This window comes from Pseudonaja textilis, chromosome 2 (genome assembly GCF_049901715.1).
Source record: "Pseudonaja textilis isolate UNSWEBS1 chromosome 2, rPseTex1.2, whole genome shotgun sequence".
Taxonomy (NCBI): domain Eukaryota; kingdom Metazoa; phylum Chordata; class Lepidosauria; order Squamata; family Elapidae; genus Pseudonaja; species Pseudonaja textilis.
The window spans coordinates 189,850,332-189,914,858 of record NC_141991.1 but is presented as its reverse complement, the minus strand read 5'-3'; the positions used below and the strand labels follow the sequence as shown (position 1 = coordinate 189,914,858).

The 64,527-nt window shown below is 36.5% G+C and overlaps 1 protein-coding gene across 1 annotated transcript; it reads left to right on the top strand.

Annotated features, from left to right (window-relative positions):
- Positions 1-16,316: 16,316 nt before the first annotated feature.
- On the top strand, positions 16,317-62,327 carry SLC1A1 (solute carrier family 1 member 1). Its single transcript, XM_026703748.2, has 12 exons — positions 16,317-16,980; positions 27,595-27,735; positions 51,136-51,228; positions 52,207-52,321; positions 53,116-53,158; positions 53,844-53,948; positions 54,444-54,628; positions 55,772-55,879; positions 56,640-56,762; positions 57,016-57,210; positions 58,413-58,547; positions 59,873-62,327. The coding sequence occupies exons 1-12, from the start codon at positions 16,881-16,883 to the stop codon at positions 60,111-60,113; spliced, it is 1,584 nt and encodes a 527-aa protein (XP_026559533.1). The 5' UTR covers positions 16,317-16,880; the 3' UTR covers positions 60,114-62,327.
- Positions 62,328-64,527: the final 2,200 nt, after the last annotated feature.

Genomic DNA, 64,527 nt, shown 5'->3' with positions numbered 1-64,527 from the left:
ACACTAAGAACTTATGCACAGGAGACAAATTCCTTGTGTGTCCAATCACACTTGGCCAATAAAGAATTTTATTCTATTCTATTTAAAATCCTAGAATTTTTCAACTTATTTGCAGCCCTGGAACCTGGTGTTGGGAGAGAACCGGAGACCCGAGTGTAGCTTCATTCTATATGTAAAAGAATAACAGGACAACAAAAGTTAGAAGGGACCTTGGAAGCATTCTAGTCCAACCCCTGCTCAATCAGAAGACCCTATTCCCTTCTGGACAAATGGCTGATCTATCTTTTCTTTAAATCCTCCAGTGATGGAGCACCCACAACTTCTGAAAGCAAGCCATTCGACTGAATTGTTCTCACTGTTATAAAATTTTCCCTTAGTTCTAGGTTGCTTCTCTCTTTGATTAAGTTTCCATCATTGCTTCTGGTCCTGCCCTCAGTTGCTTTGGAGACTAGGTCTAACCCCTCTTCTCTGTGACAGCCCCTCAAGTACTGGAAGACTGCTATCACGTTACCTCTAGTGCTTCTCTTCATTAGACTAGACTACACATTCCCAGTTCCCAAAACCATTCATTGTATGCCTCCAGATTCCTAATCATTTTTGTTGCTCTTCTCTGCATTCTTTGTAGAATCTCAACATCTTTTTTGTATCATAGTAACCAAAACTGGCATTCCTAGTGCAATCTTACCAAAGCAATGTAAAGCAGTACTAACGCTTCGCATGTTCTTAATACAATCCCTCTTTTAATGCAGCCTAGAATTGCATTGGCTTTTTAGCAGGTGCAACACATTTTGAATCAGCACTATTTCTCAGCATTATTTTGGACCGATCACTATCTATTCCTAGATAGTGGAAGGCTTTTGCTCTGGGAGGGAAATAAGAGGAAGGAAATATCAGGAGTGAGCAACTATAACAAATCATTCCTGGCTCAGGAATAATGGAAGTTGAAGTCCACAGGTGGCAAAGTTGCCTTAGTTGCCCACTCCTGGTATGTATGATTTGTCTACCTTGTGATACCTAAAGCAATCTGGGGTGGGAGGAAAAGGTGAACATCTGGGGGGGAAAGTCTAACTGCATGGAATCAAGAGATCGCAGGCAGTATATGTATTAATCAATCACAGCAGTGTGTTGGAACACTGTGTACAATCTATTTTCTATTCCTATTCCCCAATATGTTCAGAACATTTGTGACACAAAGCTGTGTCTTCTTTTCTTAGTAGCACTTCTAGATTCTTTTCCTTTCTCAGAAAGCATTGATATTTTTTGTTCATACAGAATTCACCAATAAGAAATCTTTGTGACATATTCTTATTAAAAGTATAACAGGAGAACACAACTATCTTTCATTATTTATACCCACACATAATTGTGGAGCAATGAAACGCTTTCATTATACCTGATTATTCAGTTTAATCTTAACGCTGAGCAACTCACGAAACTATCTGCAATTAATATTGATAGTGCAGCAAATTACTATGCTAAACATTTTGAAAAGCACATTTGTAGGTTTTACACAAATGCCTTACTGTCATTCCTCTCTATGTTGGGAAAGGACAGGTAGTTATTGAAAATTAGTATCTTTATCTTCTCAATTGCATTACTTAAAACCATAGTATGTACATAATAAACGAGGCAAGATGTGCCTTACTATGAAAGAAAGGACATGAAACAGCTGAAACTCATGCAGCTTTCCCTTTTTTTCTCCTTTAAGTACAATCAACACACACTATTATTGATGTGATTATCCCTTTTAAAAATGCTTGGCTGTAACAAGAAAATGTGGAGGTGGCAGTGAAGGAAAAAGGAACCAAAAAAAGGGAAAAAAGAGTTGCTGAAAGATAGCTAAATAGAAAATACTATTTATTTTGTTAAAAAACTTTATTAAAACAGAATAAAAAAACAAAAAATAATAAAAAAGAAAGGAAGGAATAATAAAAATGAGCATGTGTCTGTGTATATTATACTGTACATACACACAGAGTCTTACATAAGTTTCAATAACTGTTGAGTTGAAAATAAAATAAAGGTAGCATTTCTTAAATGACCATTCAAAATTGGTCAACCAACTAAAGTTATGACGGCAGTGAACAAGGGCAATATACAGCTGGTTTTTGCAGTTGTGGCTGCTGCAGCATCCCTATGCTCACACAATCACAATTCAGGCACTTGGCACTTGGCTCACAATTGCAGTGTCACAGCATTCCATGGCCACATGACTGCATTTTGTGATTTTGTGATAAGGGGCGTGCCTCCTGTCCCTGTCCTATTGTCCCCATTTATTCGTACCTATTTCCTGTATTCTTACTCATGTTTATACTTATACCTATTGTCTTGTAAGTGATTGACAAATCAAATAAATAAATAAAATAAATATATCTTCACTGCTGTCTTTTGACAAGCAAAATCAATGGGGAAACCGCCAGGAGATTGCAAATGGTGATCATGTGACCATGGGACACTGCAAGCATGTGGATTCATCTGATAGTGGCAGTTGGGACTGCTGGAATTGTGTAAATCAGCATAGTCATTTGACATCCTGCTTTATGCTACACAACAGAAGTCCTGATCCCAATTACCATGGGTAAGCAAAGACTATCTGTACTTAGAGACATCGGGAGCTCAACAATTTGAGCCTTGCTGGCAGCAAAATTAATGCAAAGTTAGCAATCGGGATTGTCAATTGCGATTCCAGAAAATCTCCAGCCAAGCTATTATAGTCATTTGAAGCCTAGTGAAGTGTCTCCTCCAAGTGGCACAGATGTTGGCATTTAGAAGTGACCTGAGTACTGAGATCAGCCCTGTCCAAGTATCTCTAACTAGCCCAGAGTACCAGTAACTAGCTTGGGTTCTAACACTGAAACGGGGCAAGTCAGAGTGCCAACTACAGAAGCAACTACAGAGCAAGTACGGGAAGAGTGGCAGATTGTCCAGGGAGGGAACAGAGTCCAATAAAGGGAATCTCAACTTTGTATTTTCTGTTATTTTATGTAATAATAGTTATAAATATTTTAATTTTTAATAATACTTATATTAAATTGTAAGCTGCCCCAGGTTGTGTGATTGCAAGATGAGTGGCAAATAAATAAAAAATAAATTTATTCAATAAATATATACATTTTATTTTATTAATAAATACACTAAATATTCACAGTAATGAGTCATCAGCAGGCTAGGGGAGTGATTGTGGACAATCACAAGCCTCACAGAGATGAAAATTAACTAACATGGCTAATGTGTTATTTCTTTAACTAGGCGTGAGTTACTTTGGTAGAATTATCATCTTAGAGGCAGCCTCAAAATATTTTTAAAACAAATAAGACATCTAGATGTTATCACTGGTCCCCACCTCTGCTCAAATTGAACAAGCCACCTTTGGGGAGGTACGTTTTCAATTATTTTGGTAATTAATTGTTTATTATATTTTAAGACGCAAATAACGTATTATGGAATTCAGATATTAGATGCTGCAGGATTTATACAACATAAAATTAAAACTAAAGGCATAATAATTTAGGTAATGATTTACATTTAAAGATAATACTTTAAATATAAAGAAAGAAAAAGAAGATGCAAAGATAAGAAAGGTAAAAAGAAAAAAAGGTTTATGCTAATCTTAATTATAATTCTGAGATGCTGCATGACATAAGGTTGCATAAGCTGTACAATTAAAACTAAGTGTGGCGTGGATAAGCTTTAGGAATGCATTTATTTATTTATTTTATAATATAATAAATATTTCTTATATTATCTTTATGTTTAAACCTTTAGCTTGCTGTACTCCAACTGTACTCTTCATTCCCCCTCAGGGCAGATTCTACAGTATTGGCAAGACAATGCAAGATGCCTTCCTGGCTTAGCTGAACTGATATTTTTTCACTTAAGAGCTGTTAGATATTACTTACATCTTACATTTTCCCTGCAATTTAGTAATTTATTTGGTATTATAACAGCAATAAAAAGCAACAAGTGGATTATGTGTTTTATGATTAAGTAATTTATAAATAATGCTCTTTTTTTTCTTCCGGTCAATTTTGTTTGATTCTCTGAGACTGCCTGCACAAGTTCCTGAAGGCTTCTTTGCAAGCAAGAAATGATTTGGCATTGTACCTCCTTTCCAAGACTGAGAAACAATGATTAGCTCAGGGTTAAGTGGCTGGTTTTGTGCCTAAACCAGGACTCACAGCCGTCCAGTTAAACCCTGATATCTTAACCACTACACCAAACTGGTTTTCTACATAAATGATTTATTGTTATATCCTAAAATTACCTTGAATTATGTTGACAATTTTAATGTTTTTGCTTGAGTACTTTTCAAGACATGCATTTATTTTTTATTCATACATTTGTAAGCCACCCTTCTAAAATCCAGATTTTTTAAAAGTCATTTTTCAGGATCATTTATCATAATAGCAGTAACATATTATGAACTAGTGCTAAATTTCATCTTCCTCCAGGTATTAGGAAACTTCAAAACCAGGTCATACGAAGCTCTGGAGAGTTAAAACTTTGAACAGTTGCTGAGCAATCAGTCATAAGTTGAGGGCTACTGGTAAATGTGGTTTTATGACTGAATAATTTCTATAAATCTAGTAAAGAAGAAAGAAAATGTACACCGTAAGGCAAAAATATTTTAAAAATACAATACAAAAAAGCAATAGAAATCAAAACAAATACAACATAGCCAAAAGCACCGATATCACAAAGACAGATGTCTAGCAAGGAGAATATTTCATAATTGGGACACCAACAAAGAATAGCCATTAAACTCTTAGTTAGCATATATTCTACTGACACAGCTCTAGAATATAAGAGTTTGTGAAAATTTATATCACTAACCCCAAATACAATGCTTAAAAGTGAGCTGCCTCCTATGTTTACATCAATATGTTGTATAATACATTTCGCATTAGTATTTATGATTAAATGTATTCTGTGTAAACACTATTATCTTTGTTTTTAAAGTGCTTGAGCACATAAGTATCTACAGAGAGAAAATAACTGTTATATATTTTAAATACACCTGAAAATATTTGCCACCTGTAACATATGTCAGGTTTATTAGTTAAGCACTAATGCCTGAAATAATGGCTTTAGTATCTAAAAGATCATTACTCATTTATACATAAAATTTATAAAACATTTACTGTTATTTCAGAAGCATCCAATAGTTTCTTTTGGCTTGAACCATCTTTAGGGGTATAAAAAGGTTATAACTACGTAATTTTCCATGCTATGTGATATATACTAGTGATTGAAAATTTTATGGAAGTATTGAATTGGACCTAGCCATTCATAGACTAGATCTTTTAAAATAAACAGAATTTAAATTAACCATTGAAATCAGTGACTAAATTTGAATCAGATTTATATTTGTTTTCCAGATTCCACTTACCCACCCTTCTCTGTGTTAAGAGTTATTACTATATCTTTCATTTTGCAATCTTTCATCTATCTTATTATTTTGCAGAAAAAGCCAACCAATCTTAAGTAATTGTTAACATTTTCCACTTGCAAAAAAAGGCAGGTCTAATATTTTAACATCCGTAACTTCTTTAAGAGTAAGGCTGTCAAATGTTGCTTTTTAAACTTACTTGTCCAGCTGTCAGGTTAATTTCATTTTAAAAGTAATTACTGTCAGTGTTCTGAATTACATCGCACAAGATGTTTGAAGAGGAGGAATTTAAAAACTATACTATCAGGTTGTATTTTAACATTTTTCTCAGATGAATCTTCCTTGGTTACTTATCACATGGACAAATATCATGTGAATGTAAGTCTAGCACTACCAGGACATTCATTCCTAAACTACTTTGGCTGATGATCCTTCCAAGTGAGGGATTTCAAATAGTCTTGTACACATTCACCCAAAAGTCTCTAGGCAAAGGCAACTTTTAATTTATTAAATAAACAGAAAACATGGCCCTGCTCCAAACTTATGATCAGTGCACCTTTGTGTTTTTAACTCATATCTCCCAGGACACTTATTTTGTAGTTATGTTTGCTCTGTTATTTAATATTTTGTTTCCTCAGTCTTTAAACTCTAGCATTACCTCTTAAATCAAGCCAACCTCATACTGACATTTGTACAAAGGATACTAAGCAGGCCTGGCTGCTTGATACTTATAACTATACAATAGATGTGTAATTGGAAAGCAGAAGTGTATCTTTAAAAGGAAATTTATATAAGACATTTCAAGTTTTATATACTGATAATCACTGCAGAAAATGCTAAACAAACATTAAGTATCACTATGTGAATTTGGCCTCAGATTTTTTTTTTAAGATAAAAGAAGAAACTTTAGTGGTTATCTTGCTACAAAGCTGAATTAACACCAAAACTAACAGCAAGCCTGAGCTATCTGCAAAACATTGACAGGTTTCTTTGCTGCAACATAAACTACTCAGCAGTCACAAAATCTAAAATCCAGCCCAGGACTAGGGACAATAGTTGGTATGCCAAATGTCATATAATATTATCACAAGAAAAGGTAATCAAGTTTAGAATTATTTAGCCAGGCACACACAAATCATTTTGAGGAAGTTCAGAAACCAGCAAAAGTCGACATATAACAAAATGGATCTGAAACATACATAATTAAACAACTACTAGGGAAAACTGGAAAAATAGCAAAAAAAATTCACAAATTATTTAAGAAAATGTTATGGGCTAAATATAAATCAGGAGAAAACAGAACTGATGGTGAGCTATAAAAATAAAATCATGGTATCATAAAAACAAGTGCAACATCTCAACAGTATGAATTCCAGTGGCTTTTTGCTGAATGATATATGGGATCATAGCTAGAAATAAGGAGCACGGTTGAATATGCAAAAGCAATCTTTCAAAAAATAAGTGAAATTGTAAGATTGGTACGTGGTTGGAAGAAAGTATGCCTTTATGCGTGGTCAGTTGTTTTGTGATGTTCACGAAAGATGGACTGGTAGGAGATTACATGTAAATCTATGTAAACGAAGGCTTATATATTACGTATAGAAAAAGACAACTATAGGAAAGATAAACTGCCATTGTTTAAGCTTTAGATAAAGAGACATCTGTTTAACTATAATAAGGATGTTTGCTGTAATCTTAAAATAAGGTAACAAGATAAAGAAGATAGAAGGAAGGAAGGATTATATAAGAGGAAGATGTGTGTGCTGATAGAGTAGAAACTATTGTAATAAATTAACACTCCATTGATAATGATTGGGTAAATTTTTAAACCAAAAGTCCCTATCAAAAGTAAGACAAAGGGCAGTTTTACAAAGCTGCCCATCGAAAGCTGAAACTTTGGATTGAATAAAAATATTTCCTTTGACTCTTCATTGATTGTCTGGGGATTTTGATTATATTCCCCACTTGGCAAATAGAGAAAAAAAGAAAAAGTTTAGTCTTTCTGACATCATTCTGATGCTACTACTATTTTTCACAATTGTGTGATCGGATTTTAATATTTTATTATATTTCAACATAGGCTGGCAAATAAGTTTGATCCTGTGGATCCCTCAGAAAGGTTATCTTGATGACTATCCTACATTTCACTGATTTAAGAGATAGTATGAAATACAGTACTTTATAGTATTTTGCTGTTTAGACTGCTTCCATCCATCAGAAGACCTGAGAGGTATGTGATTCCACTTTCTGTGTCCTGAAAATGTACTGTTGACCTCTGCAATCTCCAAAGCAAATCTGAGAACATATAAGAGGTTTCAAGGGGGTGGAGAGAGGAAAACATTCTGTCATCTTAATAGAAGTCAATTTATCAGTAAAGGAGTATATTTGTGCTCAGGATTGAAATGAGGGATCCTTAATGCTCTCTGAGCTTGGTCAGTTCCTTGCAGACATTTCATTACAAACTAGGTAACATCATCAATACTAGAAGGAAGTGGAGTTTGCTTATTTTTATATACTAGTAGTTTGCCATGTCAGTATTGGTGGGAATTGACTTGATTAGGCTGTCGTCTACTGTTAGCTTGTGTGTTTGCATTGGTAGTTCTTTGATTAGAATGTTGTTTATTTCTTGATTGTTGATCTAGTATTAGTCTTGGTTTTAATCTCTGGTCATATGGATGTTGATTACTGATAGGGAAATGTTTTGGTTTTTTGTTACCTTTTTGGCTTTTTGATTGTCTCTTTTGAGTGGCATGTAGGTGTTATTATCTCTTTGTCCCTCTTGATGGCCTATTTCTCTGAGTGCCAGGCTTCCATGAATTCTCTGGCATTTTTACACTTTACTTGATCAATTATGGAGTTCCTTTGCATGTGACACAAACTGTAGTTAATATGAAAGCAAGATTGCCATGGCTTCTTGTCAAGAGCAAAACCCAGATCACCTGAAGATCCAATTAAACTGATTTATTGCTAAAGTGTCTATGCACCGGAATCTTCTCAACTGACAGTTAGCACTTGCTTAGAGTTAGATAAGGGTCAACCTGAAGTCAAGGGGAGTTAGACATAATCCACTTGTGGCTACATAAGGATTCAAGGCTGTTTTAACTCCTCCCCCCAGATTTTGTCACTCTTTCTACAGTTCTATTTATAACCCTATGCTGCAATCTGTACTCCAAATGGAAACAGATACTTATAAATATTTATCAGTTGCACAACTTTTTATTACGTTGTTTCTTCATAAAGATTACATGGATTTGCATTCAAATCATTCTGCAACTTATAATGCTCCTGACATTCTCTGACTTTGCACAGGTAATGATAATTTCCTGAACTGCACTTTCTGCTATTTTAGTACCAGGAACAAAACTAGATCAAATTTATGTAGGATAATCAGATACTAGTTTTTTATCAAATAATTTAATGCTCATCTGCATCATTCAAGAAACATTTTCAATCAGGAATATTTTAGTTAGTTCTTCATGCTAACGTCCTGACAGCCACGTTTTTAGTTGGAAAGTTCAATCAAAAACAAAATATCTGTTACATACGGCCATACTCTTTATCTAAATTCTCTAGCCATGTTCAAGCCTCCCTCAAGGATACCAATATTACAAACATATCTGACCCTAAACTCCGTAGCACCCTCCCTTGGCGTATAACTAGCCACTCATAGTTATCCTTCTCAGTAGGAGGCTCACACAAATTTGCCTATGCAGTGCACCGTAAACGCTTTCTCACCTTCTCCAACTTCCAGAACCTTCTGTGTTGGAGTTGCAGACAATTATACTGGCTAAAGTTCATAACTCAAAAGTTAATAAAATAGAATGTCTGTAAATTCTTCTGAGAATAGCTTGAATACGCTCTTTTCAGAAACTCCTAAATTGCAATTGTTTATTTTATTTCCTTGCCATATGCGGACAATTAGAAATAAGGATCCAAACTTATATAGCAAAGCTATAAGCAGGCATCGCCTTTGCCATTAGAAATGAAGCATCCTTTCTGCTTCATAGAATACAGGCAGAATCCATACATCCTTTGTCCCTGTTCAGTTGTTTGCCATGTTATAAAATAAGTCTTCTAGGATTACATGTCCTCAGAAGAACCTAACTAGGTAATGTTTTGCACATTTGAGTTCGCAATGGTTTTGAATCAAGGCATGAGCTAAATGGCAAATAGAAAACAAAAATGGGTTAATTAAACTTATCTAGTCTCACACTTTCTGCATCATATTAAAGACCCAACAATATGAAGAACGATTGTAAATTAATCTGAACAGATGCCTATTTAACAATTTATTCCAAACTGGAATAATTAATTCAATCACAATAATCAATAGTTATAAGATGAATGCTAGTAGCAGGAAGAACTCCCCTCCATCAGTCCCAGGTGGGAGTTGTACTACCCAAAATACAGAAACTGACTATCTCTGCCATATGACATTATGACAAGAACCATTTACTTATTGACATCATTTAAATCCTACCATTACAAATGACCCTTGACTTATAACAGTTCATTTAGTAACTGTTCAGAGTCACAACTGCACTAAAAAAAAGTGACTTCTGACCATTTTTCACACTTACGACTGTTGTGGCATCTCCATGGTGATGTGATCAAAATGCAGACGCTTGGCAACTGACTCATATTTTTGATAGGTGCAGTTCCTTTTGCAACCTTCTGACAGGTAAAGTCAATTGGGAAGTCAGATTCACTTAACCACTGTGTTATTAACTTAACAACTGCAGTGATTCACTTAAAACTGTGACAGGAAAGGTCGTAAAATGGGGGAGGAAATTCACTTAACAATTGTCTCACATAACAACAGATATTTTGGGCTCAGTTGAAGTTGTAAATTGAGGACCACCAGTATTATAACTAGAAATAACTAGAAATGGTACATTTGGAAGAGGCTAATACTGTCTTCACTGCGTTCATAGATAGGAAGAAATACAACTTCCTTCCAGCAAATATTAATTACCTTCTTTAAGCATGGGAGCGAAATGTCTCCTGGTTATTTTAATCAGAAATAGCAAGCATCAATGGTAGCTCTTAGCTCTGCAAATCTGACTTCATCATTTAAATTCTTAGCAAAAAAAAGTACAGGTTGTTACCATAGTAGCATCATCCAACTTTTCCCCTGATGTTAAAGTCCAAGCTAACTCAGATCTGAGCAACTTTATCATCAAAGGATGCTGCAAACCATTCACAGTGAGTCAGCAATTGTTCTGAGAACACACACCAAAAAAGCAGACAATGAGCCCTGTACTGTATTGAGACACAATGGAAGGAAAGAAGCAATCATCATAGTCTCCACCAATTCTGAATAGAGCTCCGAAAGGATTTTAAAACATGCTTGATCTCATTCGTCCAAGATTTCTTCTGTGGTCCCACCCATCTCATTACCTGCAGTTCCTCAACTTGGCTCTGCAGTAAGGAGAGAACAGTAATGTCGATTATTAAACTGCCAGTAACCAGTCAATAGTTGCTCCCAAATAGTTTCTTCCCACACAATTCACATATACCTTAGGGATAGGCCCAAACACCCATAAATATCCATTAATCTAGAGAAGAAGGGTTCATCTTTCTGCGCATACTCATACTTTGATGCAAGCAAATGTCCACCACAATCACCCCGTCAGAATGGAAAGAATAAAGTGAGTTTAGCCTTCAGGTCTCAGGGCTTCCCAAAGGTATCAGCAGCCAGATTTTTCTAACAACTTAGCTTAATGAGCAAATGGAATAAAATTCATGGGGTCTTTGGTGCTTTCTGAGCTTGGTTGTTTTCTTGAAGACATTTCATTACCCAACGAGGTAACATCACCAGTGCTACAAGGTGCTTCTAGAAATGTCTTCAAGAAAATAACCAATCACAGACAGAATCAAGGACCTGGCAATTTAATCCTGAGCTACAAATATCTCTTCTATTGGAGTAAAAATCCCTGACTGCAAAGACAGGATGTTGACATTGAACATCCAGCCAAGGATCCAAAGCTTAAGCTACTTCAGAAGAAGACCTGAATAAATAACTAGGCAGACAAGTGGGAAGTTAAGTCAAAAATCAACTTTCTTTATCTTCTGAGATTGCTGCAGACTGCCCTCTGCTACTTCTGAAAGATAGCAAGACCAAGAAACCTAGGCTATTTTAACTATTTAAAAAATGAAATTGAAAAATGAAATAAATCTAAACAGTTTTGTCCTAGTACTGTTTCTTTTCCTTGTCCCACATATTTTTAGGAAGCCATGCCATAAAAAGTCCATGAAAAGGCTCCTGTTGACAGATAGACTGTATCCTAGAATACAGCCAACAAAACTGGGCATAGAATTGTTGTGCTTTTGCTGTGAAAAAGCAAGGTAAGTATCTCACAGACAATATACACCAATACACCTAACTTGGTAGTATCAAAAGTTGAAATAACTTTAATTCAAAGACCAAGCTAGAGATCATTGACAGGGATTATCAGTTGAAGAACTTTGTCTTTATTTACATGATACTTACTCTGGATTAATTGAACCATGGTTTATTTACCCGAGTATTTCAACAACGATAAACTAATCAAAGTAGCTGAGTTTGCAGAATAACCAAGCCTATATAGCTTACATTTTATTTTAGTTTGTGATCTCCAAAATTCAGCTCAACGTGTTTTTAAATAATCATTTTAGCAGGATATGAATTTTCCTAATAATTCGTAATGATTTGGCAGATTTGGCTACTTCTAGCGCAGTGTTTTCCATGTGTACTATTTTTGGAACTAATTCTTTAAGATCTTTGTTAGAGAGAAATGTTAAGAGGAAATCAATACTATCTAAAGATTTATAAAATACTTTAAAAAAAATCAAATAAAATATTGCCGTTGGTTTGCTGGCCAGGTATATTCACTGAAGATACGATTTAGATAATTACAAATGTTTCCAGAGTATTCTTTTTCATTATTGTATTAATTTTTTTAAACAACTTCAGCAATTTTAGGACTGATGTATTAGTTTGTGATATATTTAATTCTTTTTCATTTGATTGGGACATATTTATTACAGATTTGTGTTTGGTTGCCCATACAGAAACTGCTAAGTTGAATCTTTACCAGGATAGGTGCCAATATCTGTCAACCCCCATATTAAAACCAGTTTTGAAAAAGAACTGCTTACTCATCCAAATTTTTCAAGAACTATATTTCTAATATCAGTTTGGAATTTTATTCCCCATTCAAAAATTGTTGGCATGTACCAGAAAAAAATAATATGTACCCTGATGGAATTCACATTAAATTCTATGAAATAAAAACATCTTTATTCTTCATGTTACTTATATTATCTGCGTTTCGCCCTTTTCTTGTTTTGAGATAAAATATATGTTCCTTCAATTTATCTCACTTATCTTTCATGACACTATTTTAGTTTCTCATCAAAGCAGATTAATAGATTAAAAGATAATTATCATCACACTTAAGTTCAACGATCAGGTTAGTAGTTCACAGTTCAATTTAATTGTTCCTGGTAAATATAATTTGCACTATTCATTTCAATGTAACAGTTCTCAAAATGAGCAACCTTTAAGGGGTTAGAGTAATAAATTATTTCTTTATTTTTGTGCCCTTGAATCAATGTTGACTCTTGGAGATTGCTTAGACAAGTCTCTGCAGTATTTTTGGCAAGATTTCAGAAATGGTTTGCCTGTTTCCTAAGGCTGGAAGAGAATGACTGACCCAAAGTCACCAATCTGGTTTTATGCTTAAAGCGATCTCTGGGGTTTTATGCATCACGGTCTCCCAATTTCTAGCCTGATGGCTTAACTACTGCGCCTAACCAGCTCTCCGACTATTGGAATACTAAAACTTTACTTATTTATTTTGTTTATCCTTGCAAATATTCAGCATGTTTAAAAAGATGGAAAAATGGAAATACTTGTAGATTTTTACATGCTACCGTAGATTTTTGTAGATTTTTGTAGATTTTTGTAGATTTTTACATGCTACCGTAGTAAGCCTGGGTCAAAGGAAGAATAAGCTAAACAAATATTTCACTTTTTTCTATCCTCAAGGACCCCAAAAAGAAAAAGAATGCATATGGAATGGCCTATGGTAAAGAAGGTAAACGTGTAAGTTAAGATGGGGTGAATGACAACATTATTTCCCCTTATTCTTGTTTCATCTGCCAAAAGCATCAGAGTCTGAAGAATAACTTGATACAGAGAAGATTTCTCTCCATTATCTTTTTGTTTTAATAAACTCTAATAGTGTGAAACAGGAAGCGGGGGGGATTCATTTTCATCAGTATTAGACCCAGCATGTTTTATCGGCATAAAATCAAATTAAGCCCCTCCCCCCAAATTAAGGCCTATATTAAACATGCGAAATGGGGGGGAATGGTGGGGGGGCTTGCCGTTAGGAAGTACTTTTGTTTTATACCCGGATTTGGTGCTGCCTGCGTTGACTTTGGTGTTGGTGGGGCACTTTGTATCAGGAGACTTTCCTCCACCGTTGCTTTCCCTTCTCCCTTGCTGCTGCGGCGTTTAGAGCAACACTGCAGCGTTTGGCGCAGCCAGCCAGGGCTCCTCCCTGCAACCAGAGCCCAGCGGAGATACTTGGCTTCAGGCGTTCCTGTCACCACCTTCCCTTCGCCTTCAAAGGCAAAGCCAATTCTTTTAAAAACGACACCCTACTACCGGTACAACAAAGCCTCCCCTGCCCGAGAGGGCAGTCTAACCACACGTGGGGAGGCGAATCTCCTGGGGCCACAGCACAGGATCGGCCCACCCCAGGAGAAGCACCCAGCTGCCATTCCTGCTTGGCGCCAGGCAGAGTGTGAAGAGGTTCGCCTGGGGCGCCCAGTGCAGCTGACAGGCAAGCCCACCTGCCCGGCGGCGAAGCTCTCGCCAAGGCAGTGAGTGCCTCCCTGCTGGACTCTCTGCTCATCCCGTCAGGGCCGCGCCAGAGCTGTGTGGGCTGGGCAGAGCCAGGAAAGCAAGCTGCGGGTGTGCGCCTGCCTGCCAAGAGAAAGAGCCGGGCCGACCCAAGCTTGGCTTCCTTCCCAAGTCCCTCCAGCCCGAACCCGAAGGGGCCACCGGGAGAGGCCGCCCGAGATAGTGATAGCGCCCACCCATCCATGGACAGGGAGGCAAGGCGACGGCCTGTGCCGTGTCCTCCTCCGAGCTGAGACCCACCGAGTAAGCGCCTCTGCCTGATGCCCGTTCCGCTGCAGCGTTTGGAGCTGCTGGCACATTTGGAGATGCGCTGGGATGGGGACAGGCTGGGCGAGGGGTGGAAAGGATGGGTGGCTTCAGGCTCTCTCCGCCGGCCAGGGAAGCAGCGCTGCCATCACCTCGCCTCCCTGTCAGCAGACGGGTGGGCGCTATCACTGCCTCGGGCAGCCTCTCCTGGTGGCTCCTTAGGGTTCGCACTGGAGGGACTTGGGAAGGAAGCCAAGCTCAGGTCGCCCGGCTCTTTTGCTTGGCAGGCGGGCGCACACCTGCAGCTCGCTTTCCTGGCTCTGCCCAGTCAGCACAGCTGTGGCACGGCCCTGGCGGGATGAGCAGAGGGTCCAGCGAGGAGGCACTCGCTGCCTTGATGAGAGCTCTGCTGCCGGGAAGGAGGGCCTGCCTGTCAGCTGTGCTGGGCGCCCCAGGTGAAGCTCTTCGCACTCTGCCCAGTGCCAGGCAGGGTTGGCGGCTGGGTGCTTCTCCCAAGGTGGGTCGATCCTGTGCTGCAGCCCCAGGAGATTCGTCTCCCCACGTGGGGTTGGGCTGCCCTCTCGGGCAGGGGAGGCTTTGTTCTAGTAGGGCGTCGTTTTTAAAATAATTGGCTTTACCTTCGAAGGCAAAGGGAAGGCGGCGACAGGAGCGCCGGAAGCCAAATGTCTCCGCTAGGCTCCGGTTGCAGGGAGGAGCCCAGGCTGGCCACACGTGGCTGCGCCAAATGCCACAGCATTGCTCTAAACGCCGCAGCAGCAAGGGAAAAGGGAAAGCAACGGTGGCGGAAGATCTCCCGATATGAAGTGCCCCACCAATGCCGAGATCAACATCCAAGCTGTCGCTGCCTGCCCACCCGAGGATGCAAGGGGGGAATTAAGTCACCCCTGAAGAAACGGCCTTGCCATTTTGGGTAAAAAAAAAGGCCCGGCCTTTTTTTTTAAGAAACACGGTAATAGCTGTAGCTCAGGGTTGAATTGTAAGGTCCTTGGGAGCTTTGTTGTTTGCTTGTTGACATTTCATTGTATTGTGGCACGGTGATATTATCTACAGGTGGTCCTCGAGTTATGACCATAACTGAGCCCAAAATTTATGTTGACAAGTGAAACACTTGTGAGTTTGCCCCACTTTATGACTTTACTTGCCACAATTGTTAAGTGAATCATTGCATTCGCTAAGTTAATAGCACGGTTGTTTAAGTGAATCTGGAGTCCCCACCGGCTTTGCTTGTCAGAAGGTGCAAAAGCTGATCACATGACCCTGGGTCACTACAACCATCATAAATATGAATTTGCCAAGTGCCTGAATTTTGATCCCATGACCCTGGACATGCTGCAAGGTTGTGAACGTGGAAAAAGAGTCATAAGTGCCTTTTTTTCAGTGCCATTGCAACTTTGAACGGTCACTAAATGAACTGTTGTAAGTCGAGGACTACCTGTACTTGGACAATGAAGCCTCTGCAAGAAACCAAGCAAGCTCAGGAGAACAACGAGGACCCCTCACTGCCTTAAGGTTTCCTGTGGGGGTCTCTCATCCAAGCAGTAGGCTCTGCCATTCGCTGGGAGGCCCCAGCCTTTCCCAACTGGGAAAGAAGAGAGGGATGACTCTCTCTTAATGATGGGAATGGAGAGTGGGGGGGAAGGAAAACGGCCATTTTCCTCCTAGGCTGCTTTTCTTCCTCGCCAAGTTTACCTCAGGATGAGGTTGGGCTGGGAAAAGCCCTTCTGCCCCCACGCCTCGAACCGCTTCCTCTTCTTTGCGCTTCCAGCCGTCGCAAAAGCACGCGGAAGCGCAAGCGGCTGGGGCGACGCCCCCCTCCCACTCTCTGCAAACAGGATGGCGCAAATGGAGCGCAGAGCAGCCGGGCAAGGGCAGGGCGGGCGCCTCAGTCCGAAGGCGGCAGAGCGCGGCGGAGGCGAGAGACAGACAGAGAGAGAGAGAGAGAGAGAGCGCGCACCAGAGCCGCTTCTCCGCCTCTGCGTCGAGCAGCCCCAGACAAGCAGCAGCAGAAGCGGAGGAGACCCGCAGAGCTGCGAACGCGCCCGGCCGCCGCGAGCACGGCGGAAGCCTCGGCGTCCCTCCACGGCGCGCGTCCCCTAGACACGCACCCCAGGCAGATCCGCGCTGGAACGCGACGGCCGCCCAGAGAGCTCGAGCCGGAGCCTTCCTGCTGCCGTTGACGCCTCGGCCCCTCCGCTCCTCCACCTGCCTTCCGACGACAACGACGCGCCCCCAGATCGCTCCGGCCCGGCCGTATCCCGCCAGCCTCCTTCGCCGCCAACCTCTCTTCGGCGGCGGCTAAACGGAGACGCCATGGGGAAGGAGACGCCGGGCAAGAAGGAAGGATGCGATTGCAAGCGGTTCCTGAAGAACAACTGGCTGCTTCTCAGCACCATCCTAGCCGTGGTCCTGGGTGAGTGGCCGGAGGGAAGGGCGGGCGGCGGAGGCGCTCCTCTCCTCTCGACCCCCCTGCCCATGTTTGTGGGAGAAGACAATGGAGACCCGCAAGAAATGTACTTAAGTGGGCAAATCTCGCAAAAACTGGGAAGGTTCCTTGAAAGGATACGCGGGGCTTGCCGTTTCCCTCTGGCACTCCTCCCGAAGAAGGGCTATGCTCTTGGGAGCAGAGGAAGATAAATTAGCCGGCTGGGAGGAGGGTTAGACCGGCTGAGGGGCTGAGGAATAAGGTGTCCGGGTGACATCGCAGCCCTATGCACTTACGTACGTTTAAGGAAAGTTCATCAGCCCCCTTGTCATTGTGGACAAAACTCTAGGGATCCTTCATTTAATATCCGGTTGGTATCGAAGAGCTGGTTCAGTACCGCCCTCTGTAAAAGTTGTTAAAATTCACTTGAAATGGCAAAATCTTTCCATTCTGCTCAGATAATTCTAAAGCTAAATCTATTTAGAAATAGGTCTCATGGAGTTCAACAGCTTCATGTCTACCTTGGTGTCAGGTGTTATTCAGTTTACAAGTTTATAAGTCTTTTCACAGGACTGGTCCCATTGGTGTTAATGAATTGAGTATATTTATCCAAATGGACATTCCTTTCTATTGCAATTTCCTCCAGTCTTTCAACTGTAGGTCATGATAATGACAAAATTCTGAAGCTTTCAGATCCCTTCAGTGAGTGTTTTATTGCAAATGCCTTGTCTAATCTAAAGTGAAACTGGAGGAAATTTGTTTCTTGGCTAAGTAGATGTAGGGGTTGTCAACAGGAAGAGATTAACTGTTTATTTAGAAACAGGTTGTTCTGTGTTGACTGGCACTTATACCCAAGTAGGACTTAAAAAACCCAAGTGGCAACATTGAGGTGAAGTTGGCTGTCTCAGATAGCCAGGTTGGATCTACCAGTTCCTATTTGAAAGGAGGGCAGTAAGCTTTTGGAAAAACAGAAGTTAAGCAGTAATGAACCACTTCCATATTATTGTCAAGAAAACAAATAAATGTCCTTCTTTAGTTACTGGGAACTTGACTTGAGAATATCTTTAGTTTTACCAAACCAATGTTGAAAAGAAAAGTAAAGCGGCATGGTCCCTCTAACCATCACTAAGATAATTGTCTCAAGGTGTAACAGAATGAGACAGTATTTGGTGTGGTGCAGTATTTTTTAATCTTGACAACTTTCAGATGTATACTGTAGACTTCAATTCTTCAAGATTCCCCTGTCAGCATGCCAAGTTTAGTATGGAAGATGAAGTCAACAAAAGCAAGCAAGTTTGACACAGGGCCTCTTTAGGCTGGGGGTTTGAAGGAAAAACATTCCTCAATGTATCCTTATGCAGTAAAGCAGCAAGGTGGAATATTTTTCACCCTATTTTTCATTCTAAGGCTCCCTCGTCCCCTGCAGTCATGTGACCCAGAGCACAGAATTTGCAATCTTAGTTGTGAGGTTACTCACAGCCATCCTCTAATGCAGTGATGGTGAACCTTTTCAGCACTGAGTACCTAAAGCATGTGCCCCCCCCCGCATGTATCCCGCCCCCGTGCATGCGTAGCGGAAACCCAAAGACCAGCTGGCTGGCGGGAGGTGCACGCACATGTGTGGTGGAACTGAGCTGGGGCTCTGCGTGCCATAGGTTTGCCATCTAATGCAACACAACAGGAGGAATACAGAAACTCAGAGGCAGCACATGTACTCCACTGGAATTAGACCCTCCCACACATGCAGAGATTCAATATACAGTATTGAATACACTAATACACTAATACACTGTGCTGTATTAGTTTATTACATGGAAATGTATGGCTGGTAGTGGTAAAGAAGTTGAAAAGCTTTCAAGAAAACATGGTTGTATGCTTTTCCTACCTTGTTGAAGAATGTATGTGACCGCAACTTTCATCTACTTTCCATTCCTGAAAATGATGTTATCACTTTCTATGTTATCCAGGCCATATATAGCAGAAACTGGTTTTCCAGTGTGGCTGAATACTATAGATGCTTGTTTTTTAATATACCGTATAATTAATTTCAGTTTAAATTTCCCCCAAAATATAAAACACCTTTCACTATTGTTCCCTGTCAAGATTTATTAAATAATTATTTTATCTCCCTTATCACTGAACTCATTTCTCGGCATTAGTATAACCATTAAACGTGTAAATCAAATATTGATCTATAGTTAAATGCTGGAACATGTTAATGGTTAGAAACAAATATATGCTAGAGAATATATGCTTCCATTTCCACTTTTTCTTCTCAGTGTTACTTTTTTGTTCAGTTATTATTTCTCTCTCTATTCCGTGTGTGTGTGTGTGTGTGTGTGTGTGTCTGTGTCTGTTTGTCTGTCTGTCTGTGTCCATTAAACCTGTTCAGATTTAAAAGCAGAATACTGCTTTGGGATTGTGGCATTAATTGCATACGTACCCATTATATTATGTACTACATTTCAAGATATGTAATATTATGAAAAGTGCAGAAAAAGTAAGAAATAATAAAACAAAATGATGATGTCATGAAGTGGAGAAAGAAATAGAAACATACCTGATCTGTCTTATGCCAACACTATATTACCATTATACTGCTCCATACTTTTGACCCTTACAAACCAACTTTGTTTCATATTACTACTTTATGCATTGCCTTTTGTTCTTAGTTTAAATGTCTTCTCTCTTTCAGAGTATCTCATTAACCCCATCCAATCATAACTTTCTGGTCATCTTTTTTTTTTACATGTTGGCCCTCATTCCCTCTGTAGGACCAACCCCCTGAATGTATATTTTTCATACTGGTCACTAATGGGTAAATTCAATCTCCATTCATTTATTACTCATTCTGCTTCTTTTACTACACACACTTCTTATCTAACTCTTCTCATTGTATTCAATTTTTTTTCACATTTTTCCTGAGATACTCAATTCTCAGTACTATATAGCAAAGTGGTAGAAGGACAATTTTATTCACACCACTTTTTACTTCTATTATGAAACATCTATTCCTCACAACAAACCGGTATTTGTGTAGCTTAATATTTCTCTCTTTTCCCAATTGTACTAAATGTTTTACACAAACTAAAAAAATTGCTCTGGTTTTTCACCAGGTATTTATAATTTCATTTTCTCTGGCTTGTATGTAGCTACTTTTCTCTTTAATATTAATTTCAAATCCATATTCCTCACTACATATTATTTGTTTAATATTCCCTGTAAATTATTAGTTACTCAGCCAAGGGTCTGTATTTCCTTATTATGAAGGTTATTTTCATTCATGTTTTATTTCCATCATATGTTGCTCTCATTTTCAGCCTTCAACATTCAACTTCAGAGTCATGAATGACTTCAGAGTCATGAATAACATTCCTTAATACAAGCTCATTCACTTTATCAAATGCTTTATGAATTTTTTTACTAAGATGTTAAACACTAAAAATCTGGCCTTCACAGTCATAATCTGGCACAAAGCCAAACCACACTTCCCTAATTTCCCTAATTATAAACAGGTAGTCCTCAACTTATGACCACAATTGAGCCCAACATTTCTGTTGCTAAGTAAAACATTTGTTAAGTGAGTTTGCCTCATTTTACAATGTCTCTTGCCACAGTTGTTAAGTGAATCATTACAGTTGTTAAATTAGTCAAACTAATGTTAAGTGAATCTGGCTTCCCCATTGACTTTGCTTGTCAGAAGGCCGCAAAAGGGGATCACATGATCCTGGGATACCGCAACAGTCATAAATATGAGTCAGTTACCAAGCATCAAATTTTGATCACATGACCATGGGGATGCTACAACGGTCGTAAGTGTGACAACGGGTCATAAGTTGTAATTTTGAACAGTCACTAAATGAACTGTTATAAGTCAAGGACTATAGTCTGAATTCTGCCACCAAACATTATTCCCTCTTGATTTTTGCTTTCTTTCCTTCTTGATACCTTTCCCTTTTTATAGTGGGGCAATTATGGTGAACTATCAGTTATTGGGCACAGATTCAGACTTTACATGTATTTTAAATGTCACACAGTCTTTTGCTAAGTAATATCCATTTTTGTCATATATATAGGCTATACCTGCAGCCTTACCATTTTTTAAAAACATTCTTATAGCTTCTGTTTCATCAGTTTTGTTCTCGGTTGTATTGTTCCCATTCCCTTACCTAGAATACTAGCATTCTTTCATTTCATTATCCTGTAATCATTTCATCACATTTAGTTTTAATTCCTTCATTCTATTGGAGGTTTCTTGTTTTAGTTATTCACTCCTAAAACTTTTGTTTCACTCTTCATTTTAATGCACTTTTTCCTTGTTCTTTTTGAATTAATTGCTTGCAACTATTTTACACACAAACATGCATGCTCGCACACCCACACATCCACAGTACTTGATCTGTTTTTCACCTTCCTTTTTGGCAGAATTATTCCCTTATGTGTATTTTTTTCATCCACAGCCAATATCACCAAAATAACCAAGGACTGTAAAGCACTGTGAAGTGGTATACAAATCTAAGTGCTGTTGCTATATAGTGAAGCCTTGGTATAATGAACCAATTGCAGGGATGATTTTCTGTTATTAACAAATTCTAGTAAATCAGCAAGCATGATATCACAGCAACAACTGGATGATCATATCATCATGAAAGATCATACCAATTACATAATTGTGACAATTTACATCATTGGGGAAATGACACAAATTGCAACAGATATGCGGTTTAATATGTGCAAAGTCTATTACATCAGGGTCCCATGTATCATAGTTTCATTATATTTCCTGTTAGTTCTCTCAAACGGAAATGTATTAGTTCAGTGAGCTGCAATACATGAGGATTGTACCTGAGTAGATGTGTAATGCCTTTTATTACAATCAGCAATACATCCTGGTTTTCTTCTCAAGAGCAAAATACATTGGTCTGGCAAAAATGATTTTTAAGGTAATATATAAACATAGTCCACTATGTTTAAGCCCCACATTTTTAAATGGGAATGTAAAACAAAACATTACATCTACACAGATACACCTTAATTTGAGTGTAAACTCCTTTAAGTCTTCATTTATAGGATTCTGTTATAAATCTCATGGAAATGTAGAACTGTAAAACTGTTCTAATTACATTTTACACTGCACAAATCTTTCAGTTTAAAAAGAAATAAACAGTATGGATTTAGGAAAGCGCTTGTTAAAACTAATGAGAAGAAATAATTTGAGAGCAAATGTACCTCTAATTGTCTAGGGAGGCTCTGGATCATGCCTTTATGGTATTTGGGCTTCTGTAATTTGCTTTATTTTTGTATTTTATTCATTAAAATTTGTTTGCCACCCATTTCACTGCAAGGCAAAGGATTGCATCTATTAACCTTTTGTTATCCTAATGCACTTTAGCTTTGTTACCATAAATTACTTACCAACAGCATTGCATATATACACATATAGAGTTCAGTATTTTGAAGCACTGTTATTATGGAGCCCTTCTATGCTAGAAATGCTTTAATATTTGTTTCTTTATAATTTAAAGCAATCAATCACAACCAATCATGTCATAATAAAATACAAGTAATCCTCAACTTACACTATCGCAGCTGGCTTCTGAACAGAAAAGTCAATGGAGGCAACTATTTAGGATGCTTGTGTCCTAGAGTCATACAATCTCCTTTTGCGACCCTCTGATAAACAATGTCAATCGGGAAGCCAGATTCACTTAACAACCGTGTTACTGTCTTGATAACTGCAGTAATTCACTTAAGAACTGTAGCAAGAAAGGTTGCAAAATAGAGCAAAACTCACTTATAAACTGTCTCTCCAAGCAACATAAATTTTGAGCTCCATTGTTGTCATAAGGTGAGGACTATCTGTAGTGTACCTTCAATATTACAAATTACAATATTAAACATTTTATAACTCAGTTTATTTCAAAATCTGCACATCTGTCAAATTTCAACTTCACCACACTTTTTTGAGATTAAAACTTAAAATATTGTTTAGTCTTTATTTCCTTACTGTTAGTGAATAGCAGCTGAAAGAGAGTTGGTTGAACATTTTGTTTTCCAGCTGCAGAGGGTGCATATTAAGTGTGCACTGATGTGCAACCTTGTGTTGTTATCAGTCTCGCTAAGTTCAAAAGGATTTGCTGATACATCTATGAATACATTTGATTTTTTGCAATACTTCATTGCAAAAGATAGGGTAATGCTAGATTTCAGAAGGATAAATTGCCAGATGATAGCCAGGCACCTCCCTCCTCTGTCTTTCAACTAGGAATGTGAAGTCTTGAAAAGAATCAGGTTCTTTCCAGTGACGAAAACCTGGCGGAGAAAAAAAAAACACAACTTGTCTCCTGTCTACCACAAAGAGCTAGTCCTCAAAATTGGGACTAGAATTTCCATTACTAAGCAAGGTGGTTCAATAAGTCATACCCAATTTTATTACCTTTTCTGCCGTGATTGTTAAGCAAATTCACTGCAGTTTTAAAGTGAATCATGTGGAATCAAGCTACCTTCATTGATTTTTGCTTTTCAGAAGCCGGATGGGATAGTGCAAATAGTGATCACATGACTCTAAGATGTGGCAAGTGTTGTAAATATTTGCCAGTTCCAAACACCCAATTTTTGATCCATTGACCATGGCAATGCTGCAATGGTCGTAACTTCAAGAACCAGTCATAAGTCACTTTTTTTCAGTGCTGTTGTAACTTTGAACAGCAGTTAAACGAATGGTTGTATATCAAGCTCCAGGCAGATTTTGTACACTGGTCAATCCCCATTGATTCCAAGCTACTATATGATATACAACTTTTCGCCTATGGTGTGCTGAATGCACGTCTCCAAAGATGTATAGACAGTGCTCCTAACAGAATTGAACTATAATGTTTCAAGGGGCATTTGTCTAATCATACAGAAGGAAGAGAAACAGAAAACAGGTATATTTTATTGCAGAGTAGAAAATACATTCTCTAGATATATAAACATTCATATACATATAGATAAACATATAGATATATATAAACATTCATAGACCTCCTGAAAAACAAATTATACTATTAAATATAAGATGATATATTCAGAAGAAAGATACTAAAAAGTAGAAAGATGTTTATTTTGCACATAGAGTGATATTCCTGTATAGGTAGTCCTCGACTTATGACCACAATTGAGCCCAAAACTGTGTTGCTAAGCAAGACAGTTGTTAAGTGAGTTTTGCATCATTTTACAACCTTTCTTTGGCACAGTTGTTAAGTGAATTACTGCAGTTACTAAGTTAGTTATGAAGTGAATCTGGCTTCCCCAATGACTTTGCTTTTCAGAAGGTTGCAAAAGGTGCATTAAGACACTGCAACTATGATAAATATGTGTTAGTTGACAAGCGGCTAAATTTTGATCATGTGACCTTGGGGATGCTGCAATGGTCATGTGAAAAACAATCATAAGTCACTTTTTTCAATGCTATTGTAACTTTGAATGTTCACTAAATGAACCATAGTAATTGTGTAAGTTGAAGACCACTTGTACAATGTTGGATCGTGAACAGGGCATATTTTTCTAATGCCCTTTTGTACAATGAGTGTAAGAGGCAACTACATACAATGCATAGACAGGATCCATGTTTATAATGTGCTTGTGGATTCACCATGCTTCGTCCACCTTGTTATTGTGGAAGATTTGGTAACTGTAACTTTGGAAATCAAAGCATAGCTAAATTGGGATAAAGAAATTGTAATGAAATACAGAAAATGGGGTGGGGTTGAATGTGAGTAATTCGAAACTCATCTGAGTCATTTTACAGCTGTCTACCAAGATGTCAATTATTTTCTTCAGTGTCTCCATTCTTCCTTGTTAAACAAGATTTCTGTGGCTCTTCAGGTAGATTATGCTAATCTCAAAAATACAGCTGTTCGGTTTTACTGAAAAATAAATGCTTTGTGCCTCTTCTAGAAATGCAATGAGAAATCTAAACTTAAACAAAGGCTAAATCATTTGATACAATTTCTAAATATATTTCCATATCATTGTCAATGTTTCTATTTCTTTCATTTTAGCTTGCTTTAATTCTCATTCTTTCAAAAGCTTAACAAGTAATTGATGAGAATTCTTTCCTGTTATCAGTTAATTTTCTGGCAAAGAGGAAAGTCGCTAGAAAATAGAAAGGCAAAGGTGAAAAATATCAAAATGAGGAGTGTTGTATTCATATCCTCATTAGATTCCATTTGGAAGGAGGAGGCTGGCATAATTAGATTAGTTTTATGATCTAGTTTTATGATAAACAGGGAGATATGCTTGATGAAACTTTGATTTGGTTTATCTTATAAAGAAGTAAATATCTTAGATACCATGGTTTACCTTTTTTCAGAATCTGAATTAAAAGTATAGATTTATTTCATGAAGTACAAAGTCAATTAGATAAAGAAGTATAAATTATAAATTAGATAAAGAAGATAAAGTCCAGAAATATTTCACAAGAAGAGTTCTCCACTCCCCTACTCATTGCAGAATACTTTATGCCACCAGACTTGAAATTCTAGACCTAGAAATTCTAGAACTACGCCGCCTTCGGTCCAATCTAAGTATAGTATATAAAATCATACATTGCAATGTCCTACCTGTCAATGAATGCTTCAGCTTCAACCATAACAATACAAGAGCATACAATAGATACAAACTCATGGTTAACTGCACCAAACTTGATTGCAGGAAATACGACTTCAGCAACAGAGTGGTCAATGTCTGGAATACTCTACCTGACTCTGTGGTTTCTTCCCCAAACCCCAAAAACTTTAACCTTAAACTTTCTACTATTGACCTCACCCCTTTCCTAAGAGGTCTGTAGGGGGCGTGCATAAGCACACCAACATGCCTACCATCTCTGTCCTATTGTTTCTTTTTTTTTTTATATGTATCCATGTATTCATAATTATGTTTTTACTTATACCTATTATCTTGTAAGCAGTTGACAAACCAAATAAAATTAAATAAATAAAAAATATTTAATAAAAGATAATTATTTATAAACCCCAAATTCCTATTCTTATGTTCCTATTTGAAAAAGAGCCAAGTCACCATCATCTAGTTCAGTACAAATATTAACAAAGTAGTTTACATTTGTAGTTCTTTAAACAATTGAAACAGTTAAGAAAAACAAACTTATGGTATAATAAAAGTCAAGCAGCTGAAATGAAATTTGTGGTGCTTTTGTGTCCATCATGGGATTTCTAAAATATATTTGGCATTTTACAGAATTTATTTTCAGCTATTGCAGTCTCTACCATGTAGAGATGGTGTTGAATAAACATTTAGTTAAGTTTACTGTTAAAACAGAGTTACATTTATTGAGTTTCAGCTATCTGTTAAAGATAATGGTAGGAAAAATCAGAAGAAGAAGAATATTTTAATTTATTGTGCCCGAATTAATCTGTCTTTAGGTAAATTTATATGCTTAGGAAACTCCTATGGAAATCAGTAGAGAAAATTGCCAGAAAAAGTGTTACATAATTGAAACTATATCTGTCTTACACATCTGTCCTGTACCTTTAAAACCCAAAATATTAGTAGTACAAGTAGTATCTGTGATTAAATTTAATTAGCCCAATCAGCTCATATTAAAGACAAAGTGTGTTATTACTTAATGACTGAGTTAAAAAGAAAAAAGAATCCCTTGGGCCAAATTATGCGTAATTTCACAAAAGATTATACCAATCAATCTTTTAATTACATTGTAGATACAACACTGTAAATTTCAGATATTTCAGATTAAACCACATTAAAAAACCCATACATTTTAGCTTAGCATATTGTCTGATTCCAGCTATTTTAATAATCTTGGGTTCTTTTCATAATGAATCCAACGATGAGGGCCCCTTCTTAACACACTGCCTCATAATTCCTGCCCAGTGCCCATGTATTTTCAGCAGGAGACACCTACAAATAAGTGCAACTTTTATTTCTCTGTTAAAATATGGGTCAATCACATACACTAACATTAAATTATATTCTTTAAAATAGCCAGCTAAAATAAGAAATGTTCTTAATCTAAAGTATGTCCATTTATGTTAATCACACAAATAACATTACATACACATCAATTGGAATCTTAAGTTCGAAATCTGAAAACTATAAGATAAATAAAGCAGGAATTTAAAGGTAACGTTAACTCTCAGCCTCTGTTGTTTGGCAAACATTACTTCCATTTGCCTCAGGCTACTAATATTGATGACTAAATTGCAAATGGCTCTGAGCAAAACTTTGATCCCTACCACACATTAGGATCCAAATGGATTGCAGGAAATAACACTCAATGCAGATAATCAAGCTAATCTTACAGCTCAGTAAACTGAACATTTGTATATTTCATTTCCCCAGACAGAATGCCTAGGGAGGTGTTAAAATATAATGGCAAGGCCATATACCTTAATTAAAAATTGCTCTTCACATTTGAAGTTAGATCTGTGCAGCAAATGTTGCAGTCCCTCTAGTGTGACTCTTTGGGACTGAGGTGGGAAAAGGCGGGGTCACACTCACACACAGTCTTTCTTGAACAATCCTTTGTTTCCTTTGTCTCTTTTTATTAATATGTCTTATTTTGTAATTTATTTCACATTTTAGGAATAGGACTAGGAGTTGCTGTTCGGGAATATGGAAAGCTCTCCAACCTGGACAAATTTTACTTTGCATTTCCTGGAGAAGTTCTGATGCGAATGCTCAAACTCATCATATTGCCATTAATTATATCAAGCATGATAACAGGTAAGAAAAATGGTCTTTTTCTTAACAGAGGTTAAAAACTATTTAATTAAAAACAATGTTACATATTTAGACTTGTTTCAGCCTGGTGCTGTATTTACTTTAATAAAGGTTTACCACTGAACAAACTTTGTGAGGATGAATTTTGTTATTGCAGAATATTAGAAAAATCAAACCCTTTCAATGGCAAGTAAATGATTCCTAAGTAATCCAAACAAAATCTTAGTCTAAGTATCCAGCAAGTCTAATATATATATATTTCTGCCTTTAAAAATATGTTGCTAATTGAGTCATAGCACTATTGTTTTTCTGATATTTTAAAAACAAGTTTCTAATATATCTCATTAGTTTGCTAAAGAAACAGCACATTATACGAAAATGGGATGCTTGAGGAACCGTTATTTCTCTCTTCATTAATATTTCCAGTAAAATGGAGTTCGACTATTTACAATTGAAAATAAATAGTCAATGTGGAATTAAATCTGAATTCTTTTCCCCAAATATTCAAAATACGAACACACTCAGTGATAGAATAACACCCACACACTGAATAATCCTATTTCTGCTAAAATAACCAGGGAGTCTAAAGTTAAAATAGATTTAAACAATTAAGATTGTTTAAGATTCACAGTTTAACTTCTTCCTTTCCAGGCAAGAAAAAAATTGACTGGTAAATAGAGAAGATGAAGCAGGGGTATACAAATTTGGTGGGTCTTTATTGGTCTCACATGAATAATAGATTGTACATTTTTACTTTAAATGGATTTATTTCAAGTAAAACACTTTCTGAAGTGGAATGGGGGTGCGGTGTGATAAATTGCAACATGGCTTCTTGCAGCCTGAAAATGACAGGATTTTAATTTTAAATTGCATTAAACTTCCCCTAATTTTATCTCTAAGAGGGATAGTAATCCAGAACATCAGGGCCAACAGCCAGTGGCTGCTTTTGTTTTTTGTAGCCCTAAAGATTCTTTTATCTACTATTCCTTAAAATTGATGGCACAATTTCACATCACTATGAGACAAGAAACACATTTACCAGAACTATTAGATTTGAAATATTAGACCTGCTGGATTCTGAGTATCTCCTACAACTTTGTAGTTATTTAATGAAGATGATAATAAATTATATAGAATAAATTTCAATTTATGAAAACACAGATGTAAGAGACAGAAAAAAGGCAATATATAAACCTTCTGATTTAAAGCAAATTAGGAGCACCGTAACTACAAAATTATATGACTTGCAATATATTGTTAATCACATAAATGAGGGAGTGGACTCATTCTCTATTATCCTAGTAGATAGAAAGAGAGTTGTTATTGTTATACAATTCAGAAACTGTTAGATTCCATTAGGGCTCTAGGCAGTTCACCATTTAAAACAAGCAACAAGCACCATTTAAAACAAACAACAATTAAAAAGTATAATTATCATTGGGACTCAGCTGGTTAATTTAGTTAAAACTACGTAGATTCTAGCAGAAGGAACTGTCTGTCTATATGAGATGTCAGCAACCGAACAGGTTGCCACATGAAGTGATAATTACTTTGCTGGAGGTCTTCAGTGTCAGAATGACCATCTGTCAAAGATGAAGTCCTTCATTTAGCAGGAGCATGGATTAGGTGAATTCTAAGGTCATCTCTAACTCCACAACTGATAAATGGATAGTAATTGGTACTAATCCCACAAGAACTGTATCTTGGTGGGGGGAAGCCATATATAGTATAAAGCTGTCATTAGAAAGAAAGAAAATGAAGCAGTAAAAGGTATACAGGAAGATTGATTCAGGCCATGAACTCTAGTAATTCTAGATTTGGGCAATCACAGAGTCATATATTAAGGCCTGAAGTTAATTAACAATGACTACTTGGAAAAATGCGTTACCTTTTTGTAAATATTAAATAAAACTAAATCATTCAAATAAATGTGAGCTATGAAAAAAAGCTGTCTATTTATACAAGATTGGCAGGATAGGAACTAGACATATAAGTCTGTAGAAATATATTTATGTTGACCCACTTTGGCACATTTTAATTGGCAACACTGGAAGGAATGTTTGATAATACAGTATATTTATCTTTTGGCAACAGGAGTAGTGGTTTCAACTTACAATATTGCAGACACTTATTTATCAAATCTCATCTATTAAATCTATAATTTACTTTTACCACATAATCATAATACAAGTTATTGGTCTCATGATTTTATTCATTTTTCTGAAATTATAATGATCTAAGCTACAATTAGCAGCAATTCCTATTTTTGCTGACTGCATTGAGCTTTTTCTACTGTGTTTGCAGAGTATATGGTCAGTGTAATGTTGATATTGTGCATTCAGCAATATCCATGTATAGATTTGTCTTTTAAGCTATTGGAATAAGGAACAGTATATGCTATAAAGACTGAGTTTTCTTGGAAATTTATTGTCTTCTCTTTGTTGTGTAGATTGGGAAGATTTTTCCATTATTCAGATGTCATTTAATCTGATGTCATCATTAACATTAAATGAATTAATTAACATTAATACAATGTTTAGTATTACATTTGGGATGGAGTGATGTGTTGATCACTCACTGTAATCCAGATGTACATTCAATTTTAGATTCCTTGGGAACTTGGAGCATTGGAACATTTGTTTGGCTTACCTTAGATTTTGAGATCATTGCATCATTTCTGGGATTGTTTCAGATCACTAATTTTGATACCCATTTGTTAATAATGATGGCTATTCCATTTCTTTTGTTATTTTCTTGCCTGAAATAGAAGAGCTGGGGCTATGAAATGATCCATTTCAATCGGATGGGTTAATTACCGGGATTTACGAGCCATTAGCATGTCATTAGCACACTGTGAAGCAGCCTTTGAAACAGCCCTCTTTTCTTGTTTTTTTAACTGCAGCTGTGCCTGTTTGGCAGCTGAAGTTGAAAAATCAGGAATTAAAGATCAAGTAAGAGCCCAGGTGGGCAGGCGGGCAAAAACATCAGCAGACATAAAACCGGTTCTGTGTCTGCTGCTCTTTAGAGCTACTGGTTCTACAGAGGTGGACAGAACCGGTAGAAACCTACCCCTGATTTCAATCCATTCCAATTTGCTGAATACTAGAATATGTATTTTTATTTACTTACTAACTTATTTCAGTGTTTAATCTTGACCTTTCTACTGTGAAAACTTGAAGTTTGCTTTAATTTATGGTTACATACTAATTCAGTTCAATAAAGTTCAATAACTTTCCCTTTGCTTCTGGGAACATCAAAAGCTGAGCTTCCTTTTGGCTTTGATCCAACCACACTGTAACTATTAGTACTACTCATACTTGTTTGTTACTCCAGTATCATGTTCCATATTTTCTGAACTGGGGCAGGGGAGTGTTGGGAGGCTCATCTTCCAGTATGACATTATCCTGATTCTAAATACCCATTTAATTGTTCTAGACAAAATTTTGGGCTTGTTTCCTTCTCTCTTTTCTCCCATTTACATAGGCCCTGAGCCTCTATAGTTGGGTGTTGGAAAAAGTGGGGGCTTGCAAATCCGCATCAGCCCTCATCATAGCTTTCAGTGAACATACAAAATATTTGCAGCCGAGGAGTTTTGCCATCATGCAATAATACAGATAAAACACACAAAGCCTGTAGTAAAAATGGTGTAGGGACAGGCTGTCACAATTTAGTACTTCCCTTTTTCTGTGGAGAGAATGATAAGGGAAATTTTGTTACTCCAGGAAGCCACAGAAGTCAATGGGCGAGTACTGACTGAAAAATTTGATATACTTCCAAGCCAATCAGATGAAGGGAGGACATGTTGTTTCCTGGCTTTCAGCAATTCAGGGTTGGCAGAGGTGAAGACAATTACAATGGCAGCAGCTTCAAACTGCTTTGCAGAGGTTAAGAATAGACTCAGTGTTCTGTGAAGGTGGCCATTGTCTAAAGTAGCAAGGGGCAACTCAACACTTGAGGAATCCCAACTGTTTTTCTGCCAGAGCAGGTTGTTATGGGTTTTTTTTCTGCTAATGTAACTGTGAAACAAGCCTTATTAAATAGGATCATTGGGAAAAGGTCTGTCTTCCCAGTGGTCCTGCTCAAAATTCCTAGTCTCCTAAACAGCAAATGAAAAGTCTACAGACAATGTTGGTGTATGATGAGAAACATCTTCATTTCTTTCCTCTATTATTTTCCAAGATTGCAGGTTTCCTACTTCTACTAATAACAGGATGTGGGAAGGGAATGGCTATATACAGGTATTTGTGGATAAATGTATATCCTGCCATCTAATGCAGCCATTATGATGCATATTATTTAGTTTTTAGATGTTTTTAAAAGGTAAGTATTTTGGAAAATTACTGTGGAAAACATCAAATTCGTCTTTATTTTTTTACAAAAAGGGGGAAAACAATCTTAGTTAGAAGAATTCATTATATTTTACTAGTCATTGTTTCAAAAGACACAAAAAGAATTCTTCAGATTCATTAATATTTGATCTTCAGTTTCTCACATTTAGACACTGATTTTTTCATCTTCATGAAATCCTTTTCTTTTTATATCTATTATTTGCATAAGATAATTTTAATGCTAATATTAGGACTAACAATTTCCAAACTACTATTTGATACAGAGTTCAAATCAGAGTCTGTAAGAGTCTTTGTAAGATAGTTTGTAAAATTGTAAGGTAGTGAAACGTTCAAAACCATTTTGCTGTGGGTCACTTCCACCAATTGAAATAAACAAGCTACTTTCTGGCATATATCTAAAACCCATGCACTTTTGAAGTTTTGGTCAGATTAATGTCGTTTTCACCTATGGGGCTCAGGGTCTGGATATCTACAGGACTGCTATTCTAAGTATCTAAGTGCCTGTCCAATAAGATTGATTAGAGCAGGCTTCCTCTGAGTCCCTTCTCTTAGGTCAGTGTTTCTCAACTTAGCAACTTTAAGATTGTAGAATTCAACTCGAGCAACATGCTGGCTAGGAATTCCGGGAGCTGGTCCATACATCTTAAAAGTTGCCAGGGCTGAGAAACTCTGTCTAAGTAAGGATCCTTATAAAGAATCCAAGGAAACAAATATTTTCAGTTGCAGCCCTCTCTTTGGAATAGTTGATCACAAGATCAGGTGAGCCCCCTATTCAGCTGAGTTTTAGGAGAACTGTACAAATTTGGCTTTTTAAGAAAATATTGAAAAGAGATCTGGTGTAAGAGTAAGAGACTCCACCCTGGGTTTTGTTTCTATTTTTATTATTCCTCAGTAATCATAGTCTTTGTTTTTATGTTGTTGTTTTTCTTTCTAATGGTTAGTTTGCACTTTTCTTAGATTGTTTTACTATTGTCATCATACCATAAAAAGAAAAAGTATGCTTCTCAGTATTTTGGGGATGGAGCAGCATATAAATCTCCCTTCCTCCTTCCCCTCTCTCAGACGTATGTGAGTGTGTATATATGTGTGTGTATTCTCCTGAGAGCTGTTCTGAGCATCCAGGCATGGGAGGTGCTTCTGTCTGTCTCTCGATAAGCTGATTTCTGAGGATACTCTTCCTTGAGCTCTCTTCCTTAGTGTCCCCAGTTTTTAGCTCAGCCTGTGTTTGAGATAGGAGCTTTTTCTCTCAGCCAGGAAGATTTATAGCTAAAATGTACATCACCTAACCCCTTCGATTATCAGCTCAGAACCGGTGAGATGTGTGTTTCAAATAGGTGAGAGGTATGTGTGCCTCTCACAGATTTGAAACACACACACTTTGAGTCAGTGTTGTCTTCTAGCAACTACCTGAACAAGTCCCTGCAATTTTCTTGACAAGATTGTTTTCAGAAATGGTTTGTCATTGCCTGTTCCCAAGAGCTGAGATTGAGTGAGTAGCCCAAGGTCACCTGGCTGGCTCTGTGCCTAAACTGGGACCGGAACTTGTGGTCTCTTAGGTTTCTAGCCTGACCCTATAACCACTAGACCCAACTTCCCTTTTTTTGTCCTCAGTTTTCTTAGTAGGTCCACCTCAGCTCAGCTCAGCCAGAGGACATGTTCAAAAAGCTTGCTGTCAGGTTGCCTGGCAAGTGAGCAGCCATAAAGTTGAATTAATTGATGAATTAATATGACTGTTTTCAAGTCTTACATGCTTATAAGATATATAAATAAATATTTATATCTCTCTGGCACTAGTTACTGAAACTTCATTCGCAAAAATGAGTCAGTCACTCTTGCTATCTAATGAGGTTCAAGTAATACGCAGCTATGACTGTCAAGCTTTCTCATGTAGGAAAGAGAAAAGGCTGGTTGTGATTTTTCATTCAGTCTTGGCTGTTGGAAACTTTTATTTTCACCCAGACTGATACTAATTTGAGGCAGCAGCTGGCCCTTTTTCTGATGGCCTCTATTTATCATCAACGGGGGCCCATTTCACAATTATTTCTGGAAGAGTTACCTCAGTGGCTGTGTGAATTTCTTTCACTAATTTGTCCTTCACACCTTTGTGGGGATTTTAATATGTGTATTGATCCCTTACCAATGGCACAGGAGTTTTGTTCTGTTCTTTAAAAGTATGGTCTAATTTTTTCATCCTTTGATTTACCATTGTCTTCAGTTGTTTCACATTCCCTGGATTTACTTTTGTCCTCTGGATAATCTTTTTTCCTTCCTTCCTTCCTTCCTTCCTTCCTTCCTTCCTTCCTTCCTTCCTTCCTTCCTTCCTTCCTTCCTTCCATCCATCCATCCACCCACCCTTCCATCCTTCCATCCCTCTCCCCCCTCTCTTTATTGGTATAGGTCTATTACATGGTTACTATGTTAAATGCTCACATGGCTCATTTTCAGCTTTTAAAACTGTCTTCACTGTTCTGTGTATTGCCAAATTTATCTCATTCTGTCTCTTTTCTTTTTTGGAAATTCTACTATTGTGACTTTATTTACTAATATGGGTAGCACCATAGCATTCTGGGTAGGGTTGTCCTTTGTTATGAATTTATTTTGAGGGCCAGGCTTCTCTGCCATAAATGTCTGCAGCTGTGAAGATCAAAGAATCCTGGTTAGATGGTTACAAAGGCATCTGGAAAAAGCTGGCTGAGGAATTCTAGGAATTGAAGTCCACAAGTTTTAAAGTTGCCAAGGTTGGAGACCCCTGCTCTAAACTGGCTTTCTTTCAAGCTACTACTCGATCTCATGCCAAAGCATTATTTTTATTAGGTTTCTTCCACCTTCTGTTCTTTTTCCCTTTTTTATTTCACAGATGTTTTCTTTTTTATTACATTGTAAAGCATTCATAATACATTATATTATTTGAATACAATGGTATTTGTTCAACATTAATTAAAATTTATTAACACACTAATGTTTAGAGTGAAGGTAAAAAGAGAGAAAGGTACTATTAATATTAATTCGAATTTAAAGTCACTATTAATGAGCATGATTATTTAGGTTTTTCATCCAGAACTGAATGTAATAAAAAGACACTGCAGATTGCATCAAAGTATTTGTTGTACAATAAAGATTTCTATCTTAAACTAATTACTTAGTATTAAAGCTTCCATTGTATTGATACTTAGCATTATTTGTAAATGTTTAAAAAGGGGGGGAAGGGGAGATGAACAAAGCAATTTTGACAATAATTACAACACAAGGAAAAAGGAGAAAGTTATTCACTTTGTAATTCACTCCCCTTCCATTGTGCTTCTGCTAATTTACAATATTTAAACATTCCCCCCCCCTGTAAATCTTTGTATTTCCATGCCATATGATGTACTATATACATGGGAATCATCGTTGCTTAAATTTTGTAAACTTTTATTCTGAATTATACTATATTATCATTGCTTGTGTATTCTCCAAATTTAAATTCCCAATCAGATATTGATGGAATTATATCTTTCTTTCCAGAATTGAGCAAAATTTATTTTCACTGCTCTTGAGCTTGTATTTCATCGATGTGATGTTTCTTGATTTTTTTTTCTGGAATTATACTTTATAAGCCTTCTCCATGCCTTTAAATAGCCTCCTCTGTCCCTACCAGCCAGGATATTGGACAGGCCATTCAACTTAAATGACACTTTCTCAAATTCTGAATTCTGGTAGTACTTGGTCATTATGGATCCAATGGCAGTATGTTTTTTTAGTCTTTTTTATTCCATCTTCATTATTTTGTAAATAACTCAAGGCAATGAATATACCTAATGCTCATTCTTCCTCTTATTTTCCCCACAACGGTATTCCTGTGAGGTGAATTGGGCTGAGAGAGAATGATTGGCCCAAGGTCACCCAGCTGGCTTTCATGTTTAAGAGAGGACTAAAACTCAAACAGTCTTCCAGTTTCTAGTCTGGTTACCTTAACCACTATACCCAACTGATTTTGGTTGCAGTCCCTTGGCTTCATTGGGCAAGTACTTCATTGGCTCAGTTCTGTTTTGTCTTACTGTTCTTTTCCAACTTTACATGGCAGATTACAATCTTAAGAATGTCCTCTTAAGAGATCAGCATTGTATCCTAATTAACCTAATACTCATCTCTGGTGTGCTATGGTTCATGGTCAAGGTTTTCAATATCATTGTTATGCTAATACTTAAGTCTGTGGGTCTTAATGACAGTGCATGCTCAGCCATGATGTAATGTTTTATTAGCTTTTGATCTTAGAAGTGCTCTCATAATCACCACAAGGTAAATACTGTATGGATAAAAACAAAGATTGTGTATCTTTTCCACTCTCCATTATATTTATGTCTATGGCTTCCATATTGTTCCAAATTCCTCCCCTTGCAATACGTTATTGGGATTTTGGTTCATATCAGCTGTATTGCTTTTATAGCATCTTTTGCACATTTTTATTTGATGAGTATTTGGAGAAACTGTGGTGTTACTGGTCCATGTTTTCTTTTTCATCCTTATATTACAGGAATAATTTTCTGACAGGAGTTTACAATTAATTCTTTTATCTGTCTTCAAACTATAGTCAGGAACATGACTGTTCAAACTATTATGTAGTTTCCATGCTATAATTTTGTTTTGTACATTACAGAAGGATGTTGCTTTAAATATGTGTGGAAGCTGTGCACTGGTTTTTTTTAATATTTGTTTTGCGGGTTGATAGGTTTTGAATTAATTTTATTGGGTAGAATTTTGTATCTTTTGTGCTTTTCTTTTGATGTGAAACATGCCTGGGTAAATGTAATAAATATTATTTTGGTTGGTCACAGTTAACCAGTTGTTTAGACTGGACTTAATCTTTTTGTCCAGCTATCAAAAGTCCTTTCCAAGGACCTGGGATAGGCCGATGTGCATGTTTGATGGTGTTACAGATATCGTTGCAGAATGTAAGCTGTTCCAAGTAAAGTTGTCTTTTGCAATTGACTTTTAGTGAATTTGTCAATGCCGATGGTATTCATGTGTTCTTCCAATTATTTTGAGATTGCACCCAGGGTGCCTGTACTACCTTTATTTTCTTTTGCCACAGTTGTTCTATTTTTATTTTCAGAGCTTTGTATTTTGTTATCTTTTCCAGTTTTTTTTCTTTTACTGTCTCATTGCAGTAAATTGCCCATTTTACACAAAGTAACTCTGGGTGGCATGCAATAAAACCCACAGTTTAAAAAAATTCCCCCTTTTTTTAAAAAAAAATTCAAACAATAAACACAAATAAAAGTTTGCAAGTAAGAAAATATTATATAAAATGTAGCCAACATTAGGCTCCCTATTACCAGGGGATCCCCAGACGGCCTGAAAAACATCACATTTTGAATGCTATCTGGAAGGCCAAAAATGCTGTGACTAGCCTGACTTTTGGAGGGACCATGTTCCAGATAATGGCACAAAAGGCTCGTCTTTTAGGGCCCATTAGATTGAATCCTGTTGCAGATAAGATCCACACAATGGCTCTCCTGCTGGACCTGATGGGTGGTCAGATGTAATTGGGAAGAGGCAGTCCCTCGATTTAACCTGCCTTAAATTTGTAGGGGAATCTGAGGGCCATAGTAATGATGAAAATTGGGTGGAAAAACTTTTTCCCCCTTTGAAGAAAGTGATGTTAGATCTATTATAGGACTTGTGCTACTGTTTTAAATGTTTCCTGATTCAGAATAGTGAGAAATTGCCACTAACTCTTCAAGGTCTACAAAGAAAGGATTCAGGAATTATAGAGGCCTATTCTTAACATGGGCAAAACAAAAGCTCTTCCCTCCATAATTTGTTTGTTGTCTTTCTACTTTTGTTCTCTATTCTCCATAAAATATTATTAACAATTTATACGTCACAACAGTATTTTTAAAGATTTATCATGGCTCCCTTTTGTGCATTCAAGAAAAGAAAAAGTTGTTAAAGAGGAACCAGACTCTCAAACATATTTTCAGCAAAATGTATTGCTTGTATCTAAAAACAAAGTAAAGATATTAAAATATTGGAGTACTGTTTCTCTTTAAAAAGTAGTAATATCTTAGATGCAATTGCACATCTACTAACAAGTTACATTAAGATTGCCAAAAAAGATGCAGATCCACATTCTTATTTGTTAAAGTATATGGGTCAGAGTCAGACCTTAATGTGGAGTAAGTTGATAATTCTAGTTCACAGCTGATTCACACCATATCACTGGCTTTTTTTTTTTTAACTGAGAATTAACATATTGTGAAGAAGCACAGGAATGAACCCTCTTACAGATATTGGAGGACAAAGTTCTATGAATGAGATCGTATATGGGAATCACATATATGGTTTGGTTAAGTAATAGCCACATGGACAAAAAAAAGTAACTTAAAGATTCTTGATTTCAAGTAAATGTCACAACCACTATATCTTACCTGATGACTGGCCAACTACAGGTGAAACTCGAAAAATTAGAATGTCGTGCAAAAGTTCATTTATTTCAGTAATGCAACTTAAAAGGTGAAACTTAATACATGAGATAGACTCATTACATGCAAAGCAAGATAGTTCAAGCCGTGATGTGTCATAATTGAGATGAGTATGGCTTACAGCTTATGAAAACCCCAAATCCACAATCTCAGAAAATTAGAATATTGTGAAAAGGTTCAATGTTCTAGGCTCAAAGTGTCCCACTCTAATCTGCTAATTAAGCCATAACACCTGCAAAGGGTTCCTGAGCCTTTAAATGGTCTCTCAGTCAGGTTCAGTAGGAATCACAATCATTGGAAAGACTGCTGACCTGACAGTTGTGCAGAAAACCATCATTGACACCCTCCATAAGGAGGGAAAGCCTTAAAAGGTAATTGCAAACGAAGTTGGATATTCCCAAAGTACTGTATCACATTAATAGAAAGTTATGTGGAAGGGAAAAGTGTGGAAGAAAAAGGTGCACAAGCAGCAGGGATGACCGCAGCCTGGAGAGGATTGTCAGGAAAAGGCCATTCAAAAGTGTTGAGGACTTTCACAAGGAGTGGACTGAAGCTGGAGTCAGTGCATTAAGAGCCACCACACACAGACAGATCCTGGACATGGGCTTCAGATGTCATATTCCTCTTGTCAAGCCGCTCCTGAACAACAAACAACGTCAGAAGCGTCTTACCTGGGCTAAAGAAAAACAGAACTGGTCAGTTACGCAGTGGTCCACAGTCCTCTTTCCTGTTGAGAGCAACTTTTGCATCTCATTTGAAAACCAAGGACCCAGAGTCTGGAGGAAGAATGGAGAGGCACACACTGCAAGATGCTTGAAGTCCACTGTGAAGTTTCCACAATCTGTGTTGATTTGGGGAGGCATGTCATCTGCTGGTGTTGATCCACTGTGCTTCATTAAGTCCAGGGTCAACACAATCATCTAACAGGAGATTTTGGAGCACTTCATGCTTCCTTCCACAGATGAGCTTTATGGGGATGCTGACTTCATTTTCCTACAGGACTTGGCACCTGCCCACACTGCCAAAAGCACCAAAACTTGGTTCAATGACCATGGGATTACTATGCTTGATTAGCCAGCAAATTCGCCTGACCTGAACCCCATAAAGAATCTATGGGGCATTGCCAAGAGAAAGATGAGAGACATGAGACTGAACAATGCAGAAGAGCTGAAAGTCACTATTGAACCATCCTGGTCTTCCATAACACCTCAGCAGTGCCACAGGCACTGTGGCAGTAATTGTTGCAAAAGGGGCCTAAACCAAGTACTGAATACATATGCATGCTTATACTTTTCAGAGGTCCGATATGGTTCTATGTACAATCCTTGTTTTATTGATTGCATGTAATATTCTAATTTTCTGAGATTGTGGATTTGGGATTTTCATGAGCTGTAAGCCATCATCATCACAAATATGACACATCATAGCTTGAACTATTTTGCTTTGCATGTAATGAGTCTATCTCATATATTAGTTTCACCTTTTAAGTTGCATTACTGAAATAAATGAACTTTTGCACTATATTGTAATTTTTTGAGTTTCACCTGTATGCAATATGAAATCAATTTCTATAGAGAAAAGCTTTATGATTGGATCATCAAATATTGTAGTAGCAGAAGGAGTAAAACAGACCAGTTTCTTTTTAGATTCTGTTTAATAGCCAATTTATTGTTTGGGCTAAATTGGAAGAAAGAAATTGGAAGAAACAAAGAAAGAAATGGGAAGAAACAAAGAAATGAATTCTATCAATTTCTCTCTCAGATGTTCTGCTCTTGTTAGACTTTTTGAGCAAGGAAAGGAGAGGGCTGATTCATATGCAGCCATGACTTTCAGATTTGATCAGTGCTTCATTTCTGAAAGCAAAGTAAATTTAATTTCAAACTTGCCTAAAAGTCACATATTTCAATATGAAAAATTAAAATACTAATTTGAGGAGTGGGTAGAAAGTTCTCATGAAGAAAAATATTCAAAGTAACATTATCTTACTACCTCACATTATGCATAATTGAAGTGTGCTCGGTTAATTCTTAATTTTTGGTGCTCAGCCTTAATAAATTCAGCCTTAGGTTTTGTGAATTAAATGAGGCTTTTAAAATGCTGAAATATTAATGCCTGGCCATGTAAATCAATATACTAATGCATTGGCCGGTAATGTAGCGCATATAGCCTTGAAGATTCAACTTAATTTGCTCCTGTTGTATAGAAGAAACTTTGAGGGCCACCCTCACAATATCAGATACAAACAACCTGAAATCAGGATAATTTGTTAGCAAAACAAGGGACAGATAAAATCTGTCCATTCTCCCTTGGGGACAATCCAAATGTAGAAAAATTTACACCTTACTTTTATTATAAATAGGGTTTGCATTTGCTACTTAGCAGTCTCTGGAAATCGTGTGTGACAGCTTCCTTGGTTTTTATAATAAACCTACTTAGCAGTTGATTGTGCTTTTCAAAGCTTATGTCTGCCTTCCTCCAGTTCTAGGTTGTTGATAGAAGCCTAACAGAAACCCCACATTGAACTAAACTGGCAAATGCCGCCATATGATTCAAACATAATACAGTTGATCTTGGTTTGGAGGATAGAAGTAAGACAGGATAATCTCCAACCTTCTTGTGTAATATAGTTTGTAACATAAAAGAAGAGTGCTATAAATTAACATTGGTATAACTAAAGATTTAAAAAGAAAAATATGAAAATAAAACATAAATTTTAACTATTCTTGAAAGAAATGGTACCATAATACATTTGCAATGGTGCTTGTGTGTACAGTCCAGTTTGGGAAAGAAATATTTCTGCAGCAATAGGTCAAAAACAGCTGTACTTCTAAGCAGCTTGATAACTATGAGGGATTAACTTCATTTTAGAAATTTCAATTAAGAAATTTCCACTGCTTTAATCTGTTAGAGTTTTGTTCTACAGCAGTGACATACCAAGATCTTGCAACATCTCTAGCTGCTATCGCAAATTACATAATTATGTATTGGCATTGATCATTCTGATACATAATCAAGGTCTTTTTGGAGGGTAGTAGTATTGTCTGTGGTGTTGAATAGCTTTACATCATCAGCGAAGAGAACGCAGTTGCTCTTAATATGATCACAGAGGTCATTTCTGTAGAGTATGAAGAGAGTTGGTTCTAAAACGCTGCCTTGGGGGACACCATTGTTGACAGGTACAGAATTTGATAGGACGCTCCCAATTTTGACCATTTGTTGTCTGTTTGAAAGGAATGCTTCTATCCAGTAATGCAGGTGTCCAGAGATACCGTAAGATTTTAGTTTTAGGAGTAGTTTGTTGTGTACCACTGAATCAAAGGCTTTACAGAAGTCTATGTAGATTGTGTCTATTGCTTTGCCCTGATCAAGTTGTGTAGTCCATATGTTTTTGCAGTGTAAGAGTTGCAGATTGCAGGATAGTTTTTTTCTGAAACCAAATTGTTTATTAGAGAGTAGGTTGTTCGTTTCTAAGTGGAGGATGATGGATTGGTTAATAATTGATTCCATGACTTTACAGGTGATGCAGCATAGAGATTGGTCTGTAATTTTCAACTAGGCTGGGGTCTCCCTTTTTGAAGATGGGGATGACCGTGGCTTGTGACCATAGTTTTGGCAAGGAGCTAGTCCTGAAAGATTTTTCAAAGATTATGCTTAGAGGTTTGGCTATGGCAGTGGGTAGCTTTTTTAAGAAGTAGGCACATATTCCGTCCGGTCCAATAGATAGAGATGGTTTTAGATTGCGTAGTGCTTTTTCAACATTGTCTTCTGTAAAATCGATATGTATTAGATCATTGTAGTTGTCTGTGGTTCGACTAGGAAATACTGGGCATGTTCCATTGCTGTTTACCAAAGTATGTGTTAAAAAAGTTGGCTTTAATAGTGTCGTTGTTGCAGTCTTTACCATTAGGTCCTTTCAGGGGTGGGATGGATCTTGAGTCTTTTAGTTTGTTGTTTACAAAATTGTAGAAAGCACGGGTGGAATTGGTGCGTAGAAGGTTTTCTTCTTGTTTAATGTGATAATTGGTGCATTCAGTTTTTATCTGGTGGCATAAATTTTTGTATCGGCTTTTGAAGTTGGCAACATGACCAGATTTGTTTTTCTGCCAAAGTGATTTCTTTTTGGATTGAAGCTTCCTTATTATGGCTAATTTGCTTTTTCTGGTTTTAGGGAGTTGTTAATGGTACATATAGTTTGATGACTCTTTTGACTTCAAGTAAAAATGTGTTGTAATGGTCTTCTACAGTATTGCATCCAGAGAATAGAAATTGCCAATCAAGGGATGAGAGATCGTTGTTTATAAGATCATAGTTGCCTTTTTTGAAATTACAATTGGGGATTCTGTCGTTGTGATGATTTTTGTGTGGACGTATGTTGAGACATATTGTCTGGAATAAATAAGTACAAGTAGCTCTGTGTGAAATAGTTATTCTTCTGTTCTCTTCTGTCAGGCTGCTTCCTAGGATTCCTATAAGGTTTTCAACTTAACTGGAGGGAAACAAACACAGGAGCCTGACTAGGAATCGTCCTTCCTTCTCTATGTTAGACTCAGGTTTTGCCCTGAAGCCCCTCCTTCATGTGAAATATGTGATGAACTGCAGGACTGAAGCTTCTTTTTATCCTTATGTTATCTAGCATACACAAGGAGCCAACACCCTGGAAGATGGTAACTCATTTATAATGGAGCTGTTCTTATCTCACCAGGTGGCAAATAAATATCACCACGTCTGTGATGCCCAGGTTTTATTGGGAGTAGTCCTCCCTGCTGAGATGGTGGAAAAGCAACTTAATAAATAAGATCCTTCAACAAGTTACAGAAATCTGATGGTGCCATTCCAGTTATTCCAGTGTTAAAGCCCAGTGGCATGATTAGATGGGGTGGGGATTACAAGTGCATGGTGAATAGGTCAGTTAAGCAACACCCTTAATTTTTGTCTGCTGTCAAGTAGCAGATAAACGTTCTTGTTGAGGTTTTTTGGGGGAAAGTTTGACTTGGCCAGAGTACTATAATGAGATGATAAAGCATTGGATTTCCAAACCCTGATTGTTTATCAAGTGACTTTTCTGATTAAGGGTCTGAGTTTTGATTGCTGTAACCCCTGGAATTCAAGGAACTTTTCCTTTTGGAAATACAAAAATTAGTTCTCTTTTTTTTCTTTAAAAACAAAAAAATACAAAAATCTCATTTCCATTAACAGATATTGTGTCATTGCATATACATGTTTCTTATTTTGTCACTATACATTATTTTTATCCTTATCCTTCACCCATTTGTACCACCTCTCCCATGTCGCATAGTATTCTTAAACCTCTTTTGCCTTTCAGTTCCATAGTGAATTTATCTAGTTCAGCACAGTCCATTATTTTTTGAATCAAAATTTCATCTGGTGGTATTTTATCATTCTTCCAATTTTGTGCTAACGTGATTCTTGCTGCAGTTAAGATGTGTACAATAAGGTATCTTTTATCTTTACTCTTTAATTCCCTTTAATCCCTTTAAATTCCCTTTAATCATACCTAATAAAAATGTTTTGGGTTCCAATTTCAATTTATATTTTGTAATCTCAAAAAGCCATCTTTGTATTTTCTTCCAGTATTTTTTGACCTCTATACATTGCCACCACATATGGAAAAACGTTCCTTTCTTTTGTTTGCACTTCCAGCATTCTGGTTTCAAGGTTGGATACATTTTCACCAGTCATTATTCCCCGTTAGGAGAATGAGTGCACTCAGGGAAACGTAGTGAGAGTGGTGAGGAATAACACACAACCAGCATACAGATACACTGAATAGTAAAATGTAGGTTTTTACTTCTTGTAAATGGGTAAACAAAGTCCAACAAACAGTCCAAATCATACACAGTTAAAGCAGGTAGTATTCAATACAATCAGTCCAAGGATAATCCAAAAACAAAGTTCAGTATCATAAACAGAGTTCAGTAAACAGAGTTTGCTAACAGTTGCAAAACTCACAGCAATCCAAGCAGAACGATGATCAGGCAATGCGGCAAAACAGGAAATACAAGGAGGAAGAAACCAGGTTTCTGGCTCCATCTTATGGCCATTGGAGGAACCTCAGCCAATCACAGTTACAGTATTCTCTTAAAGATACAGTATTAAATGATTATCCTGGTTTATATATTTCCAACCCAACTGTTAGGTGACTATCATTCCTTACAGTGCCGGCGCTAAGTGCCATCTACAAAACATTTTATATTGACTTTCTTTTAATGTCGTCGACAAACTCAGCTTCCAGTTCTCGGTCCAAGTCTTTTCACACTCATCCAAATTTATATTATGACCCACATTTCTTGCCCAGGCAATCATTGGTCTCTTAACAATTTCCTCCTCTAGTTCTGCCTCCAGTAAATAATTATAAGTTTGTGTTATAAATTTTATATCCTTGCCTGTCAAGATTTGGTCCAATTTTTGTAAATCTTTATTTATCCCTAGCTCCTTTGCATCTTTCTTAAATTTAGTTTGAATTTGCAAATATACCCACCAGTCTAATATTATCCCTTGTTCTTTTAGTTTATCCAGTGTTTTTAATCCCCACTGTTCATCTACCAATTCTTTATATCTAATCATTTTTTTAATGTCCCTTGTATTTGGATATAATATAGCTTCCATAGGTGAGTTAGTTCTCTGTTGTGACAATGACTTCCTTGCAAGATCCTCAGAGGTAGAACTGACAGGTGAGCTTTGGAATTTCTACGCTATTTTGACAAGTCAGATCTTGTCAAAAAAAAAGAGGGAGAGAAATGTGAGACTTGAACTTCTTTAGTCACATTTTGGGATTTTGTCCATAGATTTGACACAAGGCAGAATAAGGCAGAATCAAACACAGACAGGTAGAACCAAGAAGTTCATGGACAAATTGATTCTAGGTTATCAGCATAATCCTTATTGAGCTGCTTTTTACAGGTCTGAGGATACACTGACTATCCTAAACAGTCCCTCCATGAACCTGCAGGATTTACTCTTGACATATTTAAAAGCTTAACAAGGCCTCCTGGACCTAGAAGGCCAGGTATAAGCTCTACCATGCAATATCTCCTCTTGTAGTTTACTGCTTTGTTCCTTTTGGTTCCTTTTCCATTGCTAAGGAAGCCATCCTAGCTAGTTTGAGTATGTTTCGAAGGTGACAGCTGTTCTCAATCTACAAGCCTTTTTTGGTTGTCATTTCCAAGGTAACCTCTTGGATATTAAGCCTTTGCTGCCAGGCTTCTGTGATGGTAAGGCCAGTTGTGTCCCCTACTGTTCTGCCCCTGAACCTCAGTGACTGTACTACTTATGACCACAAGATGTCTTGGGTGGAGTCTCCTGCAGGGCCTCTGAGGGCCATCCCTGCAAAATCCAGCAATTTGGCCATTTTGGGAGTTTTGTTCCTGCTAGACAGTCCTAGATCTGATTAGGGATCCCTGTCTCTGGGCCTCTTCCTGGCCTTTCTTCCATCTGCTTCAGCTTCTGCAAGCTTTAGGTATGCTCAGCCAGATCCCTTCAAGTGCCATTTGGTAACTAAGCATGGCCTTATCGCTGTTCACTGGTCCTCACTGTGGATGTGAATAAGTAACTCAGGAAATATTAATTAATTATTAATTAATAAATGCATAATTTCTCAACATTCTGTCCTCATGTTCAGCCACCAAATGCCAGCTTTGAAGGAGGCTCTAATTATCTTCTACTGAGTATGCTACCCGCTGAAAAGAATTATGCATAATATATAAGAGTCAGGAAGTTTTACAGCTACTTTTATGGCTATGCCCTTGAAATTTGTATAGTTCACAAAGTTTTGCTGTGGCTTTTCTCACATAATAAACCTATATCATCATTCTGTCATCTATAGTATAGAGGTGGGGCCTTAATGCTTTAAATGATAGACTTGTCTATCAGCCATGGAGAACAATTGCAAATATAGATACTTTTGAAGCGTCTGCCTCTTTTGCTTCCAAATTTTAATGTATCTTTTGTACTGAAAAGTTTATATTGAAAGTTTTACCCAACCTACCAATCCAAGCTGATCAGATTGAAGGATGACTTCAGACATCATAGTAGCTTATATGGATGTGAAAAGGATGTTCTGCTGTGGAATCACCATAACAGTCCTTGTCTTTCAATAGCGAAAAATGTGATAATTTTATTTTTTTAGACTTTAGAACAGGTTTCCCAAACTGTGGGGTGTACCCACCTTTTATTTATATTTTTGCAATAAATCCATCTTTCCCCAAATTTCTCTTGTTTTCATTGTTCATTCTGGTGTTTGATTTTTAGAGGAGGTATATACATTAAGATTACACTAAAGACAAGTGTAATGACAAGAAGTTTAGCAATCCCTGTTTTTAGAATGACCTTCTATTTGATTTCCAATCCTTCATATGGGATATTCTTAAAAATCCTACCATTGATCAACATGTGATATTATTAATGTACAACAAAATTTGTACAACAAAACCATTTTAGGGACCAATGTTGCATAGGAGAGCTGCCAAATTTAATTACACCTGCAAAGAGATTGAAGCAAGACTATATCCTGGCTCTATTTTGTTTATCATTTATCTAAATCCCTTGACAAAACATTTATAGGAGTTGGATTTGCACATACAAAGTTGACATGTGGGCAGCTGTCACTTCATGTAGATATTGCTGTAACCTTTCACTGAACCAAATTAACTTCAAGAAGTTCCTCAGAATCTTGGCTCAGTTTTGTTGAGAGTTACAATCTGTCATAAGTCATCAAAAAAATGAAAGTCGTGATTTTCTATAAGGGTACCAAAATCCACAAATGGCATATACAGAACCAAACAACTAAGCAATTGAAATAGCGGAATATGTAAGATACTTGAAAATCCTTATTAACAGTACCCAATCCACCAATATTGCCTCTACGATCCGAAATAAAATAGCAGCTCTCCTAATGTTCTTTCACAGAGAGAAATTTTATTTCGGCTGCCATATTCATAATGAACCATGAAACTATTGCAGGGTTTTGGTTTTTTGGGGGAGAGTATACTTGGACCTTTGTTCTAACTAAAAACTTTATGAAAAAAAATCAAGAATACGAAAGTCAGAACTTTTTTTCCCTGCATGTATGACCTTAAGCTAGAGGTTGGACTACCTATAACAGAAAATAGAGATTGATCATCTGTTTACAAACTGTTTACCTGATTAAGCCTTAAATCTAGCCGTTGTGTGGCAACTTGCACTCATCAACAAAAGAACCATAGACTAAAATTTATTGATTTATTTGTGACATAGACTTTAACAACTCCTGATTCCAGTAAATAATGAGGAGGAGGAGGAGAAGGAGAAGGAGAAGGAGAAGAAGAAGTAGAAGTAGAAGTAGAAGTAGAAGTAGAAGTAGAAGTAGAAGAAAACAGATGATACGCAGCATAAAATGAATCCACATAAAAAAATTGAAAGGGCTCAGCCACTAGTGTTTAGAAGAATAGCTGCATTTTCAGCGTCTTTTGGAACATAAGCAGGATGTGAGCCATACAGATCTGTAAGGCAATGCTGTTCCAGAGTGTGGGCACTGTGACAGAGAAGGCATCCCTCTAAGGCTCCATTAGGTGACATTGCTTAATGGAGAGAATCCAAAGTGTTCCCACTCCGGAGAATCTTACCAGACAGGGAGAAAGACAGGCAGTTCCCCAGGTAACCAGACCCTATACAAATACCCAAACTCTTTATCTATATCCTTTATAGGTTATAATAAGCAGTGTCTTGGATTGTATTTGGAAGCCAATATTACTCATAGAGCACTGGTGTCAATTGACATACTGTGGCATGCTCATTATTGCCTGCCTCAGTGCATTCTGGACCAGTCATAGTCTTAGGGTTAGATCATGGGTGTCAAACTTGTGGCATCACGTCGCCGTCACATGATGTTTTGCAATGTTTTTCCCTTTGCGAAACTGGGGTGGACATGGCCTGCATGTGACGCATTCGGCCTGTAGGCCACCAGCTTGACACCTCTGTGTTAAATGATAGAAGCAAATAATACTCAAATGGTGCATCTGATTAGTTTTTGTTATTATTAGGGCTAGATAAGGCCAAGAAAGTTAATAAGAAACAAGCCAAATGTACTTAATTGTGTAACAAATGGAGTCCTAATTTTGCTATTTTATTTCCTTCTAAAAATAACTTAGTTTTGAACAATTAACATGTGTTACTTGAATTAATTAATTCTGTTTTTTATGAAGAAAAATCTAACATCCATCTAAGTAACTTGCTATGTGCAATTCTATACATGTTTATAAAATTGATTTATTTTATTTTATTGGGTATATAGATTAACTAATATTCAGGTTTATAAAATGATTTATCTGATCTCTTGGGAAGTTTAAAATTATTAAATTCCAGAAGAGCAACCATATTGATCTGTTGCAACAAAAGTCATCCTCCTAGTTTCATACACAGACAGAACTTTACAGTAATGGAAAGTATAAGTAAAGATGCTTGCTGGAATGATGAAATTAAATTGCAGAGGAAAAAAGTGTATGCAAAGTCTGATTACTGCAAAAAATGAGGATAATGTGCATTAAAATATATGTACAATTATGATAGAAATAAAATGTTTGGAAAGCAGAGCCAAAGGGCTAATAAACACATAACCTCCACTGTAGTAACTGAAATTAAAAAAAAATTGGTGAAATGGAATATTGGAGGGAAAGTTTTAGAAATTTGTAAGGAGTAAGATAAAAATGTATGATGTTACTTTAATGCATTTAAGGATAGTGGTAAAAAGAACCCATGTGGTAATATAGAAGCTATTTAGTTGGTAGAGACTTAAATATGTGTACACTTTTCTATGCAGATAAAGCTATATTTAGGGTGAGAACCATCTGCAGTAGACATTACATCATACACTTTTCCTAACAAGGAGTAGGAACATAAAATTAGTATATGAAAGACAAAGGTTGTTGTGCTCAACAGGAAGAATGATGTAAACAATAGTAATTTATATATAAATTGCTGTGTATATCTTGGTCAGATGTTTCCTAAAGATGGGAAAATGAGTGAGAAATTTTAAGACATGCAAATGCTTGCTGAAAGGTAATGAAAAGTATGTGGTCTGTTGAGAGAAACAAATATCTGTCAGAAGAAGGAAAATTAGTGTCCTGTCAACTTTGTTAAATAAAAGTGAGAGTTGATCACGTCAATTAGTTGTGTTGGTTATTCAATTTAAAAGTAAGTTAAATGCACTGAAAAATAATTTAAGAATAAGCCCAAACAAGAGGAGTTGGATGAAGAACGGATGATGAATGAATGCAGGTTGAGTGCAAAATTAAATTACTACAGTGAAATATATACTTTGAGGCGGATTGTTCATACAGAAAAAAAATGAAGATCAAACTACAAAAAACAACAAAGTAAAAGAAATTGAATGGATTTTAGAGGAAGAGAAGACTAAAAAGTTAATGAGATCTTTAAAATAGAGGGGTAACAAGTTTGAACACAAAAGACGATATTTGAGGGAGTTTATGGACATGGTAGAAATGAAGATAAAAAGGTATGAAGAGGCATTGTGAATAACTGTGAATAAACATGTTACTATAAATTATGTATGGCTAGTTTTTTCCTTCATGCCTTTAATTTTTTTGATTACTTCTGACTGCTTTCCTGAATTTAATATAATACAAGTAGTCTTTGACTTATAACTGCAATTGAGCCCAATTTTTTTGTCGCTAAGTGAGAGATTTGTTAAGTGAGTTTTGACCCATTTTATGACCTTTCTTGACATAGTTGTTGAGTGAACAACTGCAGTTGTAAAGTTAGTAACACGCTTGTTAAGTGAATCTGGCTTCCCCATTGACTTTGCTTGTCAAAAGATTACAAAAGGTGATCACATGACCCTGGGACACTTCAATCGTCATAAATACGTGTCACTTGCTCAGCATCTGAATTTTGATCACGTGGCCATGGGGATGCTACAGTGGTCATAAGTGTGAAAACCAGTCATGTCACTTTTTTCAGTGCTGTTGTGATTTTGAACAGTCACTAAATGAACTGTTGTAAATCGAGGACTACCCATATAGCTTATCTGAATAATAGCATGATGGGAATATATGTACTAAAAGATCAGCACATTTATTCTGCTTTTAAGTATTTTGTGATTCATAATAATTAAAATTCTTTAAGGCTCTTCTGATTGTTAAAAAAAGTACTGACTTTTCTTCCAGCAAGTTAAAGGAGTAGTATTTACCAAAAACAATAAAATATGCATATTGTACATGCACATGCACACTCGTAGATACACTACAATGCAGCAGGAAGGAGAGCTGAGTATTAGATTTGACAGCCAAGTCAGATCCTCCTGTTTAGAACAATGTATCTTTGATTATCCATGCAAGAGATAGGCAAGAATAATAGCCATAATATTCTGCTTGTGAACTTAAAATTGATTATATAGTCAGCAAATATTGGAAGAAGAGTGCAAGTCTACTTGGATTTATGACCCAATCTAGAAAGATACGGTAATTCTTATTACAGGAAGATGAAGAATGCAGTTAAATATATCACAACTATATCACATTGTGTTTATTTATAAATATATACGCTAAAAATTCTCTTTTTCCTTAAAATCTTCCCAGGTGTTGCTGCATTGGATTCCAGTGTTTCTGGAAAGATTGGCCTGCGAGCAGTTGTGTACTACTTCTTCACTACTGCCTTAGCTGTAATTTTAGGTAATAAGTAGTTCAACCCTTGAGTAATTAAATCCTTACATTTGAAATGTAGTGGAAGATTTTTAATAAGTTAGCAAACTAACAAGAAATAGTCAATTTTTATCTAACTTCGATTTACAAAGAACAAACTTGGATATTATCCATCTTAGGGTGTCATGATAAACAGTAAGAGATTGCACCTCTTGTCCAGGTTATGGTTTCCATGTGCCATTTCACAAGGATACAGATTTCTTTTTACTATCAAAATTAATATTTAACCATGTGATTGAATATCTGTTTTGGAAGGAACAAGAACTAGCTTTGCTTCCTGAAAGAGATTTTTATCAAGTTGTAGTGTTACAGATATGGGACAGTTAGTCGAATGATTAAGTAACTTGTACATATATTACAGCAGAACTGGGGTGCTTCTAAATGGAAGGCTTCTCATGTTATAAATCAAAATCAATCCCCTTTCTGATTAAAGAAGAAGCAAAAGTGGGGGAAGTTATGAGGATTACTAATTGAAATAAATTACAGCTTGCTATAGGTTCTGTGAAAAAAGCAGCATGGTTGCACAATAAAAGCTTAGCAGAAAGCAACATAGCTATTTTCTAATGGTTTTACCATCGTCTGAGGGGAAGCCATAGTTCCAAAGACGTATTCCAAGGGCATTGAAAATATTAAGGATAGCTGAAACCTCTTTCACCCCGACCCCTGTCTGCTGTAAATAACCACAGTGTTTAGCAAAATAACTTAGGTTTGTCTGCAACTCTGACTTAGTAGTGTTCCGATACTCTAAGATAAAGCATTTATTATATGTCAGAAAATAATAAACTACATGTTTGGAAGAACCAAGGCCTGAATTTACAGCAAGCATAATTCTCATCTTTCATTTATATATCTACGCTGCTATCTTTTAAAAAATGTTTTCTGCAAGTTTTCAACTTTTCACGCTGTGTTCTCTCGGCCCTTCCCTCTTTACCCCAACTCCAATTATAGGGATTGTATTGGTTGTGACTATCAAACCAGGAGTATCTCAGAAAGCTGATGAAATTGACAGGATGGGTAGCACTCCGGAAGTGTCTACCGTGGATGCCATGTTAGACTTAATTAGGTGAGTCATTGAAACAATGGATTATATTCACAATTTTAAAAATTGAATAATGCGAACACCTCTCTCTAAATATTCTCCTGAGAAGTGAGGACCCTACTGAATTGTGCTGAGGCATGGATTCATAGGGAGAAAACGAGAATCTCTGAGTAATTGATAGTACCTTGGAGAAATTTTCAGGAGTGACTTTTCCCAGTCCAGAATATATAGCCCATTTTGCAATTATCCTTTAGCCCCCTATATTTTCAGAAAGTTTTTTGAGAATGTTTCTTCATAAAAGAAAATAAATCAGGCAAATCAGTTTTGCTCTGAATTCATTCCTCATTTATTTATTAAAAATGCAGAATAAATGACTTTCTCCCGGTCTCCACAGTTTTGAAAGAAGTATAGAATTGTAGAAAAGATGCAACCGTTGCAAATGTTCCGGTCCAGAAGGCAATATATTTCTGCTTTCTCTGTGTCTGCTTTTTTTCTTTTATTTCATGGAATAATTCCTCTCTTACTTGCTGGAATTTGCTTTTTGTGTAACGCAAACAACAAAGTGCTGTAAACTGACATTTTAGCGAAATGCAATATATTTGAGAGAAAGAAAGTACAGGACAGAGGAAAGTCCCAGGTAGTTAAGGGTTCGTATCTTGAACAGTTAAATAACTAAACCAACTCTTTCTAAAACTGAAGGAATAATTAGGATATACATACGGTCAAAGATTTGGAGTAAGGGAAAAAGACTTATTGCATCATGGTCCTTGAATATGTTTTCAAAAATTAGATACTTATGTCTTTTAATCCTTTTACAGAAATATGTTTCCAGAAAATCTAGTGCAGGCTTGCTTCCAACAGGTAGGTTCTATTTTTCTTTTATTTATTAACAGAAGTTCTGTGAAATTTTGGCATCTTCTTATGTAATGGTTGGACTGTATATTATTACCTGTTATTTTAGATCCTGATCCAGAAGAAATAACTTTATTTTTAGACAAGTAGACTTTGTGTGCAAAAATCAAATGAAATTATGTAATGATGAAATGTGAAAATTTATAATTAAGAAACCATTTCCTTTTCCGATAATCATTTTGGAGATAAACATTAGTTGGCAGTCAGTCAACATCTATATGATTTCTTCTGGACTTTGTACCTTTTGTATCTTAAAAACAAATCCCTCCACCTTTAACTTTTCTTTCTTAATATTAGAAAATGTATCTCAATCCTAGTTTTAAGCAAAAACCAATCATCAATTGATAGTTAGACAGATACTCATAAGTTATCCATTTTTTATGGATCCCTGTCTACTCTCTATACTCAGATTCTTAGGTTTTTCATGTGTAACAAGCTTTGTATTCTCACATTTTAAAAAATAGGAGAAAAAGGAACAGCAAAAAATAAAATAGATATGGTACTGATGGTGTCTTGGAATCAGTAGTAGTATATGTAAACCCTTGCCTATCAACAAAGTTTTAAAAGAGCTTTAAAAATAAACATTTCCTTCATCATTCTCCACTAACACGGCACATGTATTTTTACCTTCCAGTATAAGACCAAACGTGAAGAAATAAAAATTACAAGCACAGATAAAAATGGAACCTTTCCTACAGATGAACCAATCACAGCTATAATGCCAACTGAGAGTTCACAGGTAACGAGAAGGCAACTGTGTCATTTGGTTGTGGCACAACAGGAAGACTCCTGTATCCTTAATTGCTATTAGTATTTAAGATGTTATTACATGATTAGTTGCTATTGTGTATTGTACAACATTCACACTACTGAAATAATACTGAATAATTTGTATAGTGAAATTCAGGTTGTTAAAATAATGGCTAATAACAAGAAGCTGGAGATAGGAGTTTCTGTAGCAGGGGGGAACAATATCTGCCTGATAATAGGCCCAGTGTCATGATCAAAGCTCCCCCCACCTTTTAATGGGCTGCCCTGGTTGGTAGCAAAGTTAACCCCTTTAAGATCAAGCTACAGATCCCCTATGATGCTATATAGTCAAAAAAATAATATACAAGCAAACCTCTAGCAAGGTTAAACTGCTCCCAGACAAGAGTTTAATTGTTTAATCTTCATCTTTGCAAAATATGTTATTGCTAGTTGAACATTTCTGTCTTCCCTTCTCAACCTACAGAACAAAACTAAAGAATACAAAATAGTGGGCATGTATTCGGATGGTATTAATGTGCTTGGATTGATAGTCTTTTGTCTTGTCTTCGGAATTGTTATTGGGAAAATGGGAGAAAAAGGACAAGTGCTGGTGGATTTTTTCAATGCCCTGAACGATGCCACAATGTATATAGTTCAGATAATTATGTGGTAAGTGGGAGAGTGTCTTTTCATTAATTCCTTTTACTACTTGGTTGCACATTTCATCCAAGAGCAGGGAAAGACTTCAAAAAGCCTGCCCCCCTTTGAGAAGATATGGCCGCTTTATTCATGCGTTTTGCAAACCTCACCTTTGAATGCTTTGCACTGGGTAGCTGAATATGGGACCGGTGTGTATATGTATCTAAATAATTTAAAATAACTGAAGGATCCATATAATAAAAATAAAGTATCTACCTGGAAGTTTGAATAGTTTGATCAAACAAAGTATCATTTTGAGAAGTTGCTTCTTATGCTAAGTTGAATTAATTAACATAGTTGGCAAATAATAGAAGTAATTAGTATTTCACTAAAACTTATGTTCCAAATTATGAATTAAATGCAGGTTTGATCCTGCTTAGAATAGATGCATGGAAATTAATGAGATAAATTACTCATCAGTAGCCATAATTGAATGATTTCCATAGATAAAGCAAATTTGGATTTAAGATTATAACTTAGTGGATTCATTTATCTAAGGGACATATCCTATCTTTTTGTGGAAAATGGTACCATTCTTATTTAATAAGTTGAAGTTGAATAAATACAAACCAAATAATTCACAATCAGAATCAATTGTTTTGATAGCTTCTGAAATATTGGTTGTGGATTATCCTATAAGATTTTTATTTAATTATAATATATTAATGGTAATACTGTTTTTAAATGAATAGTTAAATAGATTTATATTAGGAATGCCAAAATTGAATAATTGGTTCTGCTCAAAGGATTAGTATAACCATTATCCAATGACCCTCCTAATCTTTTGAATGTTTTAGAACTATTGCTTTTTGTTCATCAAAGTTTCCACTCAAACCTCTGGAAGAAAGCGGCCAGCAATTATCTTACTATGTCGTGAGGATCTTTGGGGGAAAATCTTCAGCTAAATGATCTAAAGAAACCCAGTATATTTAGACATCCAGAACTGTCCATTTAGTTTTTCCATCCTTTACAATAGATGTCAGAAAAGTTAGATAAATATCCTGTCTGTGAAATAATACTACATTCTTCTGCCCTGTGTATACTTGATATAGAGAGAGAATTGTGTTGCAAATTATCTTGGCATAAATTGCAATGTTTCTTTGTACATTCTAGGTATATGCCTCTAGGTATTTTGTTTTTGATTGCTGGAAAGATAATAGAAGTTGAAGACTGGGAGATTTTTCGCAAATTGGGCCTTTATATGGCCACTGTATTGAGTGGGTACGTTATTCTTCTAATTAATAATATTTATTTTCTTTTTAATTTGAATTGATAAATCAGTTTTTTCTATAGTTAGGGGAACTTTCATTGTATTGATCCTCACTGTGTTTCAGATACATTGAAAATATACTGAATTAAGAATACAACATTTTAAAGTCAGTTGTTACCTCTCAGGCAATATATTAAAAAAAAAAGGTTGCCTCATATATGAAAGATAAGAGAAAGCACTTGAATCTGAGTATTGACATGGCCGGTGAATTATTCTTAGGCTGCATATTCATGGTCTGAAATCCTTATTAGATTCATGTACAATAGAATATTATTAGTTGCACAAGTAGGGAAGAAATGCTGGGAGAATAGAGGATTTCATAATGCATGTTATTTGCAAATACCTACAAATGTGTTTCAAGAAATTTGCTTAAAGAAGAGATGGGAAGGTTGCTTCATTCTTTATTCTCTGTACCACTTTTCAGTTATCTTCATAGAACACGCAAGGCAGCCAGATTGATTTACATGCATTTAACGATGAATTAGTGACTAATTGAAAGTTTTTACTAGTACCTAACAACATTCTGCTGAGCAGGATGCCTTATGTTATCAAATACAAAAGGGCTAATTTGTGGTTTAGCCTAAACAGCTTTATGGATTCTAGGAAAATCTGCTGCTCTTACCGTTGATAAATTTTGAAACGCATCTACGTCTGTTCTCTAAGACTCTAATATTTAATATTACAGTAGTTAATGTATGTTTCTTGTTTCAGACTTGCAATCCATTCTGTGGTAATTCTACCACTAATATATTTAATCATAGTGCGGAAAAATCCATACCAGTTTGCCATAGGTATGGCTCAAGCACTATTGACTGCACTCATGATTTCTTCCAGGTAAGGATAACAATGTTTTTTTCCCTATGCTTACATTTAGCTCTGGGGTAATATAAATGAACTTACACGTGAATTTATTTTAGATTTACATTTTATATTAATTTAGACTTTATCCCATACGTGCTGTATTTTTTATTGATGTTAGTTTCATCTTGATTTGACTGTGAAATTAATAAATACGTGCATTGGCTTGTTACTGACCTATTTTTTTCTCCATGTCTATTTTTTTCCCCTCTTGATTTGTGGGATTTAGTTCAGCCACTTTACCCGTAACTTTTCGCTGTGCAGAAGAAAAAAATCATGTTGACAAGAGAATTACTCGATTTGTTTTACCAGTTGGAGCAACAATCAACATGGATGGAACTGCACTGTATGAAGCAGTGGCTGCGGTTTTTATTGCACAGCTTAATGACTTAGAGCTGGACATTGGCCAAATAGTAACCATTAGGTAAGGATTATGCTGTATCACATATTTTACTTTTTTTTCATAGTTACCATTATCTTTTTTTATCTATAATGAAAATGAATAAGAGAATCTTAATGAATGAATCAGATAATTTTATTGTTGCAAGGTCATCTAGCCTCCTGAGATGAATCTCCTGTAAAATTATGCTTTGTGCAATATACTCTCAATAAGAACAAGACCTCTGGTCACTATTAAATTGTGGCATAACAGTTTTACAGTTTTACTTAACAGTAAAACTCAACTTTGTGCTCAGTGGATTATCTTAGCACTCAAACCCATTAGCTGTATTCATTACTAATGTACACATTATGTTGCTAAATTCACAGTATCACTGAATTTAACTGTATTACTGAATTAAGATCATTTTATTTGGGCACCATATTGCCTTTGATAATTAATTTCAAATATCCTATGTTATAAAGTGCTTGACTTGATAGACAACAGAAATAGAGGCATGATACAGAAGAGAGGTTTGTAGCTTCATGACAGAGCTAAAAGTTGTTGGTTTTTCAAGCTGGGACATTTTCTCCTCTCTGAATACCATATTCTATCGAGCAAGTTGGCTCAGCTGGCAGTAGTTAGCAGTGTAGCACATATCTTCAATGTCAAAATATTTCTATGAAAGAGCAATAATGAGTCTGATTCCATGTTTGGAGAAGCTAGTAAGAAAAGGATCTCAAGATAGGCAGCTCTAAAAAAATGGAAAAGGAAAAAATGGAAATAATAATAACACACAATTTGTAAGCCATTCCTTTGAGCAGGTAACACTGTTTATTCCTGCAGCCTTCTATTTTTCAACATTCTTGTATCACTTACAGGTTCCTTTCCACCACCTAGTATTTACAGCATTCATTTTAAGTTAATGTTACCATCCCAGTGCCCCATAAACATCGCTTAAAAACATTCCTTCCACCATTTCCTACTTTAATTTCATCCAATTATTTCATTACTTTTATTTTTTTATTCCATTCATGCTGTTCAGAAGCACCTTGTTTTGCCCTTTTCATCCACTTCCCAAATAAATTTTTCCTTTGTTTCAAAATCACTTTGTGTCTCCTCTTGGTTTTTCTAATTGTAGTTGATTATAAAGAAACATGAATCAGTGATGACATACACTGTACCATTTTATGCTCTGTTGGTCAGACCCCATCTCAGTTATTGTGTCTTTTTGATTTGGGATGCAGTGTGACAGCAACAGCTGCCAGCATTGGAGCAGCAGGGGTACCACAGGCGGGCCTTGTTACCATGGTGATTGTACTGAGTGCAGTAGGACTGCCAGCTGAAGATGTTACCCTCATCATTGCCGTGGACTGGCTTCTGTAAGTTCCTACACTCCTTATGCATCTATTTACATGAAAAATATCAATGAGCCCATTGCATTGTATAATCAATATACTTCTAATGAGTGTTTTCTGCTAGCACCAGTTGTGATATGTTAACATTTAGTTGACACTGTGCTACAGTATTAACAAGTATTGGACTGAGTATTTATTCCAACATTCCAGGATACCCAATAATATTCCTTTTTTTCTTTTGCATGAATTTGATTATTTTCATGCAATAGTAACTAAAATTTATACCATCTGAAATATTACAAACGTGTAATCTCATCTGATGCATTTTTGTTTAGAAGACATATTCTTTCAGCAGAAAGAAAATGACATGATAATTATATACAGAAGGAACGAAATACCAAGCAGTTCATTACTTTAAAAGATTTTCACATTGTTTCACTTATTACCTTAACTCTATAATCTTTCACCTTCTAAAAAGTAACTCATTGTACAGAGTTCAATATTCCTGAATTTATATTAAGTGCTTAGCATACCTTTGCCGAGTGGAAGCACCTTTTAAATAGAAAAGCTCTGCCAATCTGCTGAAGTTGTATCTGGAGAATAGGAAATCAACATTCCAACACTAAGACATTCATCAGATTTCCTGATTTAATGTTTTTCTTTTCCCAAAGGCCAAAAACCATTTAGCATTATTGCATTTACTAGAACTTGAATTTATAGCAGTGGTGACTGACATTTCCCTTAGGTTAGTCAAAGGTTATGACCAAAGTACTATATAAGAAAGTCAGTGCTTATAAGAAGGCTCTGCTACACGGTTACCCTATTTTATTCACAGAATATGATGAAAATCCCAGAGGATATTGTCTTCTACCTGTAGTCCTCCCAGATGTATTCAGCACTTCATCCATCCTTCTTCTTACCCTCTCTTACCCACTTTCTATGGCTATTCCATATTTTCCCTACCATGTCTTTAGTTCAGTGGTCCTAGGACTTGCCACCTGGAAATCTCCAATATTACATAAGTGATGAAGATGTAGGTATAATGTAACCCTTGAACTCAACATTTTTTGTCATTCTGTTGACCCCAAAGTAGATAGCTCTGCAGAAATGGGGAAGCCAACAGATCTTAGATTGGATGTTGGTCAAAGATATTTGAAATTCTAATGTTGAAAAATGAATTATTGAGCACCACATGAGACTCCTCAAAATGTATTTGATCTCTGCATGTGTAAGAATTCTACATTGACATATTTTTGCCAATATTGATAAAGCTGGGGTACAAATCTCATTTATATATAGGTTGAATTTATTGCAACCTATTCTGACTAGCCTAAAATGTTGTTTTCTAGGGATCGATTCAGAACAATGGTTAATGTTCTTGGTGATGCCTTTGGAACTGGAGTTGTGGAGAAACTCTCCAAAATGGAACTAGAACAGATGGACACCATCTCTGAAGTTAACATTGTAAATCCTTTTGCTTTGGAAACAACCGACAGTGAGGATAAAGAGACAAAGAAATCCTATGTGAATGGAGCTTTTGCCATTGATAAGTCAGACACCATATCATTCACCCAGACATCACAATTCTGAAGTTGACTAACAGAGGGCCACATTGGATTAAAGGACATGAGAGACCCTAAGTCAATCCATACCTTGGGATCATTACACTATCGATTCCTCATGCTGTTCTTTGTCTTCTGCCTGTATTCCTACAGGCATACAGAGAAAAGAATATATCTATCTCACAATTCCTGTCTCCCTCGGCCATTCAGAAACAGAGAATGCAGCCATTCTGTTCCTCCTGTTGTACAGGCTGCCCATACCATATTTCCCCACAACTGGGAACATGGTCTCTTTCTTCCCAGTCAATTGATGAGTGGCAGTCATCCATGTTCAGAGCTGTGGAGATTTCTTCAGGAGGCCCAATACAGAAATATAAGTATATTCTTGAGCCTAGTTATGTTGTCAGAAAAAATTGTTCCATCATAGTTGAGAATGAAGGCTAGCACTCTTAAGATTCCTCAGCAGCACCTATCTAAGATTCTGAATTGAAATCTTTTAGCGAGATTCAGAGGATAAATACATTCCTTTGGGACAGATTGTCTTCGGCATGTAGTTATTGCAACATTTGGTCATTGTATGCAGATATATGAAAAAGCCAGGTTATAAAAATATGTTTCTTTTTAAAAGCTATGTCGAATTTCTAGGGATCCTAGATGTCTGCTTACTATGACCATCACCAGAAGTTGGCGCAATGAGCTGAAGACAAGCTATTTATGAGGAATAATAAAACAGCATTTCCAGATGCACAGAATTCCATGCATAGAATTATTTTTTAAAATGATATTCTCACTATTCTTATATTTCAATTGCTATTGAGACATTTCTCTTTAAATTGATTCTGTGCAAAAATAACTACTCCTGTAGCTAATTAACTATTAAATAGAAAAATCAGAAGGATAGTTCTGGATTAAGTGTGAAGTTTTTGAAAATATATGTGTGTTTTTAAACATTATTGAAATTGGAAATTATTACTTGAGAACTTTATATTTTCATTTCCATTACTAATTATAGCTATGACATAGTGGAACTCCTTGATTAATCCAATCACAACAGCTTTGCAGCAAACTACAGTAAACCCTAATAATGTAGTTTTCCTCATTTAGTAATCTTCTTTTGGAAGCTGTAAAACACAATTTTAGAGCTCTCTGTTTGATAGAGGAGATAAAAGAATACATTTCATGGGTATACAAGCAAACTATAATTTCGTATCTTTCCTCCAGTCTCCTGTCCATTCCAACCCCAATTCCTTGTGTGTCATTGCAAATGCTATTCCATTGAGGGAGCGGGTGTAATTGAATACAACCCTAACTTTATAGCTATTCACTGAATGGCTTAGAGAAAGTGTATGTTTTAAAGTCTTGCATTTACTGTATGTGATTCACTGCATGTTGTTTGTTTGCTTCTTTGTTTAATCTTATAACTGAATCTGAAAGCTTGCAGTATCAAAATACAGGCCTCGTGACCGAGAAGCAGGCTTATGGTGAATTATATACCAGTTTGTCCACCAGCATATAGACCTTGACTGGTGAAAGATAAATAGCAATCTTTTATGAAAGTTCATAGTGTAGAGTAATGGAGATATATTCTCATATGGACCATTTGAGTGTGATTTCTTTATGAAAACATTCCGTACTGTTAAATAGTTCATCTAGTTAGTGCTTAACACCAATACGCTTACCTATGGTGCAGTTTTATTTTCCCTTGAAAAACATTATTGCAGAAGATAAACTTTTCTTTGGACATTGCCAGTTAGCTACGTAACACAAACAGAAATTCATAGAAGATAATGATTTTGTAAATAAGCTTGTGCTAATATGAGAAAAATGCACTTAATTACTATCAAGAAACAACAAATCTGTAGCCTTAGACAGTCTTACACTGTTCTGTTCAATAAATAATCCAGGTATGTGCCAAAGAACACTCAAAGGTAACTATTCAAATAATCATGTTTTGATAAATTGCACCTTAATTGTGTGAAAGGCATAATACTGTACTGTATGTATTTAAATATAATAAGCTATAAATGAAATGCGCAAGGTGCAAACATTGATCCGTTTGTACAAATAAAGAAGTGTACAGTGTAAATCTTGTGCAAAATTATTTTTTAAAAAAACATTTGTACAGCTTTGCTATTGCTAGAAGGAAAATGTTCTTAATAGTATTTTGCCTTTTCCTTGCACCCTTCAATACTATACATGTCCCCTTTCTTTGATTTCAATAAATAGTTCTGGTCATCCAGCATATCCTTGTTCTATGTCTGTGTGTAGACTTATGTATCAGCACTGATGAAGAATGGGAGTTTCTGTTCATCTGCTTAGTGAGAAAAGCAGGATAGAAGGAAAATGCAGGTCTTCCTGTTGGCTGCCCATACCATATTTCCTCACAACTGGCAACATGGGCTTTGTTCCCAGTCAGTTATGAGAGGCAGCCAGCATGTTCAGAGCTGTGCAGATTTCTTGTGACATAATTTTGCCACAAAAGCCCTATTAGGAGCTATTCCCAAATAAGTGGCTCCTGGCGACTCCTATGTTAATGGGTTTCAACATTTGCTTATAAGTAACAAAAGTTTTACAATTAAGCCAGCTGGGTTTACTTATATCCTTTCTTTATTACTTTTTATAATGGCAACAAAAATTATTTAATATTCCATCCTCCTCCTATTTTCTCCAAAACAAGAACCCGATGAGGTGGATTTGGCTGAGACAAAGTTGACTGGCCCAAAGTCACCAAGCCAGCTTTCATGCCTAAGGCCCTAACCTGGTGCCTTAACCACTACACCAAGCTGGCTTTATAATAATACAACAAACAAACACGCATTTGTCAGATATTTTTACCTAAAGAAACAGTGGTGAATTAGACCTGAAACTCCTAAAGAACCTTGAAGATAACTGCTTCGATACTTGGGATGACTGAAGCAATCAACCTATAACAAACTATCCTAAACAATGGAATCAATTGTGTACACATCCTAAGCCATGATCAATACATAGTTTCCTTCTTTTTATAATGGAGACCCTGAAGCAATAAATCACAAATATTGGCTGTCCTAGAGAAGTACATTATGTGTCCAGTCGAAGGGCTTCATCTCTTCTTTCAGCCTTGGTAATACAGTGGAAGCTGATCCACCTTGTAGAGCAGGATGGATGCTACCAATATCAATCCTGTTCTACAAGGTGGATTAATAGATAGATAGAAAATAGATAGATGATAGATAGATGATAGATAGATAGCAATATATAAGAATGTACAACCTGATGCACAAACATAAACCCACAAATGATCATTAGAAAATTTCTTGCAGCTCTTTCAAATGGAAAAACTTTCACATCACTGATAGACATACTGTATAAGTCATTGATCAGAATTAACCTTGTGGGATTGAGCCCTGAATCATCAGATGAAAAAACGCAGGCCTACATGTGCAAAAATTAATCATTTCCATTGGAGTTTCTGTATATTACCTGGGCATTTCAAGTTCCTTTCAAATATGGTATTCCTAGGACATCTTCAGACATGGAATAAGAGCTGCAAGGGATTTCCTATTGGGAGAATATCAGTGTTGTCTTATATACAAACAGTATGTATCAATACTAAATTCTAAATATTAAAAATATGTTTAAAATACTTTGTGTATGCAGCCTAATTTCTTTACAATATTAACTAATTTTATTTAAATCAGTTGTAGTCAGAAATGTCATAAAGATGCACAAAGGTGGCTTTCTCAGAGTGAATTGTTCATGTTTCAACAATTATGCCCTTGTCAAAAATGTTGAGCAATAAATAAGTTATCTGTTATGTTCCATACTTTGGATGAATTCAGGCATTTCTAGGCAGGTTCTATATCCTCATTATTTCTGCCCAAAAGTTATAAGTTGAGAGGCCTTGCTGAGTAGGCTTTGCTGTTCAAGAAGCACTCTGCAGTAGAGCAGATTTACAGGGGCCTCCAACCTTAGCAACTTTAAGACTTGCGGACTTCAACTCCCAGAACTCCCGGAATTCTGGGAGTTGAAGTCCACAAGTCTTAAAGTTGCTAGGTTGGAGACCCATGGAGCAGAAGACCTTTTTAGAGCAGACTGCTTCGGGCTGATTCTCAGAGTACCACCCTTCTCCCTGCTTCATTGGCTACTCCTTCCAATAGGATCACCTAGGGGAAAAGTGACAGAATCTGGAGGTAAAATTTAAAAAAGGATCAGCCTAGAATCTCTACATAGCTACAAACAAACTTAATTCCACCCCCTCCCATCTCCCTGGAATTCAGTCAACCCTTATCTAACCCCTTTTCAGCAGTTGCAGACTGCCGGAGGAGGGAGAGGGGATGGTTCCATGTGTGCCCACCACTTCCGTGGCCCGGTTCCAAAAGGCTCAAGGCCTGTTAGTGAGCCGTGGTCCAGGGGTTAGGGCAGTGGCCCCCAACCTTTTTTGAACCAGGGACCGGTTTCAC

Excerpts from the sequence above, each read along its gene's own strand:
- SLC1A1 (XM_026703748.2), top strand. The coding sequence starts at position 16,881 with ATGGGGAAGGAGACGCCGGGCAAGAAGGAAGGATGCGATTGCAAGCGG. Across the intron at positions 57,211-58,412 it reads GGCCAAATAGTAACCATTAG|TGTGACAGCAACAGCTGCCA; the intron begins GTAAGGATTATG and ends TTTGGGATGCAG. Across the intron at positions 58,548-59,872 it reads ATTGCCGTGGACTGGCTTCT|GGATCGATTCAGAACAATGG; the intron begins GTAAGTTCCTAC and ends GTTGTTTTCTAG.